Source organism: Bos indicus, chromosome 5 (genome assembly GCF_029378745.1).
Source record: "Bos indicus isolate NIAB-ARS_2022 breed Sahiwal x Tharparkar chromosome 5, NIAB-ARS_B.indTharparkar_mat_pri_1.0, whole genome shotgun sequence".
Taxonomy (NCBI): domain Eukaryota; kingdom Metazoa; phylum Chordata; class Mammalia; order Artiodactyla; family Bovidae; genus Bos; species Bos indicus.
Window position 1 is genome coordinate 98544399 of NC_091764.1, and position 56004 is coordinate 98600402.

Consider the following 56004-nt stretch of genomic DNA (forward strand, 5'->3'; position numbering starts at 1 on the left):
TTTTCTTATTTAAACTAAAACAGTTTTCTATCTATTCTCTGCCTACTATTTAATTGTGCATGTTACTAAAAGTAAACTTTCAGTTAGACTTTTATTTCAGAAAAGTGTGAGTTTTGGTGTCTTTTTGTAATTGTTCAACCAGTCCAAATTACTTGCCAGTTTTCTCATGAAATTCTAAATATCTTAAAAATCCAAGGCAAATATCACCTCCTTTTCTCTCCTGACAATAATGTTTGTAGTTACCTTTTCCATGTTCACATTACATTTTATTTTTACTTCTATATTGTTATTTCTTTCTGTGTTTTGACTATTTTATAGATTTCCTAATGCTTTCTTTGTTCTTTTTTGTATTAATCTATTCTGTATTTGGAAAAAACTCTGACACAAAGTAGGCACTCATAAAATATAATCATTGAATGATACCTAAATTACTTAGCTTATTTCTAAAGCAAGCTAAGATATTTTGATCCAAATGGTATAGGACTTCTGGTGAGGAGGAAAGTACAATCAGTGAAAAAGAACCTCTCCATATTTGCATGCATATTTGCCTTTAACATTTTCATCACCACCACAAGTGGAAAATTTCAGTCTCTGCCCATGATAAATGGACACACAAACTATTTGGCTTGAAAATTAGTAGCTCTCTCAAAGAAATAAAACCATTTCCATGAAAGTACTTAAGACTGTAAAACTTAGCAAATCTTTCTGGATTGATATTGGCATTACAATCAAAGCAGAAAGGTTTTCTAGGTATGAGACTGTATCCCACAGCAAGAATTCTTCTTCAGACTGGAACTGCAATAAAAGCACTGAAGATAAGGATCAGAAATGGATCCTATTCTGCTGTAGCCTCATTCTAATTTTTTCATTGACAGGTAGTATTAGAAATCTGGATTTCTTCCAGTGGAAATGTTCCCTGGGTTGAGTACCATCTTTCTGATACTATCAGGAGTGGAATTCTTAATCGGAATTCTAGGCAATGTGTTCATTGGACTGGTACTCTGCTCTGAATGCGTTAAGAACCAAAAGACATCTTTATTTGACTTCATTCTCACTGGCTTGGCTATCTCCAGAATCAGTCAACTGTTGGTGTTTTTTGTGGAGTCACTTATGATGGGACTAGATTCACAGGTATTTGCCATTTTTAAACTAGCAAAACCCATTACTTTACTTTGGAGAATATCTAATCATTTGACTACCTGGCTTGTCACCTGTCTAAGTATTTTCTATCTCCTTAAGATAGCTCATTTCTCCCACTCTCTTTTTTTCTGGCTGAAGTGGAGAATGAACAGAGTCATTCTTGCGATGCTTGCATTTTCTTTGGTCTTTCTGATTTTGGATATTCTTTTGCTAGAAACATTTAATGATCTCTTCTGGAATTTAATAAATGAAGGCAATTGGACTTTAGTTGAAAGTAAAACTCATTATATTAAAAGCGAGAGTCTTCTTAGTTTCTCCTATTTCATTCCTATTGTTCTGTCCCTGCTCTCATTGTTTTTTTAATTTTGGTCCTTGGTGAAACACACCAGAAATTTGCAGCTCAATTTTATGGGTTCCAGGGACTTCAGCACAAAGGCCCATAAAAGAGCCATGAAAATGGTGACGTCGTTCCTCCTCCTTATTATGGTTCATTTTCTTTTTACACAATTGGCAAATTGGATGTTTCATAGGTTTTTGGACAATAAGTTCACAAAGTTCATCATGTTAGCACTATATGTCTTTCCTTCAGGCCACTCGTTCATGTTGATTCTGGGAAATAGCCAGTTAAGACAGATAGCCTTGAAGGTACTGAAGCATCTTAAAAGCTCCTTGAAAAGACAAAATCCATTGGCTTTATAGAAACACTTTCAGAGTCTTTTCAAAGATGAAAACTTTATGAGGAGATTTTGAGGGTTAATTTTCATTTCTACTATTTTGTTTTTCCTCTTGGGTTCCTTTAGGTATTGTTGAGCATAACTGAAATTTTCCCTAGAACAGGTAGCTTTTGATGATAATTCACACATGTTCATTGGTTACCAATATTTAAAAGTTTCAAATATTCTTTTAAAGAGAGTCAAATTAGATTTCTGAAAAAGATGTGTGTAATTTCAACTCGTATATGGGAGAAGAGGCTTGTAACTCTTTAGAAATTAAGATAAATCCTAAACTTGACTAAGTAGAAGATCTATAAAATATTGATAGAAAAGTTAACTAAGCAGTTAAAGTCATAGGTGGGAAAAACATAACCTCATAGCTCAAAAGTCTTAAAAAGAAAAAAAGGCTTTGCATTGTTATTGGGAGTCTTACTGATAACAAAAGAATGAGATGTTTCAGAATAAGAGTGATATTCATAGTGCTGCTGCCAATATAGACGTTATCTGCAAAAAAATGAAAAAGACCTCTTCCTTTCCAATATTCGTTTGTTTTTATATTACAATGTGGTATCAATTACCATATTTCTTTATCCTTTATGCCTACATCAATCAGTGTTATAAGAACACTACTGAAAAACAGCAAGGTTACCAGACATCTCCATCTTGAGGTTTCAATAGTTTTTATCACTTAAAGAAGTGTTCTCCTAGACCAAGCCTATTAATGGTTATATCTGGATTGAGGGTGAAATTTTATCAGAAGTCTTTTTGACATCTATCCAAATAAATCGCTTTTATTTCCCTTGGAAAAAAGAATTATATTCATAGTACAAAATAAAATAAATTATATTTAAGTAGAAGTTCAAAACATGCTTATAATATTAATCTTAATTTGAAACCCCAAATCATAAATGATGTATCTGGGCACTTACTAATTTTGCTAAATTCCAGGATAAGGGGTATGTATTTTCAGAGTGGTAGAAGTCAATATTTCTATCATGTTATGTAATAGAAGTAAACATATATGGAAGAATTATCCTTAATTCAAAATCACACTACTGCTTGTACAAAAATATCATAATTACAGTTTGAGAATATATTTTTGTCTGTGCAGATACATTTTCTTGTAATCTGATCAGTAGAGTTCTTAGAGAAACAAATGGAAACAGGTCAATAGTAAAGACACAGAAATTTTTTATTAGAACATTACATGTTTAGTGTAAATTTTGGTCGTGCATGTGTATAGTGTTGTTTTGACTAAAATTATCTGAATTTATATAAGGTGACTACAAATTGTAAATAAAGTTAAGGATAAAAAAGTTTACTATAAAATTTCAAAATGATGGTATGAATTTTAATATTGCACAGATCCTATACTTGTATATATAATGGAAATTATTAGAAATAATCCTTGTTAAGGTTTACCTTTGATATAATCTTCAGATTGTATTAAAGAAACAAAAAGCTGCAATTAGATGGTGATAAATATGTGACCTATAAGTTAATCTTAATAAAGCCATAGGTAAGGGCACTGCTTTAGGGCTGTTCCCTGAAGCTAGGAATGATGTTAGAATTAGTAATATTTATGTCCACCCTCAAACATCATATGTAGGAAACTAAACAGAGACATTACTTTGCCAACAGAGACATTGCTAGCAGAGACATTATTTTGCCAAAAAAGGTCCATCTAGTCAAGGCTATGGTTTTTTCAGTGGTCATGTATGGATGTGAGAGTTGGACTATAAAGAAAGCTGAGCACCTAATAATTGATGCTTTTGAACTGTGGTGTTGGAGAAGACTCTTGAGAGTCCCTTGGACTGCAAGGAGATCCAACCAGTCCATCCTAAAGGATATCAGTCCTGAGTGTTCTTTGGAAGGACTGATGTTGAAGCTGAAACTCCAATATTTTGGCCACCTGATGTGAAGAGTTGACTCATTTGAAAAGACCCTGATGCTGGGAAAGATTCAGGGCAGGAGGAGAAGGGGATGACAGAGGATGAGATGGTTGGATGGCATCACCGACTCAATGGACATGAATATGAGTAAGTTCTGGGAGTTGGTGATGGACATGGAGGCCTGGCGTGCTGAGGTCCATGAGGTTGGGAGTCGGACATGACTGAGCAGCTGAACTGAATTGAAATGAACTGAAACGGCTAGCACATCTAGACTCTGTGGTGCTTTTATGTATCAGTTACAATAATGATTCTGATGATGGTTTTAATGATAAGAAATAGAGTGTCTTGCTCAATGCTATGTAGCAGACTGGATAGGAGGAAAGTTTGGGGGAAAATGGATACATGTATATGTATGACTGAGTTACTTTGCCATCTGCCTGAAACTATCACAACATTAATCGGCTATACTCTAACAAAATAAAGTTTAAAAAAAAATAGAGTGTCTGTTATAAAAAGTAACTTTCATTTTACAAAATAAAATGTACATACATTGTTTTGGACACTAACTTAGTATTTTACCAAAGATTATCATTGTAGTTATCTTGGATTGGTAAAAAGTAATGTACAAATCAAGCTGAATACATTTAGCTGAGTTTGTTTTGTCTTGGATAGCCTTTCATATAAATTACTTAAAGATAATCTTGCACTCTTTATAAGATAATAACCAAAAGTAACATCTAAGTTTTACCTTTGTTTTTTTAGTTACTAAATTTCTCTTTGGTAAAGTATATCAAATAATAAGCAAACTTTGCTTCTAATAAGTGAACCTTCAGTGTAAATGTCTAACTAGGAGTAAGCCCATACTTCTGCAGCAACCTTAGGAAGATGGAATTATAAGGAACAGAGCCCTATTTTTGTAAAAGAAGTATACCAAAGGACTAATAAAAGACCAGGCCATAGGCTAGAGTAATTACAATTGATGTATAGATATTATAAGCAGTATGCTTGAACAGCAGATGAGATCAAGCTTGGCAGCCCTGTGAAAAGAGCCTCTGTGGGTGACTCAGTGGCAGACAAGCCACAATACAAGAACAGCCACTCCCAATATGTATGTTGCTGGTCCCATGCAATCTGGAGAAGAAAGACTGAATGATAATAACCTGCTGCTGCTGCTGCTAAGTTGCTTCAATCATGTCCGACTCTGTGTGACCCTATGGACAGCAGCCCACCAGGCTCCTCTGTTCACAGGACTCTCTAGGCAAGGATACTGGACTGTGTTGCCATTTCCTTCTCCAGATAATAACCTACCCTGTGACAAAAAATGTTGGGGTAAGAGGGAGATTAACACTGATTTCTCACTAACCACCCTTTTTTCATCCATCAAATAAATGTTCATTTTAAGAATCTGGGTGTAATCATTTTCATTTCAGTTTGTTCACTCAGGCAACTTGTAGGAGGGGAAAAATAAACTTTTTATGGATGGAAGAGTGTTATCATTGATCCGTAAGACTAGTGCTGAAGTCAGTTCATTTTTAGTCGCTTTAGTCGTGTCTGACTCTTTGCAACCCCATGGACTGTAGCCCTCCAGGCTCCTCTGTCCATGCGGATTCTCCAGGCAAGAATACTGGAGTGGCTTGCCATTTTCTTCTCCAGGGGATCTTCCCCACCCAGTGATCCAACTAAATATCTGAAGTCTCCTGCATTGCAGGTGGATTCTTCACCACTAGCACCACCTGGGCAGCCCATCTGGTAAGACATAAATCAAGCACATCAGGGCATGTTTTCTTGAACCCTGCTGAATGTGCAGATCAGATAGAAACACATAACTTCACTGATGTCTGAGAAAGAGGTGTGCAGATTTCCTAATGTCTCATGTCATTTATCTGTTCTCTCTCAATAGGTGGCTTCTCCTAGCAAGATCCTGATTAGATTCCATGTCCTCTGAGCCAGGGACATCCTTTGAAGAGGTGCTTGCTTATCACACAGTCATTCTCAATTCTGTCATATAAGACACTGGATATGTTGTCTAGAGTAATCTATGTTCTATTAAGGACCTTAAGACCAATCATTACAAAAACAAATTGATTTGAAAGATTTTTTTGATTTATTTGAGGAACATATGTAGGGGAGCCTTTTTTATCTCCTTGGACACCAATATAAATGCAACCTCAGAAAACTAAAAAAAAAAAAAAAAAAAAAAGCACAACTATTCTTACTTTGCAGAGAAGGCAATGGCACCCCACTCCATTACTCTTGCTTGGAAAATCCCATGGATGGAGGAGCCTGTTAGGCTGCAATCCATGGGGTCACTAAGAGTCGAACACGACTGAGTGACTTCACTTTCACTTTTCACTTTCATGCATTGGAGAAGGAAATGGCAGCCCACTCCAGTGTTCTTGCCTGGAGAAACCCAGGGACAGGAGAGCCTGGTGGCTGCCGTCTATGTGGTCGCACAGAGTCGGACACGACTGAAGTGACTTAGCATAGCATAGCATTCTTACTTTGAGTTTGAGATACTAACGGTTACCAGTGTGGGAATTTATTAAGTTAGATTGTCTTAGTTTTGCCATGAGGAGGAATCAGGGGATATATTTGCCCTTTAAAGATTTTGGGGAGAAAAGAAACCTAATAGCAAAACCTAATTTTGTAACCTCAGTTACAAAAATGAAAAGAATTCTAAGTGAAACAAAAATGTACCAGGAAACAAGAGATGTTTGCAGACAGTAGGGATTGTGTGCTTGTGCCCTGTGCTCAGTTGTGTCTGACTTTTTGCGACACTATGGGCTGTAGCCCTCCAGGTTCCTCTGTCCATGGCATTTCTCAGACAAGAATACTGGAATGAGTTGCCATTTCCTTTTCTAGGGGATCTTCCCAACCCAGGGATTGAACCTGCATCTCCTGATTCTTCTGCATTGGCAGGTTGATTCTTTACCACTGTGCCACCTTGGGAGCGCCACAGTAGTGATTAAGCTGAGCAAATATCCTTCAGGTATGAATGATTAAATCTTTGTCCCTTCAAGCTGTGGCCCTGGTCCCAGTTGACTGCTTCTTGTCCTAGAAACACTGAAGGCAAAGAAACACTGAAGATCCCTTTTACCTGAAAAACACAAAGGCTAGTGCTTTCATTTAGTGACTAGAAAAGAAGTGATTGTTAAGGTCAATGTGTGGAAGCTCTAAGTTGTGATTCAAAAAGAATTAGGAGGCTATTTCTTTGCTTGCAAATAAATGGGACATCTTTCTATTAACAGGATCAGAGAGCATCACAACTAGGGGAGAATTTGCTGGCTTCTCTGAGACTATTCAGTTCAGTCACTCAGGCGTGTCCAACCCTTTGCAACTGTCGGACTCTTTGTTGGTTCTTCCTTGAGCTGGCCCACTGTTCTAATAGCGTCTCCCACTCTAATAAACTTTATTCTCCTCTAATTCTGCCTCATGTCTGAGACTATCAGGAAATCTAAATGTGTGGGCTCAGGGAAGGGAAAAGGCCCCCACAGGACCTTCCCTACAGGCCTTCCCTCATATCCTCTGCTTTAGCTTCTCTCAATGTGTTTTCTCACTATTTCTTGGATGAAATGTGATTCTTCCTATTGACAACTAGAAACTCAGTGTTCACAAATTTACTGACTTCAATTATAGTCATTATGGTAAGTTTAGACTGATTAGTTTGGATTGTTATTATAGCATATACATAAATTTAATGAATCATTATCTACCTAAAATTTTTGCAACAATATGCTTTTCATTTAAACATACCATAGCACTTTCTTTTGCATGTATAAATCAATCATTGTAAGAATAAAGGATATAAAGGCAGTTCCCCAGGAACTGAGATAGTTCTGCAGTTATGTAGATTTTTTTAAACTGTGATTGTTACCTTGGACTTTGAATTTAACTTATAGCGTATGGCACTTGTGATTTTAAATTTGTTATTATATCCTTTAGACTGAGTTTCTCCTTTAGTGTAAAGTGTATAACTATGAACTCAAGTGTTTTTTAATGACTGAGCACCTATTGGCTGATTTGCTGTCTGTTTTTTGTCACTGCTAAGCCACACCTATCAATGAAGTCTGCTTCTCAGGTAGCCTTCTATACCAGGTCAGAGCATTTCTGAAAACATCAGTGATCTCTAGGCCTTCTTGCTCCCCTGCCACAAAATCTAGAGTTTTCTACCCATTTTCAAATCTTTGGGCTTAAAGTAGTTCTCTTTCAAAAACTCCCACATCTTGGTTGCCAGATGTGTACAATGACCTTGATGATTCAGTATGACTTCTGATTTGAACCAGAAGACTAAAGAGTGGTGTTGGTTATTTCAGGTGAGTACAGAAATCTCTCATGAGTTCATATGTTACAAAACTGTCTCTAGCTTTAAAGGGTTTCCATCTTTTCTTGCTCTAATACTAGCTTCACCATCAAGTCTTAACTCATTTTCTCTTTTTCTGTGTTCTCAATAAGATTACCAATCGAGTTAGCATTCATTCACTTGACACATAGTTATTGAGGGCCTTCTATTTGCCAGGCCCTCCTTATTCTAGGAATTGGAAAGATATCAGTGGATGACAGAAAATAGTTCCTTTCCTCATGGAGTGTAGGTGACTGCCAAGGTGGCTAAGGTCATATAATATAAGTGCCTGACAATAAGCTTTTGATTGCTGAGGCATCCATCTCTAGGACCTCTGTCTTTTACTTTTATTGGCTGGGCTATGTGGTTTGTGGGATCTTAGCTCTCTAACCAGGGATTGAAACCACTCCCTCGGCAGTGAAACTGTTGGACCACCAAGGAGGTCCTAAAGGCTCCATCTTGACAGGACATACTGCCAGTTGTCTGTAAGTACTAATCAACACCTAGATAAGATGCCAGGTTGCCCCCAACCCATGAAGTTTCCCCTTTAGAAAATGCCAGGTAAACTAGATAACTGACCATTCACTCAAGTGACTCCATTCCTCCCCTAAAGAGCCCTAATTCCCTCTCTTACATTTTAATTTCACCATTAAAGAGTGAACTTGTGAAACTCTAGGCACCCTACCCTCAACCCTTGAAAGGCAGAGTCCCAGGTGCTTTCTTCCTCTCTCCTTATGACTTCACCGTATGGCCCTGGATGTGTCATGTACCCTCTGGATCTGTGAGTAATAAACTTTGCTTTTTACCTGATGGTTGCTACTGAGGTGGGTCTTGCAATCATAATAAGAACCAAAACAGCCAGTCCGGAGGCAACACTGGCTGGTGGGGAAATGTCTGTGAGGACTCCCACAGGTAGTTTCAGCCCAGGTGAGTGCCTTGCATCACACAGAGAGGCTGAGATGGACATGAAGTAGGTTGTTTGTCAACCACAGTCAGAGTTGGCTCAATGGGCTTGGGGTTCTGTGATGAAATAGAGGGATGAGATGGGGTGGGCGGTGGGAGGGAGGCTCCAGTTTACAGTCAAGGTTGTAAACCATTGTATTAGAGTTAGTTGTTAGTTGAAGTGAAAATACAGTTTACTTATAAATCGGTTTTTTATGAGATGAAGAATTTTATCAAAAGCAGAATTAATGAAAAGGAGAACCTATCTCCTATTCATCCATCACTAGCTTTTTTTGGCTTTTTTCTTAGTATTTTGTCCTCTCAGTTGATGATAGCTAATTCAGAATCAAATAGGCAGTAGCTCCTTGGAAACAAAGTTCAAAAATCCACAGTAGGAGCTCAGATAGAGGTGTGATTTTGGTACCTTTGCACATTATCTGGAAGATCACTTCCCTTTTAATCTATTTCTTCAAGAAATCTTAAGTAGCTTCAAACCCTAAGCCAGTTGTCTTTGTCCTTAGGAAACGAGAATTAACTATCAACTATAGATTTTGTAACACTATCCTCAGTGTTACAACTGCATTTTGGTCAAGTTTTTGTCATATACATCAGAAATAGTTTATTTAAAGTTATTTCTTCTATAACTCTGTGATATCCTATATATTACTTCTCTTTATTATGTTTCTTTCATCTGTAACAGTATCTGAAATGTTATGGATATTATTAAATGAAATCCATGAACAATGATTCTATTTCGGAGGTTATTTTCTGAAACTACTGTTAAAATTGAGAAACATGAGTTGAGAAAGGAAGTACAAATGAGTGTAAAGAAATCTGTCTCACATTTGCATGTTTGCATACCTGATTTTCCTTTTCCAGATGTCTCCACAAGTAGAAAATTGATGCCAGCACCAATGATGAGTGGGCACATTCACTGCTTAATCTGGAAATCAGTAGCTGATTGAAAGCAAAATTCAAGTTTTCCATTTAGAGCTATGGGAGTGGATCTCCTTGCATAAATTTCAGAACTTCGGCTGGAATAAAAGAGAAAGATCTTTATGAAGATATGTGAGATGGTATCTGAGGTTCATTAAGCATTTTTGAAAAAGATCAAACTGGGTATCGTTCTACAACACTTGGACAGCAACAGCAGCAAGAAAAAAACCAGTGAAAAATAGTGTTAGCTTTCTGGATTCTTTCTACAGAAATGCCATCTGGAATTGAAAACACTTTTCTAGCAGCAACAATAGGAGGATTCCTGATTGGAATTTTGGGGAATGGGTTCATTGTACTAGTTAACTGCATTGACCTGGTGAAGAGACAAAAGCTCTCATCAGCTGACTGCATCCTCACAGGCCTGGCTATCTCCAGAATCAGTCAACTTTGGGTAATACTATGTGACTCATTTTTATTGGTACTATGGCCACACCTATATGCCATTGATAAACTAACAAAAGTTGTTAGTAGTTTTTGGATATTGTCCAATCACCTAGCTACCTGGTTTGCCACCTGTCTAAGTGTTTTCTACTTCTTTAAAGTAGCCAACTTCTCCCACCCCTGCTTCACTTGGCTGCGGTGGCGAATTCGTAGTGTGGTACTGGTGCTTCTCTTGGGGTCTTTGTCCTTACTGTTTTTGAATTATGAATCAATATATACACTTAGTCATATCTTAACTAACAGCTACAAAATATATGTAAGAAACTCAACGTGGTCCTCAGATGTAAGTGAAACTCATTATCTTCACCAGTTGATTGTTTTTAACTTCATCAACTTAATCCCCTTTCTTCTGTCCCTGACCTCACTGCTCCTCTTAGTTCTCTCCTTGATGAGACACATCAGGAATTTGCAGTTCAACCCCAGCTCAAAGGATCTCAGCACAGAGGCCCATAAAAGAGCCATGAAAATCGTGATGTCTTTCTTCTTCCTCTTCATCATTCATGTCTCTTCCATCCTATTAATAGCTTGGGTTTTCCTTAAACTGCAGGGACGTCTGGCCCAATTGGTGGTTGTGTTAACTTCGACTGTTTTTCCTTCAAGCCACTCCTTTATCCTAATTTTGGGAAATAGCAAGCTGAGACAGAATGCCTTACGACTACTGTGGTATCTTAACTGCCACCCGAAAAGAGTGAAATCTTTAGCTTCATAGATTTATCCAGAATTTTCTATATTCCAAGAGCATTGAATTAATCAAGAGACAGTAAAGACTCATTTTTAACTTCTGTTTTTCTTACTGGATTCCTTTAAAAAAATTTTTTTTTAATTTTATTTTTTAACTTTACAATATTGTATTGGTAAATTCCACTGAGCATCAGAAACTTTCCCTAGAATGGCCTATAAACTAACAATCTACTCACAGAGGTGAATCGATTTTTTACAAAGCAAGCATCATGGTCATCTTAACAGTTCTACTAATCAAAAAATTGGTGTATGTTTACCACTGAATATATAAGGACAAATACACAATCATTTGGACATGCCCATCCTTTGCAAGGTAGAGCAGGTTAAATATTTGTATAATATTAAGCTATAAATAAATCAAGGGGGTTTCCCTGGTGGCTCAGTGGTGGAGAGTCTGCCTGCCAATGCAGGAGACATGGGTTGAGTCCCTGACACGGGAAGGTCCCACATGTCACGGAGCAACTGGGCCCTTGCACACAACTATTGAGCCTGTGTCCTGGAGCCTGGAAGCCGCAACTTCTGAACTCCTGTGCTGCGACTGCTGAAGCCTGTGCACCCTAGAGCCCGTGTTCTGCAACAAGGGAAGCCAGCACAATAAGAAGCCCACTCTCTGCATCTAGAGCAAAGCCTGCACAGCAGTGAACACCAAGAAAGCCCCAAATGAAAAATAAAGAAGCTAAATTATAAACAATAGATAAATGAAGGGCTAAAAATGTTGAAAGCACAGAACCTTAAAATGGCTGTAGACTTAAAAAAATGCACAGTGTGAATTTTGCAAGTTAGGTTTTTCTTAGGGCAAAATGAGGACAGTAGCCCTCGATTCAGCACCTCAGGTAGCTCTGAGAGACTGCTCCAAAGCGGCAGGGGAGAAGGTCAGTGTAGAGGTGATTTTGGTAGAGGGGGAATATATGCAATCAAGCAGGGTTTTTGCAGAATGTTTCTGCTAGTCACAAAGAGCAGTCGTCACCATGAAGGATTTTAGTGTTTTTTAGATATGAGGAGATACAAGAACTAGGCTCTCATAAAGTTGTCTCCTGAAAATATCTAACTATCTGAAGACCTGTTCTGCCAGTTTTTCCCTGAGCTCAGAGTACCTTATTTCTGTTCTCCACCCTGAACTCCTTTAGGGAATCTCGAAAATCAGCAGCTGCAACAGTAGATGATTTAATCCTTATGGAGATAGATGGCAAGTGGCATTTCGTAGCTGACTTGGCCAACATATCTTTTAGAAAAAGGAGCAGACTAATATTAGGAATCCAAGCTAGACTAGCCAGTACTTTGTAGAATAAGAAAAAAATTAACTGAACCTATAAAAAGAGACTGTATAATTATCCTAAGTGTATAATGATACTTTTCTGTCTACTTAATATTTTTCTGTCTACTTTACATGGATCAAAATCATACTTTGATATCAAATTTGTGTGTGTGGGTGTGTGTGTGTGGGTGTGTGTGTATAAGAATTGTATGAACAATAATGTCGCTTGTCAAAGAGAACAAAAACAATTCACTAGGGGTAAAAACAGAAAGGGAAATTTACAGGAGAATGTTACCTATTTGTAGAATTTTCGGACATGTTTATGGGTGGGTGTGTGTGTGTGTGTGTGTGTGTGTGTGTGTGTATGTTGTTTATGTGTAGTGCTGAGTTGATGTTTATAATAATTAAAATAAAATAAAAGCAGCTGAAAATGTATATGCATCTTAAGACCAGCATGTGGCAAATTTGTGCTTGCTGACATTGGCGGTGCTCAGTTGCTCAGTGGTGTCTGACTCTTTGAGGCTCTATGGACTATAACCCACCAGTTTCCTCTGTCCATGGAATTTTCCAGGCAAGAATATTGGAGTGGGCTGCCATTTCCTACTCCACAGAGTCTTCCTGACTCAAGGATTGAACCCAAGTCTCCTGCATCTGCTGCATTGGCTGGCAGATTCTTTACCACTGGGCCACCTGGGAAACCCCACCCCCGCCCCCCCCCCAAAAAAAAAACATAAAAAAAGAAGAAATCTTTGCTAGAATTGCCATAATTTTTCAATGGTAGAAGCAAAAAAACAAACACTCATCCAGCAAACCAGAAAATAAATGTTGAAAATATTTATGAAATATATGAAAGTATGTGGTTATAAGTTGATTTTGATGGAGCAGTAGGTCAGGTCTGACACTAGGAAGAGTGTAAGAAGCATAAGGGCTTTGTTAAGTGTACCCTTACTCCAGGGAACTGAGCGATGGTGTGCTCTGATGTTAAGGATGATGAGGAGATGATGATACATGTATATGCCGGTCTATAAAGATTTAGCGGAGAGGCAATGGCAACCCATTCCAGTACTCTTGCCTGGGAAATCCCAAGGACGGAGGGGCCTGGTAGGCTGCAGTCCGTGGGGTTGCTAGGAGTCTGACACGACTGAGCAACTTCACTTTATTTTTTCACTTTCATGCATTGGAGAAGGAAATGGCAACCCACTCCAGTGTTCTTGCCTGGAGAATTCTAGGGACGGTGGAGCCTGGTGGGCTGCCGTCTATGGGGTCGGACACGACTGAAGGGACTTAGCAGCAGCAGCAGCAGCATAAAGATTTAGATTTCTTAGCTGTATTCATTATGTTGGACACTATATAAGAAGTTTCTTGGGTGGGTGAAGTAGATTAAGATGGTCAAAACGTACAAACTTCCAGTTGTAAGATAAAATAAGTGGTAGCAAAGTAATGTATAAAATGATGACTATAATTAACACTGTTGCATGGTAAATTTGAAAGCTGCTTAGAGAGTAGATTACAAAAGTTCTCATCACAGGAGAAAATATATCTTTTTTTTTTGTATTCTTACTAGATGATGGATGTTAACTAAACTTATTGTGGTAATCATTTTGCAATATATGTAAGTTAGATTGTTATGTGTATACCTTAAACTTATCGAGTGCTGTGTCAAGTATATTTCAATAAAAGTGAAAGAAAACTTGAATTTCCTAATGATTGTCACTGGAATTACCTTGTTTTAGGAAAGGTGAAATTCTAATTATACTGATTATATTTAAATTCAATATGGAGGATAATTTGATTTAGAATTCCTTTCAGTAAAAAAAGCTAAAAATTCCTTTGTACTTATAAGAAGCACAATTTTAGTTTTTTAGATTTGCATTTCAGTGTTACTAAACTTTTCTTTAATGACTAAGATTAAAAAATAGATTCAAGCAACTATGCATAGCCCTTGATGCTTATGAGGCGATTTAGCAGCAAATGCCTCATTAGGATTAAATCCTTCCTTCTCATGTACTAATCTTGGAGAGATAAGCTGTAAGAAGTAGGAGCCTATTTCAAATAATAGGCACACAGAAAAATGACTATAAAAGATGGAGCCTGGCAAATAGGTCAGACAGTGGCTACCAATGTATTTTGTGTCTTCTCCCTATTAAACTGGCATTTAGAGGTTAAACTCTGTGCCTCTCAATGTAGAGAACACCAAATGGATATCAAGGGGTGGGTAGGGGGGAGCAGGGTGGGATGTACTGGAAGATTGGGATTGACATATACACACTGTTATGTTTATAAAATGGACTTCCCTGATGGTTCAGATGGTAAAAGAATCCACCTGCAATGCAGGAGATCTGGGTTCCATCCCTGGGTTGGAAAGATCCTCTGGAGAAGGGAATGGCAACCCACTCCAGTATTCTTGTTTGAAGAATTTCAAGGACAGAAGAGCCTGGAGGGCTACAGTCCATGCAGTCGCAAAGAGTCTGACACGACTGAGAGACTAGTACACACACACTTATAAAACAGATAACAAGAACCTATGGGATATCACAGGGAACTCTAGTAAATGCTCTGTGGCAACCTATACATCAATGAAGGAAAGGACATCTAAAAAGGGGAACGAAATTTTAAAAAGAGAGAATATACTTTGTTGTACAGCAGAAACTAACACAACGCTGTAAACCAATTATAGTCCAAAAAATTAAAAACAAAACACAACTCTGTGCCTCTCCTTACCATGGCACAGCCTGTGTTAGAGACCCCAGTCTTGACCCAAGAAAAGCTACTAGTATTACATTCATAGCTGGTCTCATGCAATCTGGAGAGTGCTGGATTCTATACTGGAACCAAATTATTGGGAAAATAAAATGATTGTCAATGTTTGCCTGCTGATCACTTCCCTCCAAAATAAACTTTTTATAATCTCGGTATAGAGAATTTTGTTTGTTTGTTTGTTTGTTTTTTCAGCTTGCCCACACCTAAGATCAGGAGTGTTGCAAATAAGCTGTTTCTGATGTCAAGTGAAAGTGAAAGTTGCTCAGTGGTGTCCCGACTCTTTGCAACCCCATGGACTATACAGTCCAGAATTTTCCAGGCCAGAATACTGAAGTGGGTAGCCATTCCCTTCTCCAGTGGCTCTTCCCAACCCAGGGATCGAACCCAGGTCTCCCACACTGCAGGTGGATTTTTTATCAGCTGAGCCACCAGGGAAGCCCAAGAATACTGGAGTGTGTAGCCAATGCCTTCTCCAGAGGATCTCCCCGACTCAGGAATTGAACAGGGGTCTCCTGCATTGCAGGCAGATTCTTTATCAGCTGAGTTACCAGGGAAGCCCCCAATGTCAAAAGAGGCTAGAACTTAAACTGTAAAGATATTTTAGTGTTCAAGCCATGCTGTCCTGAACTTTACTGAAAGGAGAGATCCCAGCAGAAATCTGCACAGACTAATACAGAATGCTGAATCTGTGATTGTTCAGGTATTTTGTCTGCTGCTGTTGGTTAAACCTCAGGTCCTCTGAGCCAGAGACTTTTATAACTTTCAAACTGAAATACAGAAGCCAAAGGGACACCAGAAAAACCCATTCTTCCACAGTCCACCCACTTTGACCTTGGTTAGTGCTGTGTATAGAGATCTATGCTTTGGGCTGGATTGTCTGTAACAAACCTTCATTTATAAAATGGATCAGGTGGTTGGTTTGGTCAATTTAGACAATATACATTTTTTGGAGGGAAAAAAAGCACAGGTGACAGATGGGTTATTTTCAATTTTGGAGGGATACCAACATAGATAACTAGATACATAGTTTTCTGTTTCAGAAGACTAAGACACTATCTTAACTTGTATATTAGTACCTCTATTTCTTAGTCCCATGTTTAAATGAGTTCTAAAATATCTTCTTTTCCTTCTATACAGATTTAGCTTAACCTCTAAATTTTAAGGCCTCTATTAATTGTATTCCTCTTTGACTGCAGTTTGAGATGTTTTATCAGTTAAAAAGCTAAAATAGACTTTTAAAAAACAGCTTTTTTTTTAAACATCTTTTTTGTTTCTTTATCTGCTGGACACAATCTATACTACCATGCCAATGATTTCAGAGTCAGATGTTCTAAGTATAGTACAGCATTTCCTTAGTGGTTTTTGCTTTTTGGTGGTGTGATGATTTATTTTTCCTCATTTTGATTTGCATGAAAAAGTATACCCACTCTCCCTCACTCAATATATGGAAGGCCTCTATTCCTCCTTATTGTTCATTGATGGCACTTCACCCAGCTTGCTGTGAGTAAACCCACTTGGTCCTTGAAAGCCATTAAGGATGACCAGGAATTTCTAATGCTCACTGTAGATCCCTAACTAGGACAGAAACTGGCAGGAGTGCCCTCTGATGTACTTTACTAAGAATTCTATTGTTTCGTCATTAGTTGTAGGCACTCAGGAATGTCCTTTGGCCTTTCAGCTCCTCTAAGAGCAATGCCGAGATCCCTATCAGTGAGAAGCAGAAGTGGGGAGGAGTTGGCTTCAGCTGTGAAAAGATTCATGACCTGATCTGGTAGAAACCCTGCTGGGAAACATCCAGGGCTCTTGTTGAAATTTCCAGGTAGTTCCCACACTCAGGGTAATTCAAAAAGTAGACTTGATGTGACTCAATCCAGCCCAAGTGTTGAAAATTCTGACAGTTCTTGCAGGGTTTTTTTTCTTGGTCCAGTTGTTTGGAACATTTCAAATCTACTCCCCAGACTACCTTCCAGGCATTAGGACTTCCCTCTCCTTCTTTTGTCCCTATACTCATAAGCTTTCTATTCTGCCACCCCTGTATGCCTCCATGTGTAAGTCCTATTTTTTTCTTGACTCTATCAAATACTGCTGATGCACCAGGAAAAGTCCCCATTAAAACAGGACTGCAGAAATTTTAACAGAAAATTTAGTTAGGTCTCCTTAGGACATTGATGATTCAGCTTCAAAATTTATGTTTGTAACTGATCTCTACCTACATCATGGGAAGGAAAGTGTTTTCTTTCCATCCTAGGGGAAATGTCCTTTCCTCTGTCTCTTCCATCATCTTCCCCGCTCTTCTCCACAAATAGGCCAAATGGCTGTAGGCATCAGAGTATAAAACACTTGAATTTACAAATCAAATAATGTTAAAAAGTCAGTGTTAGTCCTTCAGTCATGCCTTACTCTTTGTGACCCCATGGACTGTAGCCCATCAGACTCCTCTCTCCATGGGATTTCCCAGGCAAGAATACTGGAGTGGGTTGCCATTTCCTTCTCTAGGGGATTTTCCTGATCCAGAGACCAAACCCGGGTCTCCCACACTGCAGGCAGATTCTTTAACACCTGAGCCAGCACAGAAGCCCTAACAAATAATGTTAAATATATTCTAACACAAAAGACCCTCAACAATTATATTTTAAATATATCCTCAAATATTATTTGGGTTATACTTTTGTTTGAGAATCTGAGAAAAGTAATTGGATTATTCAGAATTGTTGTTACTGTTCAGTTGCTAAATTGTGTCCAACTATTTGTGACCCCGTTTTTCCACGCAAGAATACTGAAGTAGGTTGCCATTCCCTTCTCTAGGGGATCTTCCTGAGCAGGGATCGAACCTGGGTACCCCACATTGCAGGCATATTCTTTACCATCCGAGCCAATCAAATATTGTTAGTGAAAGTCGCTCAGTCGTGTCCAACTCTTTATGACCCCATGAACTACACAGTCCATGGAATTATCCAGGCCAGAATACTGGAGTGGGTAACCTTCCCCTTCTCCAGGGTGTCTTCCCAACCTGGGGATCGAACCCATGTCTCTCACATTGCAGGCAGATTCTTTACCAGCTGAGCCTCAAGGAAAGCTCTCAAATAATGTTAAATATATTCTAATACAAAAGGCCCTCAATAATTATATTTAAAAAAAGATGTCCTGAAGTATTACATAGGTAATACTTTTGTTTGAGAATCTGAGAAAAGCAATGGGATTATTCGGAATTGCTGTTGTTGTTTTTCAGTCAGTAAGTCATGTCCAACTCTTGGCTGCCCCATGGACTGCAGCACATCAGGCTCCCCTATCTTTCACAATCTCGGTTTGCTCAAACTCATGTCCACTGAGTCAGTAATGCTATCCAACCACCTCATTCTCTGCTGTCCCTACTCCTGCCCTCAGTCTTTCCCAGCATCAGGGTCTTTTCCAATGAAAATAATTACCTATAGTTAAAAAAAATTGAATTCCTTATCAAATGTATCTTTAGGAATAAACCTGAGATTCACTTGTGGTTTGGCCAGTTACTATGACCTTGGAAACATACTCAACCTCACAAAATCCTAGTTTCCTTATCTGAAAAATGATGGTGAAAGTATCTTCCTCGTAGGGTACACACAAGGATTATGACCATATAAGTAAATAAGTTTTCATAGTTCCTAATATTAAAAGCTCAATACAATTTTAAAAAATGTTAATCACTTTAAAAACTATTGATAGCGATGCTATGTTTTTTTGCCAAGTAATCACTTAGGTTATGTGTTTACTATGATCATTATGTCTCCCTTCACAGTTAAATTTTAATAGTCTCTACTTCTTAGAATTTTTTTCAGCTACACTGCATAAACAAGTTTTTTCCTTTCTTGATCAGAATTATGCCACCTTGTTGCTTCTTCCAGTTCGAGAGCTCTCTGGGCAAATTAATATTCACCATGGCCTGTAAAAACTTGATTTATGGGCAATAAAGTAGATGCCTTTATCAGGGACAAATATATTCTTATTTCTTTGACTGCTGACTAGGTATAGGAAAATCAACAAATAGGGCATTCATTCAACAATTTACCTAATATCACATTAGGCAAAGCTCTAGGCTGGAAACAGAGCAACAGACAAAATCTTTGGCTTCATGGATAACGGGAAGAATAAAATTACCTGTAAAGTGGAATAGTAAGTGGTTAACAAGCAGTGAGGGCAAAAATCTTGTTTTCTTCTTTGGGAAAATTCACTGAGCTATAATATGTAGGAAGAAAAATAGACATCTGATTTTAAAAGCAATTGTTAAGAATAAGTGGAGACCTATGACTGATTCATGTTGACGTTTGGTGGAAACCAACATAATACTGTAAAGCAATTATCCTTCAATTAAAAATAAATTTAAAAAAGAATAAGTGGTAAATCACAGAGCTTTCATTCAGTTCCTACTCTATGCCTGCTGACAGTATAGGCTGTAAAATTTGATAGGATATAGTATCTTCCCTCACAGAGCTTCTAATCTAGTTGGATGATATACTAATAAATCTGCTCAAGCACCTTACTGTCTTCAGTGTTGTTATTTAGTCACTAAGTCGTGTCCAACTTTTCCTACTGACAGGCTCCTCTGTCCATGGGATTTCCCAGGCAAGGATACTGGAGTGAGTTGCTATTTCCTCTTTCAGGGGACAGTCCCAGGGATTGAACCTGTGTCTCCATTGCCAGGCGTATTCTTTACCACTGAACCACCTGGGAAGCCCTTCTTCAGAGTAGCAGAAGACGAACAGAAGAGAAAAGGCTGAGGAAAGCATATGTTCATGAACCACCCAAATGGAGTATTCCTGTATGTCACCATTCCAGGGCTAATGGCAGCCACATTCTTTTGTGTTACAAACTGGGATATTAGTGCCTCTATGAAAGTGATGCCCACCATTTGCCAGCTCATTGGCATTACTGAATTATTTCATTGATCTAATTACATTTCTCATAGTTTAGACTAGGATATTCTAGTCCCTGTACTTTCATAGGAACATATAATTACCAAGGGAAGAGATTATAGTATAGGAAGCCTGTCTTCTTGAATATTAAAAAAAAAAACACCTAAATACACTAATTAATGCACAATTAAGAATGAATAAAGAAGCCTATGATACTGGTATAGGTTGATACTAACAGCCTTTTAGATGGACTAAAAGAAATGAACTCTAATCTGATTAGGAGAATCTGGGAAAACCTTAGTGGAAAAAGTGATGTCCAAGTTTGGCCTTGAAATACAGAGTAACCACAGACAAAACAAACAAACAAACAAAAACCCCACAGGTACAGAAGGCAGAAGAAACTGTAAGAAGAAAGAGGAAGTTGTGCTCCAGTTCAGCTGGAGACAAGGAATGAAGGGTAGGAAGAACAATTACTCAAAGCCAGACATGTTGCTGAAGGAGGCACTTATTTTACAACTCTAGAGTACACTTGTTTGTTGGACACAATTAGTGAAATGTGGAATACAGAACATTACAGTTTCAATCTTTACCTTGACGAATGACTGTCCCTTTCTGCTCAAACGTCTCACCAGTATCTTTCCGGAAGGGCTTCCCGCTACCCTTACTGTCAGTAATCTACAAATATCTTTCAGTACTAAAACCTTCCACTTGTAAAGCAAGCACTCCAGAGTTTTAAGGTTTATTCACAAGTTAATGAGATATTCTATAAAACAAATACTTGTATTGTGTATATATCAAGCACTAAGGCAGGCTTATTTTTAACTCTCAGACTGATCTATCCATTGGGTATGTTTATTCTCATTTAACAGGTTTGAGAAAACAGGGATTTAGGCAGACTGTTGGGCTCATCTGGACCACAAAATTAGTTTGTATTTTAACAGAGGTGTGTGTGATATACACATACACACAGGGCTAAGAAAAAAACACTGTTACTGTTAGACCAGTAGTAAAAAACAGCAATTCTCCACTTTTTCTCTGCCCATCCCTGATTTTCCTTCACCAGAGACTACCAATTTTAACTCTTCAGCTATTTGTTACTGTACTTCTTTCTAAGTGACAAGTTATACTGCTTTTTTTTTTAAACCGACATTTCTGTATCAGATCTTGATGTATTCTCCATTACATATATACTTCTTTCCAATTCTGCTAGGGTTACCTAATAATTTGTTATTATTTGTATTCAGTGTTTACATAAATATGACTGACTTTATATGATGACTAACATTATTCACAGTTGACTTAATGCAGTGTAACTTCTGAAAACTTTTCTTTTTCCTGAGGCTCATAATTGCCTCAATTTTGCTTCCTTAATTAGAAAAAAAATACGCAGACCACTAATTCGTCTCCAGACTCTCTAACACCTAAAAACCTCTTGACCCTATATTTATAAATACATGACAATGTATCCGTTTTCCTTTCTAAGACATTCCACCTGAACTATCATCTTTAGGCATTTCTTGTTGACCTCATGCTGTTCTCCCTTCTTCTCTGTTATATGGTTATATTTTAGAACTTTATCATCACTCTTTAAGTAAAATAAAATGACCTCTTCCCCCATCGACAACAGACTCTACCTGTCGACTTCCCACTTTAAAAGACACCATTACTTTTCCAGGCACCCGCCCTGCCATCCTACCTTGTAAATTGCACTTTTACGCCATCAAGGCTAATAATATTGACACTCAACTCTGTAACCGTAATTAAGCATTCTCTTAAAAAGATGAAAACCATAAACAGCATTTCCATTATGATTATTTAAATGTTATTCAATAAACCACCAAGCTTTGTGCTATGACTGGATTTCCTTTTTTTTGGCTCCAAGATTCTGAACCACAATGCGAATTAGAGTGACACTGAAATTGAGTCCACCTTCTTACACTCCAACCCTCGGTCAAAACCCTGCAGTATTTTACATTGTTTGGTTATCTGAAGGATGTGTTCCTCTTACAACGTTGTTTTTTTTTTTCACTTAAAGTTTCTGATCGTCATAGTTTTCTGTTGTGGAATGAAGAGATGTTTGCCTTCCACTGCATATCCTTAAGATCTTCAGCTTCTGACTGATCCTGTTTATAATCCAGTCTCATCTTCCCGAAATTTACTATTTATGAACACGGACCATGAGCTTGTACATTTCTGTCCTGAAAGTTTTGACAGCCTTCCCTTGTTATAATACATCCTGTTCGTCCCGTTTTTAAGGATGCACAGCTTCTTAAATATTGTAGTGGGTTTTAACTGAAGTTCTCGGTTCCCGGAATCGCGTATTTCCTCTTCCTACACTCAGGAGGTCTCGGTGCCAGTTCAGGGGATCGGAGGAGAGCAGACGGCGGAGAGGCGAGAGCGCAGCGGTGGAGGGAGACCAAGCACTCTCGCGAGACAGCGGGACTGCTCGCCCCAAGCTCCACGGTGCCGCGGCGCCTCCTGGGAGTCGGCCACAACGCAGGCCCGGAACGCCGGCGGCATCCCCAGGGCTCTAAAAATGTACCTGCAAGCGGATGTTGAGAACGACGGAGCCCGCGATGTAGAAATACGGGAAGTTCATGCGCAGCTGCCAGGCCAGCTCGAAGAAGGCGAGCAGGGTGCGGGAAAGCCCCTTGCAGAAGACCCCGTACGAGCTGGGGGTCGCGGCCGGGCTCGAGGCCCTGAGGGCCAAAGATGACGGAGCCGCCGTGGTGGCCATGGACGCGATGTTGCCGCTAGCCCGGTGCGGTGCCTGGAACCGAGGGTGACCGCAGACCCCGCGGACCCCCAACTGATGGCGATGACCTGGAGGGGCCGGGGACTTAGCGGCCTCCGGGCTAGCACTCCCGCCTCACGCAGACACCGCTTCTCTCCGAGCGGCGGTGAGGCTGGGGCTGCGGCTGGCGCTCCTCCCCTTCCTGTCTGCTGCTTAAAGTGACATTCAGCGTTTAGAGTTTAACTCTTGGTAGGTCCGGAACGGGTTACTTATTTACATATATGCCACACAGTTATTTTATATAGCCATTACAAACAGCCTTACAGATACTCGTTTCACTTTAAAATGAAGAAAGGAAACTAAGTAAAATTCTGTTATTTGCCCTAGAGCCCCGTCCAAAGCTCGCGTTAAAACTCGGGTTAGTCTGCTCTGAACTGTTCCCGTTCGATTTCATAACATTAATCTGTTTAAATAAGCCAGTTAGGGCAGAGTCTCTGTATTCACAACATACTATTAAAACTTAAAGAGTCACAATCTCAGGCAATGATTTTCCTATGTATTAGGACTGTTTCAGTTGGAAGTGCCGGAAATTAACACATGTAAAGCAAACACAGATTAATTATTATTTTTTGAGGTACATATTACATGCAAATATCAAATTTTCCCTCATGTAAACCCATGAAACGTTCAGATTATGTATGAAGGCTTCTATAATTTTCTTCATGGGCACCTGTGAAATATGTGGTTAGGCGGGGAAGGCTTAGAATATTACTGACATTACTTCCAAGCCCCGAATACCCTTAAGGTAACATCTTAATGGATCGTCCATATTCTTCTGGTGTTTAAGTGATGCCCATTTCATTAACTTATATAATCTATTTTAACTAGTAAGCACTGTATTTTCCCTCATAGACCACCTCTACATTCGTGACTTATTCAGACATGTAACTGATTATAACTCAGATTATGGTCTAGTTCCGAAAAGCGTTCTTTCAATATCTCAGAATTCACCCTGCACTGAATAATTGTAGCAACTGTTCAAAGCACAATTTATGTACCCTGAAGGACCTCTGTTTTTTTGTACAGCCTACTGATGATAAGACTGGTACAAATAACATGCCCTTGTGCAATTTGTAAAGCTGAATTGTGTATCCCCAACTAGTTTCTTTTGCTGCTTTGTTAGACCAGTACCAACCCATCAACTAGACAGCACCTAAAGGAACTGATGACTGCTCACTTAGGGCAATTTATGAAATACTGATTTGGAGACTAAAGGAAAGTGTAAGATAATGACAATTCAGAACCAAGAGAAGATTAAATTTTTGGTATAGAAGTACAATTTGTGGGTATTAGTGCCACACAAATCATTAAGTCCCTGAATCTTCCTCTTCCAACTACCTAAAACAATGTGGACTCATCCTCTTCTACCATTCTGCTCTTCACTCCCTTCACCCTTAGCTTTGATTAATTCCGTGAAAACCGGGTCTTCCATTGGAAACCCCCAGGAAAATAGCAGCCGTTTACTTATAATGGCTGTTATAAGTAACAGATTTCCTGTTCTAATTGGAAAGGAATAGGGATTCCCTGGTGGCTCCGATGGTAAAGAATCTGCCATGTGGGAGAACTGGTTTCAATCCCTGGGTTGGGAAGATCCCCTGGAGAAGGGCATGGCAATCCACTCCAGTATTCTTGCCTGGAGTATCCCCATGGACAGAGAAGCCTGGCTGGCTACAGTCCATGGAGTCGCAGTCATGACTGAGTGACTAAGCACACACAGGCAAAAAAAGAGTAGTTACTAAGCTCCAACTCCTATCCTTAATACTGTAGAGCTGTTGAAAGATTTCTGTCGTGTGAAAGTGACTGGAGAGTGGGATAGGATCAGTATTTTACGTGATTGTGGTTTTTATTCTGTCCCTTGATACTTAGACTTGAATGACAGATCCACACTTGTTGCCAAGTAGGCACATATAAGTAAGTTATCAACATGTATTAATCCATTCCTGAAGACAATATTTCATTGACCCTTTAACTTGCCCTTCCTTTCTAAATCTTATATTCCTATTGTTGACCCTAAAATTGCCAATTTGGTGGTGGTTCAGTTGATAAGTTGTGTCCGACTCTTGCGACCCATGGACTGTAGCCTGCCAGGCTCCTCTGTCCATGGGATTTTCCAGGCAAGAATGCTGGAGTGGATTGCCATTTCCTTCTCCAGGGGATCTTCCCAACCCAGGAATTGAACCTGGGTCTCCTGCATTTTAGGCAGATTCTTTACCAACTGAGCTATAAGGGAAGCCTGGAAATTTAGTACTTTTTAATGGCTTGTTAAGTTTAATGCAGCTTGAAAGTTTAAAGGTAAGCTGTAATTACGGGTCTGAAATTTACTATATTAGTAAATTTTGGGTCTGAAATTTAACCATATTGGCAATTGGTACCAAATTTACCATATTGGTAATTGGTAATTATGGGTCTGAAAATTACCATATTGGCAAATTCTCAACTCCTTTTTTAAGGAATTTGCTAATGTAAGTGTTCTACTGTATAAGAAATACATTCAGAATGCAAGGATTGAATCAAATGATCCAACCCTAAACACAAGAGAAAAATTACAACTCAATTAAAGTCTCACGTTTGCAGGCTGACAAATTGAATTTAGTCTTTCTGCAGGCATCACATCAGGAACTGAAGTTTAGTGGAAACTGTTATGTAGGTAGTAAACTTGTTAAAAGGAAAAAAATTGTAATAGCTGATACCAATGATTAGATCCCATAATAAAACTACAATTTCTGAAATAAGACTGCACATTCAAGTATCAAATATATGTCATACAGAAGGAAATCATTAGCTGCAACATCAAATTATGTTTGTTTCTGGGCTCTCTATTCTGTTCCATTGAACTGTGTCTGTTTTTATGCCAATACCATCTGTTCTGATTATTAAAGCTTGAACTATAGTTTGAGACCAGAATGTGTGATGCTCCCAGCTTTGTTCTTTCTCAAGATTACTTTAGCTGTCCACAGTCTTTTGAGGTTTTTCTATTTATGTGAAAAATACATAAAATTATAATTTTTAAATTATAAATTTATAATAATACTTCTAAATTAATTAATGTTTTAATTAAACTCATAATATGGAACTTGCATTCAATCTACAGCTCTCGGGGTGGTATGGATATTTTAACAATATTAATTCTTCCAATCCATGAGTATGGAATAGCTTTCTACTTATTATTTTCTTCACCTTTTTCAGTTTCTTTGAATGTCTTGCAGGTTTCAGTGTACAGATCTTCCACCTAACTAGTTAAATTTATTCTGAGGTGTTTTATTCTTTTTGATGCAGTTATAAATGAGATTGTTTTTCTAATCTGTCTTTCTGATATTTTGTTGTTAATGTATAGAAATGCAACTGAATTTTGGATATTGATTTTATATCTTGTAAGTTTCCTGAATTTATTAGTTCTAGCAGTTTTTGTTTTGTGTGTGGAGTTTTTAGGGTTTTTTTTTTTTTTAACATATGCGATTTGCAAATAAAGACAGTTTTGCTTCATCCTTTTCAGTATGGGCACTTTTTATTTTTTATCTTGCCTAATTGCTATTGCTAGGACTTTCTATACTCTGTTGAGTAAACCATGAATAGTGTGAAAAGGCAAAAAGATAGGACACTGAAAGATGAACTCCTCAGATCAGTAGGTGCCCAATATGCTACTGGAGATCAGTGGAGAAATAACTTCAGAAAGAATGAAGGGATGGAGCCAAAGCAAAAACAACACCAAGTTGTGGATGGGACTGGTGATAGAAGCAAGGTCCGATGCTGTAAAGAGCAATATTGCATAGGAACCTGGAATGTTAGGTCCATGAATCAAGGCAAATTAGAAGTAGTCAAACAGGAGATGGCAAGGGTCAACGTTGACATTCTAGGAATCAGCTAACTAAAATACTGGATTGGGTGAATTTAACTCAGATGACCATTATATCTACTACTGTGGGAAGGAATCCCTTAGAAGAAATGGATTAGCCATTGTAGTCAACAAAAGAGTCTGCAATGCAGTACTTGGATGCAATCTCAAAAATGACAGAATGATCTCTGTTCATTTCCAAGGCAAACCATTCAATATCACGGTAATCCAAGTCTATGCCCTGACAAGTAACGCTGAAGAAGCTGAAGTTGAATGGTTCTATGAAGACCTACAAGACCTTTTAGAGCTAACACCCAAAAAAGATGTCCTTTTCATTATGGGAGACTGGAATGCAAAAGTAGGAAGTCAAGAAACACCTGGAGTAACAGGCAAATTTTGCCCTGGAGTACAGAATGAGGCAGGGCAAAGGCTAACAGAGTTTTGCCAACTGGTCAAGCAGTTGACCAGAACTCACTGGTCAGCACAAACACCCTCTTCCAACAACACAAGAGAAGACTTTACACGTGGACATCATCAGATGGCCAACACCGAAATCAGATTGCTTATATTCTTTGCAGCCAAAGATGGAGAAGCTCTATACAGTCAGCAAAACAAAACCAGGAACTGACTGTGGCTCAGATCATGAACTCCTTTTTGCCAAATTCCAACTTAAATTGAGGAAAGTAGGGAAAACCACTAGACCATTCAGATATGACCTAAATCAAATCCCTTATGATTATACAATGGAAGTGAGCTATAGATAAGGGACTAGATCTGATAGACAGAGCGCCTGATGAACTATGGACAGAGATTTATGACACTGTACAGGAGACGAGAATCAAGACCATCCCCCCAAAAAAGTAAATACAAAAAAGCAAAATGGCTGTCTGAGGGGGCGTTAAAAATAGCTATGGAAAGAAGAGAAGTGAAAAGCAAAGGAGAAAAGGAAAGATATTCCTGTTTGAATGCAGAGTTCCAAAGAATAGCAAGGAGAGATCAGAAAGCCTTCCTCAATGATCAATGCAAAGAAATAGAGGAAAACAATAGAATGGGAAAGACTAGAGATCTCTTCAAGAAAGAGATACCAAGGGAATATTTCATGCAAAGATGGGCTCAATAAAGGATAGAAATGATACGGACCTAACAAAAGCAGAAGGTATTAAGAAGAGGTGGCAAGAATACACAGAAGAACTTTACAAAAAAGATCTTCACGACCCAGATAATCACGATGGTGTGATCACTGACCTCGAGCCAGACATCCTGGAATGTGAAGTCAAGGGGCCCTTAGGAAGCATCATTATGAACAAAGCTAGTAGACGTGATGAAATTCTAGTTGATCTATTTCAAATCCTGAAAGATGATGCTGTGAAAGTGCTGCACATAATGTGCCAGCAAATTTGGAAAACTCAGCAGTGGCCAAAGGACTGGAAAATGTCAGTTTTCATTTCAATCCCAAAAAGGCAATGCCAAAGAATGCTCAAACTACCACACAACTGTACTCATCTCACAGGCTAGTAAAGTAATGCTCAAAACTCTCCAAGCCAGGCTTCAGCAATACATGAACCGTGAACTTTCAGATGTTCAAGCTGGATTTAGAACAGGCAGAGGAACCAGAGATCAAATTGCCAACATCTGCTGTATCATCAAAAAAGCAAGAGAGTTCCAGAAAAACATCTTTTTCTGCTTTATTGACTATGCCAAAGCCTTTGACTGTGTGGATCACAATGAACTATGGAATATTCTTCAAGATATGGCAATACCAGACCACCTGACCTGCCTCTTGAGAAAGCTGTATGCCCCTCAGGAAGAAACAGTTAGAACTGGACATGGAACAACAGACTGGTTCCAAATAGGAAAAAGAGTATGTCAAGGCTGTATATTGTCACCCTGCTTATTTAACTTATATGCAGAGTACATCATGAAAAATGCTGGGCTGGATGAAGCACAAGCTGGAATCAAGATTGCCAGGAGAAATATCAATAACCTCAGATATGCAGATGACACCACTCTTATGGCAGAAAGTGAAGAAGAACTAAAGAGTCTTTTGATGAAAGTGAAAGAGGAGAGTGAAAAAGTTGGCTTAAAGCTCAACACTCAGAAAACTAAGATCATGGCATCTGTTCCCATCACTTCATGGCAAATAGATAGAGAAACAGTGGAAACAGTGTCAGACTTTATTTTTCTGGGCTCCAAAATCACTGCAGATAGTGACTGCAGTGATGGTGACACTTACTCCTTGGAAGAAAAGTTATGACAAACCTAGAGAGCATATTGAAAAGCAGAGACATACTTTGCCAACAAAGGTCTGTCTAGTCAAGGCTATGGTTTTTCCACTAGTCATCCATGGATGTGAGAGTTGGACTATAAAGAAAACTAAGTAACAAATAATTGATGCTTTTGAACTGTGGTATTGGAGAAGATTCTTGAGAGTCCCTTGGATTGCAAGGAGAACCAACCAGTCCATCCTAAAGAAAATCAGTCCTGATTATTCATTGGAAGGACTGATGTTGACGCTGAAATTCCAACAGTTTGGCCACCTGATGAGAAGAGCTGACTCATTGGAAAAGACCCTGATGCTGGGAAAGATTGAAGGCAGGAGGAGAAGGGGCTGACAGAGGATGAGATGGTTGGATGGCATCACCAACTCAACAGACATAAGTTTGAGTAAACTCTGGGGGTTGGTGATGGACAGGGAGGCCTGGCATGCTGCAGTACATGGGGTGGCAAAGAGTTGGATACGACTGAGTGACTGAATGGAACTTAACTGAAAAATCCCTTCATTCTTGCCAAATGCTGCAGCTTAGAAGGTCTTTGTCACACTGAAGGGGCAAGAATTATAAGTCGCAGGTCTGTTTCACACTGTGTGTGTGTATGTTAGTCACTAAGTCTCACTTTTTGTGGTCCCATGAACTCAATCCCGCCAGGCTCCTCTGTCATGGGATTCTTCAGGCAAGAATACTGGAATGAGTTGCCAGTTCCTTCTCCAAGGGATCCTCTCAACCCAGGGATTGAACCCGGGTCTCCTACACTGCAGGGAGGTTCTTTACCATCTGAGCCACCACACTGAGGTGGAGGGAATTATATAGGGTATGACAATCAGGGAGCAGTAATCATGTGGAGTATGTTTTCAATTTTGGTGCATTCTAATTGGTTAGCTTAGAATTTTCTGAGTCATATTCTTGGTGTTATATCTAAAAGGTCTAACTCAAGTTTGCAAAAGTTCTCTGCCATTTTTTTTTTTTTTTTTTGCTAAAGTTTGTAGTTTGAGCATTTGTACTTAGGTCTAAGATCAATTTAGACTTAATCTTTATGTGGTAAGAAATAATGGTATAAATTCATCTTTATGAATATGGGTATCTAATAAAGTCCTAGCTTCATTTGTTGGAAAAATAAAGGCTATTTCTCCCTTGATTGCCTTGATACCTTTTTTGAAATCAATTGCCCATGAATGTAAATGTTAAGATGGATTCTCAATTGTGCTTAACTATTATATATGTCTGTCTTCATGAAAGTACTACTCTATTTTCATTGATGCCGTTTAGTGGGGAGAATCCCAGGGACGGAGGAGCCTGATGGGCTGCCATCTATGGGGTCGCACAGAGTTGGACACGACTGAAGCAACTTAGCAGCAGCAATGATTAGCTTTGATATCAGGAACTGCAGTCGTCTAATTATGTTCCTTTTTAAAAAAAACTTCCTTGTCTCTTCTGGGAGCTTTGTATTTCCATGTACATTTTAAGAATAGTTTTTCAGCTTTCTGCAAGGATTTGTGGGATTTGATAGAGATTGTCCTGAATATATAGATAATCTCTTGACCTGGAAAGAGTCTCCTCACTCCAGATTTTAGTTCAGTTGTCCTCTTTCCTTGAACAGCTCTCTTATCAATTTAAAATGTAATTTGGAAATTTATTCCCCTTATCCTGGTCATTGTAGGAGAAAATCTTGCCTTTTTGCACTTGCTATCTTCAACTCATAAGTGGAAGTTCTAACAGGTTAACTGTGAAGTATCAAATGACACAGGGTCAAATGAATAAGTAACAATCTCTGGAAGAGGATATCATTATTATCTGCATTTTGCTGAGGAGTATACTGAAGCAGACAGTAGTTTTAAAACAGAGTAAAAGATCAGAGATTGGTAGCAGGAAATCTGGATTTTCCATCCTGTCAGTCCGGTTCCAAGATCCTCTCCTTAAAAACTTCTACTATAAAAAATGAAACAAGAGAATCCAAAAGTATACCTGATTTCAACATCTGTTCTTAAAAAAAATTACAGTCAAAAATGAATTAAACGAGAAAAATAAGACTGAATATTCATATATGGAGAAGTTTTCAATGTGCAGTGGAAAACACATATTCTTTTGAAGTGCCCAAGAAATATTGACAAAATTAATATTTTATTTAAAAATTAATATTTAAATATTAACTAAATTAAATAGTTAGCTTTATTAAAGACCTAAGCATGAGAGTTATTTTTGACAGCTTTAAATGGTGGAAGGAAAAGCCTACTGGAAAAGAGATTACAACCAGGTGACCTCCCCAAGACTCACTTCAGTTTTGGAAATTATAGGAAAATAATTTCATCAGTGAGATGAATGTGCATTTGGTTGAGTTAATGTGTTCATAGGCTTATAAGCAATAAAGTTATATATAACCAGCTTATAGGGTGTTTTGGTCTTCTTGGGGTCCCCAAGAAAATCTTGGATAGTTTTGATAAGAAAAGCTTGAATTATTTCTACATAAATCCAGTATTAGGAAAAAAAAAAAAATCCATTGGAATGATGATCCAGGTTATGATTGAGCTCCGTCTAATAGTTTAGGCTTTCTCTGTACATTCTATGTGTTGATTTTTAAAATTTTGCTCACTAACAACTAAATTTGTTAAGTACAAATTATGAAGAGGTTAAACAGGGAAAAGTTGCAACACGATATGTCCTTATTTCCATGCTGGCAAATGACATTTCATCTCTCCATTAAATTTATGAAGTAATCCATCCCATGGCAAGGACACAGAGTGCATAAAGAGGAGTCAATTTGAGCTGTTAGGGAATAGCAATTATTTCATCAAGATAGCAGTGAGCTCTTCTATTAGCATATGCTAGTACTTTCCTGCTTGACATTGGTCACAGAAGTTAAAAGAAAGGAGGACTTCACTGCCCATCCAGAAATCAGCTGCACAAAGAATTTAGGGTCAGACTTGAAGGAATCAGAACCATGATATTAGACGAGGCTTTTTTTCTAGACATGATAACTTTACTATGGACCATTTTTTCCATCCTAGTATTAACAGAATTTGTTCTAGGAAATTTTGCCCATGGCCTCACAGCACTGGTGAACTGCATTGATTGGGTCAAGAGACAAAAGATCTCCTCAGCTGATGGGATTCTCACTGCTCTGGCAGTCTGCAGAATTGTTTTGCTCTGGGTAACGTTAATGAATTGGTACTTAGTTGTGTTGAATCCAGTTCTATATAGTTTAAAAGTAAGAATTATTGTTCATATTGCCTGGATAGTAAGCAACCATTATAGCACCTGGCTTGCTACTAGTCTCAGCATATTTTATTTGTTGAAGATAGCCATTTCTCCAGCCTAATTTTTCTTCACCTGAAATAGAGTTAAAAGTGTCATGCACATAATACTTCTGGGAACTTCATTCTCCTTGGTTTTTCATGTTGCAGTGATATACAACGATAAGGCTATCCAGACAAATGAATACAAAGGAAACATTCCTCAGAAGACCATATTGAGGGGCAGTTTATGGCTTCCACATGTGACTCTGCTTATGCCAGGAAATCTCATATGCTTTACTATGTCCCTGACATGTTTTCTGCTATTAACTGTTTGCCTGTGGAAACATCTCAAGAAGATGCAGCTCAGTGGTAAAGGATCTCCAGATTCTAGCACCAAAGTCCATATAAAAGCCATGCAAACTGTGATATCCTTTCTCTTGCTGTTTGCCATTCATTTCCTGGCTCTAAATGGGATCCATTTGGAGTTTTAAAAGGCAGCAGAAGGAAACTGTCTTTTTGTTCTTTGAGGCTCTTGGATTCCTCTATCCTTCAAACCACTCATGTATCCTGATTTGGGGAAACAGGAAGTTAACAAAGGCATTTCTGTCATTTCTGTGGCAGCTAAGGTGCTGACTGAGAGAAAAGAAATAGGTGGACATCATGTGTCTTCCAGCAAAAAAATAAGCTGATGGTGTTTGTAAAATTTTATACTTTCTGCTGCTTTTTCTAATGTGAATATAACTGAGTAATTTCCAAAGGTTAACATGCAAAGTCTTTTCCTCAAGCTTATGATGAAAGTATATATGTGAATGTTTATGAATGCTATAAAACTGATGATAAGATTATGATACCACTAACCAATATTTTTCAGATAAACAATCTAATTTTACAAAATGATGTATAATTTCAGGGTTATGAAGCAATGTGTATTTCACATGTATATTCTATGCTATTATCTTCAAATGAAGTATTTATAATCTGTATTTATGTCTTTTTAAGAATTGAGCTTATCTCAGGACATTATTGCTATTTTCCATTGAAATTAGTATCACAATGTGCTTAGCAAAGATGTCTGCAATAAAATTCAAATGTAACAAATATTTTTAGATTAAAGTTTATGTATGTGTATAATTAACTGTACTAAAGAATATGTGATTTTTACTAGTAGTCAAAAAACTTAGAAAAAAATCAATACTACAGTAAGGATGAAGAAGAAAAAATAATCATGATGTCTTCATAGCTGCTATATTTCACATGCAGTTAGGAAAATTATTTCTTAGAGGTTTCCAATTAAGAAGACCTCTTTTCAAGTTGAGATCTGGTGTCAAATTCAAGTTCAGTTTTCAGGACTTCCCTAGTGGTCCAGTGGCTAGGACTCTGTGATCCCAAAACAGAGGGCCTGGGGTCCATCTCTGGTCAGTGAACTACATCTAGCCTGCCACAACTAACAGCACTCAAGCCACAACCGAAGGTTTCACATGATCAAGGAAGATCTGAAGATCCCACATGCTGCAACTAACACCCAGCACCGCCTAATAAATATTTTTTTTTAATTGCTCAGTTTTCCCCTAAACCAAAATTGGGCCTCTGAATTGTCAATCTTCTCCTCTATTTTGCTACCTAAAAATTCATTTTAAACTTCAGACAAAAGACTTAGGTCTTCCCAATGTTAAAAATGCATTCAGTGTAAGAATAGTAAAAAAAATTATGATGCTTAATTCAATGATCTTTCTGCATGTATTAGAATGGTGTCTATGATGTCTATGTCATAATTATAGGAAATGTCTTGAAGATCTGTTTTATTACCATCTTGTGGAAAATGATGAAATAGAAAGTGTGTTGACATATAGCAGGATTGATAGCAAGTTTCACTATAGGAAATATATAACCTTGTTCAACAACTGAATTTCTCTGACTCTATTAATTCTTGGTATTATGATAGTGTAACAACATTATCTAAATGTTAAGGTAAATCATTTCCACATCTGAATTACTCACTATTTTTAATCATCTGTCTGCTTAGTGGAACATAAGCCTTAGCATGTGAGGATCATGCTTGTCCTGTTTTATGCTAACTTTCCAGGACATAAAAATCACCCTACAGGAGAGTTTATATGAAAGATATTCTAATGATTATTTGGATAAAGAACAACTACATGAAAGCTGGAAACCAGTGAAAATGAAACTCTTCACAAAATCTGCAGGTCACATGGATTTTCTAGTTTTGTTTCCTCAACATTTAATTGCTTCTACACAAATCTACACAATCTCAATTCCAGTTTCTGCATTAGACAGAGTAGACAAATAGGTTCCAAAGCATGCTGCTGCTACTGCTAAGCCACTTCAGTCGTGTCCGACTCTGTGCGACCCCAGAGACAGCAGCCCACCAGGCTCCCCCGTCCCTGGGATTCTCCAGGCAAGAACACTGGAGTGGGTTGCCATTTCCTTCTCCAATGAATGAAAATGAAAAGTGAAAGTGAAGTTGCTCAGTCGTGTTCGACCCTCAGCGACCCCATGGACTGCAGCCCACCAGGCTTCTCCGTCCATGGGATTTTCCAGGCAAGAGTACTGGAGTGGGTTGCCATTGCCTTCTCCGTTCCAAAGCATTAAGTGACTCAAATTCAGTGTACATTTAATATTGTTCTTTAAGGGTACTGATATGTCTGAGCACACTTCTCTAGGTAGTTATCCAAGAAATCAGGCTGATCAGAAGTTGGTCATATTTAACGTGGATCTGGACGATTGGGTGGAGTTTTCTCCATTCAAGAAAGCTGGGAGAAAAAAACATAGGGAGGACAGTCCCTGAGGAGAGTACTGGGGATGGGCCTAAAATATTGCACAAAATTTTCACTTAAATAACATTGTTCAGGTTTTGATCACCTTGCCACAACCAAAGGTAAGGGAGGCTGGGAAATGTGCTCCCTCTCTAGGCCAGAAATAAGAGAAGAACATGGAATTGAGGACATGGAAATGGGAGAGCCTTTAGTCACGTTTCACTTGAAATAGCAGCAAGTTACTGTAAAAGGAAAGAAGTTCCTCCCTTTAGAAGCATGATGTATATTCTTCATGTCATTTTGATAATATGCACACACACTTACATCAGTTTGAGTTTTTTTCTATTTCTTCACAAATTCCAAAGAATTCATTTTCACACTTCATATTTATATCTTCATAGAGTCATAACTGACTCTGTACTATAGTACTTGTAGCCTCCTAATGTATATTTCCAGCCTAACCTGCTTACAGTTTTTGACTTAACTACTATGATATTCTGTACTAATATTTCTAGCTATATTTCCTGGCACTTGGGTGTGCAATTTGAACTGTAAATAACTTCCTTACATTATTTCTGTGTGTGTGTGTGTGTGTGTGTGTTAGTCACTCAGTTGTGTATGACTCTTTGTGACCCCATGGACTGTAACCCACCAGCCTCCTCTGTCAGTGGGACTTCCCAGGCAAGAATATTGGAGTGGGTTGCCATTTTCTTCTCCAGGGCATCTTCCCAACCCAGGAATTGAATCCAAGTCTCCTGCATTGCAGGTGGATTCTTTACTGTTTTAACCACCGCATTATTTCTATAAATGAAATTAAATCAACAAAATACTTTTTTAGGTAGAAGGATCTTATTGATGAGTGACAAAGGCTTAGTTATATAATTTTTTGTAGCAATTCCTATTCAAAATCTAAAATATTTGCATTCAAATATGTGGCTCACAGGGCTTCCCAGGTGGTGCTAGTGGTAAAGAACCCATCTGCCAATAGAGGAGACATAAAGACGTGGGTTCAATCTCTGGGTCAGGAAGATCCCCTGGAGGAGGGCATGGCATCCAACTCCAGTATTCTTGCCTGGACAATCCCATTAACAGAGGAACCTGGTGGGCTACAGTCCATTAGTTTGCAAAGAGTTGGACATGACTGAAGTGACTTAGCATGCACTCAGCACATGTGGCTCAGAGGAGACGAAAGTACAAGTTAGTGGAAACCAGTTTGTCTCATTTTTGCGTGTTTACATACTGACTTCATCGTTTTAGTCATTTTCAGAAATGGGAAACTGCACTGGTGTCAAGGATAAGTGGACGTTATTAATGTTTACTATAGAAATTATATTGTAACTGAGTGTAAGTCATAAGAAAGATATTCATGAAGCTTTGTATCTGTTACAGAATTATTTGGTTTAACACTGAAATTTAGAATAAGCTACTCTTTTAGTGAAGATCTGAAACTATATCAAAGCAGAATTTTGGCTGTACTTTCTGGAATTATGATGAACACTTTAAAGAAGGCATCAAATGGATTTCAGTCTGCAGCTGTTTGATCATAAAGTTTTCAGTGAAGCACAATATCACAATTTCATCAAAATGTCAATTGGAATTAAGGTCTCTTTCTGACAGTGGCAACTTGTGTTAGGAGTGCTGAGAAGTGGGCTCACTGGATGGGTAAACTGTAAACTGCAAGTGGATCCAGAATGGGAACGTTTCATCAGCGGATTTCATCCTTTTCTGCTTGGCTGTGGCCAAATTCATTCAACTGTGGGTAATTTACAGTGGGGCTTTTTCCACATCTGTATGCTACCAGAGTGGAGAAATAGCTCCAGAAAGAATGAAGAGGATGAGCCAAAGTGAAAACAATGCCCAGTTGTGGATGTGTCTGGTGATGAAACGAAAGTCCAGTGCTGTAAAGAACAAGATTATATAGGAACCTGGAATGTTAGGTCCATGAATCAAGGTAAATTGCAAGTAGTCAAACAGGAGATGGCAAGAGTGAACATCGACATTTTAGAAATCAGTGAACGAAAATGGACCAGAATGGGCGAATTTAATGTGGATGACCATTATATCTATTAATGTGGGTAAGAATTCCTTAGGGAAAATGAAGTAGCCTTCATAGTCAACAGAAGAGTCTGAAATGCCATACCTGGGTGCAATCTCAAAAGAAACAAAATGATCTCTTTGTTTCCAAGGCAAACCATTCAATAGCAGAGCATTCCAAGTCTATGCCCCAACCATTAATGCTGAATAAGCTGAAGTTGAATGGTTCTATGAAGACCTACAAGACCTTCTAGAACTAACACACCAAAAAGATATTCTTTTCATCATAGGGGACTAGAATGCAAAAGTAGGAAGTCAAAAGATACCTGGAGTAATGGGCAAGTTTGACCTTGGAGTACAAAACGAAGAAGGGCAAAGGCTAACAGAGTTTTACAGAGAGAACCCATTGGTCATAGCAACACCCTCTTCCAACAACACAAGAGACGACTCTACACATGGACATTACCAGATGATCAATACCAAAATCATATTGATTATATTCTTTGCAGCCAAAGATGGAGAAGCTCTATATGGTCAGCAAAAACAAGACTGGGAGCTGACTGTGAGTCAGATCATGAACTCCTTATTGCCATATTCAGACTTAAATTGAAGAAAGTAGGGAAAACCACTAGACCATTTAAGTATGACTTAAATCAAATCTCTTATGATTATAAAGGTGAAGTGACAAATAGATTCAAGGGATTAGATCTGAGAGAGTGCCTGAAGAACTACGGACAGAGGTTCATAACATTGTACAGGAGTTCAGCTCAGTTCATTTAGTCACTCAGTCAAGTCCGACTCTTTGTAACCCCATGGACTGCAGCATGCCAGGCTTCCCTGTCCATCACCAAATTCCAGAGCTTGCTCAAAGCATTCTTTATAGTCCAACTCTCACATCCATATATGACTACTGGAAAAACCATAGCTTTAACTAGATGGACCTTTGTCAGCAGAGTAATGTCTCTGTTTTTAATAGGTTGGTCACAGCTTTTCTTTCAAGGAGCAAGTGTCTGTTAGTTTCATGGCTGCAGTCACCATCTGCAGTGATTTTGGAGCACCCCAAAATAAAGTCTGTCACTGTTTCCATTGTTTCCCCATCTATTAGAGATGAACTGATGGGGCTAGATGCCATGATCTTAGTTTTCTGAATGTTGAGCTTTAAGCCAACTTTTTCACTCTCCTCTTTCCCTTTCATCAAGAGGCTCTTAATTCTTCTTTGCTTTCTGCCATAAGGGTGGTGTCATCTGCATATCTGAGGTTATTGATATTTCTCCTGGCAATCTTGATTCCAGCTTGTGCTTCATCCAGCCCAGAATTTCTCCTGATGTACTCTGCATATAAGTTAAATAAGCAGGGTGACCATATACAGCCTTGACGTACTCCTTTACCTATTTGGAACCAGTCTGTTGTTCCATGTCCAGTTCGAACTGTTGCTTCTTGACCTGTATACAAATTTCTCAGGAGGCAGGTCAGGTGGTCTGGTATTCCCATCTCTTGAAGAATTTTCCACAGTTTATTGTGATCCACACAGTCAAAGGCTTTGGCATAGTCAATAAAGCAGAAGTAGATGTTTTCTGGAACTCTCCTGCTTTTTTGATGATCCAGTGGATGTTGACAATTTGATCTCTGGTTCCTCTGCCTTTTCTAAATCCAGCTGGAACATCTGGAAGTTCACGGTTCATGTACTGTTGAAGCCTGGCTTGGGGAATCTTGACATTACTTTACTAGCATATGAGATGAGTGCAATTATAGTAGTTTGAGCATTCTTTGGCATTGCCTTTCTTTGGGAACAAAAGGAAAACCAACCTTTACCAGTCCTGTGGCCACTGCTGAGTTTTCCAAATTTGCTGGCATATTGAATGCAGCACTTTCACAGCATCATCTTTTAGAATTTTAAATAGCTGCACTGGAATTCCATCACCTCCACTAGTTTTGTTCATAGTGGTTCTTCCTAAGGCCCCTTGGACTTGACATGCCAGGATGTCTGGCTCCAGGTCACACCATCATGGTTATCTGGGTCATGAAGATCTTTTTTTGTATAGTTCTTCTGTGTATTGTTGCCACCTCTTTTTAATATCTTCTGCTTCTGCTAGGTCCATACCATTTCTGTCCTTTATTGTGCCCATCTTTGCATGAAATGTTCTCTTGGTATCTCTAGTTTTCTTGAAGTGATCTTTAGTCTTTCCCATTCCATTGTCTTCCTCTATTTCTTTGCATTGATCACTGAGGAAAGCTTTCTTATCTCTCCTGCTATTCTTTGGAACTCTGCATTCAAATGGATATATTTTTCCTTTTCTATTTTGCCATTTGCATCCTTTCTTTTCTCAGTTATTTGTAAGGCCTCCTCAGACAACCATTTTGCCTTTTTGCATTTCTTTTCTTGATCACTACCTCCTGTACAATGGCATGAACCTCCATCCATAGTTCTTCAGGCATTCTGTCTACCTGATCTAATCCCTTGAATCTATTCTCACTTCCACTGTATAATTGTAAGGGATTTGATTTAGGTCATACCTGAATGGTCTAGTGGTTTTCCTTACTTTCTTCAAATTAAGTCTGAATTCGGCAATAAGGAATTCATTATCTGAGTCACAGTCAGCTCCCAGTCTTGTTTTTGTATTGGTTATCAGCAACCAATTTTTATTGTGTGTTGGTTTTCCTGGGGTCCCCAAGGAAATCTTAGATGTTTTTGATAAGAAAATAATGAATTCTTTCTTTGTAAATCTGGCATGTGTATTGGGTTTAAAAATTTTACTCACCAGCAACTAAATTTGTTGAACACAAATTATGGGGAGGTTAAATAGGGAAAAGTTGCAACACAATATGTTTTTATTTGCATGCTGGCAAATGAGAATTTTTATTTTGTTTCAACATCAGGTGAGCAATAACCCATCCCACAAATGTGAGTGCAAGGACACAGAGTGCATGAAGAGAAGTCAATATGAGCTTTTAGGTAATAGCAATTATTACGTCAAGACAGTACTGAGCTCTTTCATTTACATATGCTGGTACTTTCCTGCTTGACATTGGTCACAGAAGTTAAAAGAAGCAAGAACTTCACTGCACATCCCCAAATCAGCTGCCCAAAGAATTTAAGGTCAGAATATTGAAGGAATCACTACAGTGATATTAGACTTGGCTTTTTTTTTTTCTAGACATGATAACTCTACTATCAACCATTTTTTCCATCCTAGGAATAATACAATTTGTTCTGGGAAATTTTGCCAATGGCTTCATAGCCCTGGTGAACTGCATTGACTGGGTCAAGAGACAAAAGATCTCCTCAACTGATGTGGTTGTCACTGCTATGGCAGTCTCCAGAATTGTTTTGTTCTGTGTAATGTTAATACATTGGTATTATATTTTGCTTCATCCAGCTTTATATAGTTTAAAAGTAAGAACTATTTTTCATGTTGCCTGGACAATAAGCAATCATTATAGCACCTGGCTTGCTACTAGCCTCAGTATATTTTATTTGTTGAAGATAGTCAATTTCTCCAGCCTAACTTTTCTTCACCTGAAGTGGAGAGTTAAAAGTGTAGTTCTCATGATGCTTCTGGGAACTTCATTCATTTTGGTTTTACAAGTTGTAGTTATAAGCGTAAGTGGGACTATGCAGAGAAGTGAATTTGAAGGAAACTTCACACAGAAGACCAAACTGAGGGATATTTTATGGCTTTCACATGTGACCCTGCTCATTCTAGGAAACCTCACACCCTTTACTATGTTCTTAATATCTTTTCTGCTACCAATCTTTTCCCTGTGTAAACATCTCAGGAAGATGCAGCTCAATGGCAAAGGATTCCAAGATCCCTGTACGAAGGTCCACATAAAAGCCATGCAAACTGTCATCTCCTTTCTCTTGCTATTTGCCTTTTACTTTCTGGTTCTAATCATATCAATCTGGAGGCCTAAAAAACTGCATGAGGAACCATTTCTCTTGCTTTTCCCAACAGTCAAAGTCATCTATCCTTCAGTCCACTCATTTATCCTGATTTGGGGAAACAGAAAGTTAACACAGGCCTTTCTGTTGTTTCTGTGGCAGCTGGGGTGCTGGCTGAAAGAGAGGAAATAGGTGGGTATCATGTGTCTTCTAGCAAAAAATGAATTGATGGAGTCTGTAACATTTTATACTTTCTACTCCTTTCTTAATTCTGTATGTCATTGAGTAATACCCACAGGTTTACCTAGAAAAGTTTTTCACCAAAGCTTATTACAAAAAGTGTATTTTTGTGTGTGTTTAAGAAAATGGTGTTTACTTTACCATTAACTAAGATTTTTCAGGTAAGCAATACAATTTTACAAAATATTGTGCAATTGATCAGGGTGATGAAGCATTGTGTTTTTCACATATATCCATTGTTTGGATGGTAACGACTCTGAATTTTAAATTACACACTGAGGATGTATGGATGTCAGATTTGGACTATAAAGAAAGCTGAGCACTGAAGAATTGATACTTATGAACTGTGGTGTTGGAGAAGACTCCTGAGATTCCCTTGGACTTCAAGGATATCCAACCAGTCCATCCCAAAGAAAATCAGCCCTGAATATTCATTGGAAGGACTGATGCTGAAGCTGAAACTCTAATACTTTGGCCACCTGATGAGAAGAGCTGACTCATTTGAAAAGACCCTGATGCCGGGAAAAATTGAAGGCAGAAGGAGAAGGGGATAACAGAAGATGAGATGGTTGGATGGCATCACCAACTCAATGGACATGAGTTTGAGTAAGCTCTGGGAGTTGATGATGGACAGGGAAGTCTGGCGTGCTACAGTCCTTGGGGTCGCAAAGAGTCAGACATGACTGAGTGACTGAAGTGAACTGAACTGATGTATGTTTGGGATAGATATTATTTCATCATGGATTCTTACTTCATAGTCAATAGAGAGTAATTAGAAATGTTGTTAGGAAAGGAGAACCACCTTAAATTCAAAAGTAATAAACATTTTTTGTATATTATATATGTGTGTAATAAATTTCACTGAAGAATATTAGATTTTTATAAGTAGGCTAAAATCTTAGAAAAAAAATGAAATCCTAAGATAGGGGTGAGCTTCCCTGGTAGGTCAGACAGTAATGAATCTGTCTGCAATGCAGAGAGACCCACGTTTGATCCCTGGGTCTGGAAAATCACCTGGAGAAGGAAACAGCAACCCACTCCAGTATTCTTGGTTGGAGAATTCCGTGGACAGAGGAGCCTGGCGGGCCCCAGTCCATGGGGTCACAAAGAGTAAGACACAACTGAGGGACTAACACTTCCATGATAAGGGTGAAGAAGAAAAAAATAATCATGACTTGTTTTTAATGCTGTAGCGTTATCACACTCAATTAGGAAAATAATTTCTTACAATTTTTGTATTATGATTAAAACTATATAATGAAATATTAATACATTTAATATATAATAGAAATTTTGTACCTTAGAGAATTTTTGTACTGTGTATCAGGATACATATATATGAATGTCCCTGTCATTATTGTTCTGAGTAACTAGAATTAAGACATCACCTGGACTTCCATTATTGGTAAGATGGATATAATATAATGCTGGTATAAAATAATGTTATACAGCAATGAAGTAAAAAGTAGAGCTACATGATGTCAATAGAATTTATATAACAAAAAATCAACAAATTAGAGCTATATAGATAATAATGCACATTGGAAATTGAGGAGAAATATCAAGATTAAAAAATTCACTGGAATTCCAGACATACAAAGTTAAAAAATAGGTTGATGATAGTTTCTGAAGCATTACATTAGTGACAAAACTCTGAAGTAAAACAAATTAGTGATTACTATAACAATTGGGAGTGTATGGAGGGTGGAGAGAGAAGAGAAATAGTATCAATAGAAAGGAATATATGGGGGAGGGTCTAGATACCTGGCGAAATTCTGTATTATAAGTCAAATGTGAAAGGGGTATTAACACTATAATTTTTTGATTCCTATGCATTTGTGTTTCCTTTTAACCTCTATAGGTATTATGTTTTACAATAATGAATATGTATAGAAAGCAGAAAAAGAAATTATTGAAAATAATATTAACCTGAAACCACATATGCTCATAGATACCACTGTAATTAGAGTTCTTGTTGAATAAAGAGAAATACAGGGTTATGGTAGTATGAACCCTGAGTTAAAATGTAAACATAATTCTAACTAATAGAAAAAAAGGAAGACATGATATAAGAATTATAAATCCACATTATTCGTGCTTTTTAAAAAACTATTAATTTTAATTGAAGGATAATTGCTCCACAATATTGTGTTGGTTTCTGCCATGCATCAGCATGAATCAGCCATAGGTATACATGTGTTTTCTCCTTCTTGAACTTTGCTTCCAGCTCCCATTAAAATCTCAAATTCAAAATATCTTAGTTTTCCTAGACACATTTGTTTTCAAATATCCACTCACTCCCTGGTGGTGGTAGTAGTAAAAGAATCTGCCTGCCAATGCAGGAGATTCAAGAGACATGGGTTCAGTCCCTGGGTTGGGATGATCCCCTGGAGTAAGGAATGGCAACCCACTCCCGTATTCTTGCCTGGAAAATCCCATGGACAGAGGAACCTGATGGGCTACAGTCCATGGTGTTGCAGAAAGTTGGACACAACTGAGCACACACAGACACACACACATTTTGAGAGCAAAATTCAGTGAATTTCCTATGAACTAAACCTAGATATAAAAAATATGATAGTTTATCTTAAAATTAAATGACAATTTTGTGCTTCCATCTATAATCAATCACACACTAAGAATGTGTGTGCGTGTGTATGTGTATGTACACGTGTGTTGATGCATATGTTTTTGTTATTATAAATTTTTTAGTTCCTTGTTAGAGAAAAAAGACATAGAAAGGTAAATTTGTTACAACTCAATACACGTTCAGTGGAATGTTTGAATATGTTTGTGCATATGTTGTACTTTGACTGCTTAATAAATTACCTAGATTTAATCACAGTAGCTAGAAATATGAAATAAGCAGGTGAGAGAACTTAGCTTGCTAATGGTGGTATTAAAATATGAAAGAAGATTGTATAGTGTATTATTGTATATATATATTTTCATTTCCATATGAAAATTCAATAAAAACAAAGTACTGTTTGAGGTAACTTTAGCCATAATTGTCAGAATGTAAGTAAAGGAAAAAAACAGCAAGTAAATCATTAGAGTATGTCAGTTTGATGTTGTTCTTGATGACGTAGTAGGTAAAGATAGTCTTTCATGCTAGCTCTGATGCTGAGAATGATTGAAGTACCTAATAGGAAAGATTGGCTAGTGTTCACCTGTCACAGTGAATTTTGCCACTTTGAAAACTGGATGATATCACATCTATCAGAGTTCTCCCTTTTCACTGCTGACAGCGTCATCACGAACTATGTCATTTAGTGATGCTTATAAATGTAACTTGGACAGTATCTAAGTAATTTCCTAAAGATTAACATTGTCTTAGCCTAGTGAAGAGAAAAATTTAAGTCAAATGAGTATATTTATAAATTAAATTTTTTAGTTTAAAATGTATTACTTGCACAAATTATTTCGTTTACTAAATTAAATTCCTTTAATAAAAAAGATAAAGTAAATGACCTTTACGAGCAAGCTCTTAACAGAGGGCTTTAGAGTGTATTCCAGTATTCTTGCCTGAAGAATTCCACGGACAGAGCACTACGGTCCATAGGGTCGCAAAGAGCTGGACATGACCGAAATGATTGAGCACACGTAGCATGCATATAGCATGGTGTCACTATCATTGATGTACTATAGTTTGCTCATGTGAACGGTGTTTTGAGATCAAGTTTTGTTCCTTGACTTTCCCCATAATGACAGAAGAGCTGTTTTCCGAGGAAAGTTACTCACATTATCTCTAGTAAATGAGGTTTTTGAGAAGCAAATATGATGTCAAAGACAAGAATATTAGTAATATATAGGGATATATCTAGCAAATGCTGATTACTATTATTATAATAATCAAAATGAAGATTATTCTGGTAAAAATAGTATGTTTCCTTTAAACTTCAATTACTGAGATTCACTTGTACGAGGTTTTTTTTTAATTTAAATTTATTTATTTTAATTATTATGAATTATTTTCAGTTGCCTACCTTCCTTCACCTAGACCAAGGTGAATTATTCTTACTTTTTACGTGTTTTCTTCTTTGGCTCTATAGTCAATTGAGGCTGCTGATTACACAGATGATGATAAAATTTCATTCCTAAAATCACAATTTTAATTCTGAAAAATGGCTCTTAGAAACTCCTACTTGGGGGTTTTCATGCTTTTTAAAATTATTTTAGGGAACTCAGAGGTGAAACTTTGGTAGAGTATCTTTCTTGATCACCATTTAAGTAAACCAAATTCTATTCTTTCACACATATTATAACAAAATATTACATCAGACATTACAATAAAAGAGGAAATAGTCACTCTTGTTGGCAGGAAAATCACATACTAAGTCATTTTAAAGGAATTGAAATGTTTTTCACAATGCTAGCTGAGGGCCAGTGTGATAATAGAAGCTGGCATTTATTGGAATGGAAAGGAAACCACAATAAAAACAGAAAAATACTTCAAAACTATTAGTTTTCAACCCATTAATCATCAGTAGTGGTATCTGGGATGGGAGTTTTTTTTCACTCAGAAGAAATGTGAAACATACAAGATAAGGACTCTATTTTTTTTAATCTATGAAATTCATAGTTGGCATTTGGGGAAATGCATTGATTGGAATAATGAACTGAAGCAACTGGGAAGACACTGGAAAATCAACTTCATTAACCTCATTCTCACTAGCTTACCCATAACTAGGATATGTTTCTTAATCTTAGTACTGATTGATTAATATCTACTTTGATGCTCTACACAGAGCTACATAACACTGATCAAACTGGGAAAATAATATTCAATTTTGTGTAATGATCCACCACTTGAGTGTCTTGTTTGACATATGCCTCAGCATCTTCTCTTTCCTGAAGATAGCTACTTTTCCCCATCCTTTTATTCTGTGGTTAAAGTGGCAGCTTTTGTAATTTCAAGGCAGACTCAGAAAGTATTTCAATTTAGTTTCCTAAAATGAGAGCTAGATCTCATAGTGCATGGTTTCAGGAATAGAACTCAGTTCCTGGGTGACTAAAAATAGTAGCAATTGTCCAATGTTGCCCACTTACTCAGCTCTCCAATTCCACCCTTTATTCCACATGTAAAATTTACAAATAGATCCTGATTCTGTCTAAAAAAAGAAAGTTTCCAACACTATAGTAGATGTCTGTTTTGCATTACAAATCACCTCAAGATCCTAATGATTATCCTGATAATGTAGAGCATAATTATGATCAAGCTTGATCAAATTATTTAAGCTTTCACTGTGCATCCTCTGCACTGGGTTTCAAAATTTTCCTCACTAACAACAAAAGTTGATGAACACAAATTATGAAGAGGTAGACAGGGGAAATTTTGTAAAACGATGAGTCCTTATTTGCATCTGGTAAATGAGAATTCATATTTTACTTCAAAGTCACTTATGAAGTAATCTATCCCATAGTAGGGCACAAAGTATATGAAGAGAGCTAATTTGAGCTGCTAGGGAATAGCAGTGTTTTTCATCGAGATGTCATTGAGCTCTTCCAATATTATTGCCTGGTGCTTTTCTGCTTGACATTCATCACAGAGTTTGAAAGAAATAAGAACTTCACTGCACAACCAGAAATCAACTTCATAAAGAATTTAAGGTCAGAATATTGAAGGAATCGCGACAGTGACATTAGACTTGGATTTTTTAGACATGATAACTTTAGTATCGAGCATTATTTCCATTCTAATGGTGGCAGAATTTGTTCTGGGAAATTTTGTGAATGGTTTCATAGCACTGGTGAACTGCAATGACTGGCTCAGGAAACAAAAGGTCTCCTTAGCTGATGGGATTCTCACTGCTCTGGCAGTCTGCAGAATTGTTTTGCTCTGGACAATATTAATAAATTGGTATGCAACTATGTATAATCCAGCTCTATATAGTTTAAGAATTGTTATCCGTGTTGCCTGGACAGTAAGCAACCATTTTAGTAACTGGCTTGCTACTAGCCTCAGTATATTTTATTTGTTCAAGATAGCTAATTTCTCCAGCCTAATTTTTCTTCACCTGAAGTGGAGAGTTAAAAGTGTAGTTCTCATGATGATTTTGGGGACTTCAGTGATTTTGTTTTTTCAAGTTGCAGTGTTAAGTATAGATGAGACTATTCAGACAAGTGAATATGAAAGAAACATCACTGAGAAGACCAAATTAAGGGACATTTTACACCTTTCAAATATGACCCTGCTCACACTAACAAACTTCATACCCTTCACTATGTCTCTGGTATCTTTTCTGCTGCTAATCTTTTTCCTGTGGAAACATCTCAGGAAGATGCAGCTCAACGGCAAAAGATCCCAAGATCCCAGCACCAAGGTCCACATAAAAGCCATGCAAACTGTCATCTCCTTTCTTTTCCTGTTTGCCACTTACATGCTGACTGTAATTTTAACAATTTGGAATTCTAATGAGCTGCAGAAGGAACTGGTCCAAATGCTTTTCCAGGCTCTTGCAATCACATATCCTTCAATACACTCATTTATCCTGATTTGGACAAACAGGAAATTAACACAGACCTTTCTGTCATTTCTGTGGCAGCCAAGATGCTGGCTAAAAGTAAAAGGAACTAGGTAGAGACATATATCTTCTTGCAGAAAATTAAAGGATAAAGTCTGTTACATTTTACATTTTCTTCTGCTTCTTGAAAAAATGTGTTATAATTGAGTAAATATCCAAAGGTTTACCTAGAAAAGTCTTTTACCCAAGCTAATAACAAAAAGTGTCTTTGTGTGTGTTTATGAAAGATATAAGAAAGATGATAAAATTGCATTCTTGCATTCTAAGTGACTTCATTCATGTCTGACTCATTGAGACCCTGTGGACTGTAGCCTGCCAGGCTCCTCTGTCTCTGGATTTTCCAGGCAAGAATACTGGAATGGATTGCCATTTCCTTCTCCCGGGGATCTTTCCAACCCACAGATTGAATCCTAGTCTCCTGCATCTCCTGAAATGGCAAGTGGGTTCTTTACCATTAGCCCCATCTAGGAAGTCCTGATAACAATATTACCATACTGTTAACCAATATATTTCAGATAAGCATTCTAACTGTACAAAATATTATGTGAAATTCTTCAGAATTATGAAGCAATGTGTGTTTCACCTACATATTCTATGTTATCACCTTCTAATTGAAAAATTTATGATCTACAGTTATGAATTTTAAAGAACTGACAACTTAGGAATTCATCGTTATTTTCACTCTAGTACCATGGTGTGTTTAGATTCTATTGTTTGAGCTTCCAATCATTTGGATGGTAATGACCTTCAATTCTAGATCACACATTGAGGATATATAGTTGAGACAGATGTTACTCCATCATCACTTACTTCCATCCATCACTTACTTTATGGTTATTCGAGAGTAATTAGCAACATTGTTAGGAAAAGATGCCCACAATAAAATTCAAGAATAACAATCATATTTAGATAAATTTTACATATTTGTACAATCAACTCTATAAGGGACTATTATATTTAATACGCAGACAAAAAAGCTTAGAAAAAAATCAGTTCTGTTATATGGATGAATAAGAAAATATTAATTATGGCTTGTTTTCAGGGCTGGTATATTTCCACATGCACTAAGGAAAGTCACTTTTTACAATTTTGAACTAAGAACACATGTTGAAATGGAGATCTGATGTCAGATTATTCATTTTCCCCCTAAACCACCTGGGGCTTCCTCTGAAATGCTCATCATCTCTTCCATTTTGCTACCTAAAAATTCCTTTTAACCTTGAGACAAGAAGACACAGATCTTCCCTATCTTAAAAATACATTCCGTTTAAGAAAAGTAAAAAATTTTGCCATATGATTGGCTTTTCTGCATGTATTAAAGTAGTATCTATGCTGTCTATGTAATAATTATAGGAAATGTCTTCAAGATCTGTTTTATAACAATCTCATGGAAAATGATGAAATAGAAAAAGTGTGTTGACATGGTATTGATAACAATTTTCACTAGAGGAAAGAAGTGTATAATGTTGCTCAACAACTGAATTTACATGTCTACATTAATTCTTAGTTGTAAAATTATAACATGATCTAAACTTAAGGTAAATCATTTTCACAGTGCTTGTTCATTGTGACTTACTAATCCACACTGACTTATTCATTCTTTTTAATTATCTCTCTGTCCTAGGACAATGTAAACCCTACAATGTGGGAATCATGTCTATCCTGTTTCCTACCCTATCCTTGGACATAAAAAACAGGCTATAGAAGAGTTCATCCAAATGATATTCTAGTCACTAAATGGATGAATAAACTATGAGGGCTGAAAACCAATGAAAATGAAACCAATCACAAACTCTGCAGGTCGCATGGATTTCCTAGTTCTCTTTCCTCACCATTCAGTTGCCTCTACAAAATCTACGCAGTCTCAATTCCAGTTTCTGAATTAAACTGAGTAGACAAACTGCTGCCACAAATAGGCTCTCATGCATAAAGTGGCTCAAACACAGTGCACATTTCATTTTGCCCTTTGAAGAGGACTGGTATGTCTGAGCGGCCTTCTTTAGGCAGTTGAATAACAGGAATCAGGCCAACCAAGTTTACCATCTTTATCATGCGGTTTCTAAGATTGCTTGGGATTATTTCCATACGAGAAAGCTGGGAGAAAAAGGCGTGGGGCATACTGTCAATGGGGAAGATTTTGGAATGGGCCTAAAAAGGGTGGATGTAATTTTCACTTACATGACATTGTTCAGATTTTGATCAGCTTGCCACAATCATCTGTTAGGGGACCGGGAAATGTGGTCACTCTCTAGCCCAGAACGAAGAACATGGACTTGAGATGGTGGAAGTGGGAGGGCACTTAGTTATATTTCAATTAAAATAGCAACAAGTCACTGTAAAAGAAAAGAAATTTCTCCATTAAGAAGCATGGTATAGCTTGTTCATGTCATTTTGATAATATCTACATGCCTTTATATTTGTCTTGAGTTCTTTTTTTCTATTTCTTCATCAACTGCAAAGAATTCAAGTTCACCTTACATGTTTGTATCTTCATAAAGTCATGCCTCTTGAGAAATCTGTATGCAGGTCAGGAAGCAACATTTAAAACTGGACATAGAACAACAGACTGGTTCCAAATAGGAAAAGGAGTATGTCAAGGCTGTATATTGTCACCCTGCTTATTTAACTTATATGCAGAGTACATCATGAGAAATGCTGGGCTGGAAGAAGCACAAGCTGGAATCAAGATTGCCAGGAGAAATATCAGTAACCTGGAGTATGCAGATGACACCACCCTTATGGCAGAAAATGAAGAGGAACTAAAAAGCCTCTTGATGAATGTGAAAGAGGAGAGTGAAAAAGTTGGCTTAAAACACAACATTCAGAAAATGAAGATCATGGCATCTGGTCCCATCACTTCATGGAATATAGATGGGGAAACAGTGGAAACAGTGTCAGACCTTATTTTTTGGGGCTCCAAAATCACTGCAGATGGTGACTGCAGCCATGAAATTAAAAGATGCTTACTCCTTGGAAGGAAAGTTATGACCAACCTAGATAGCACGTTGAAAAGCAGAGACATTACTTTGCCAACAAAGGTCCGTCTAGTCAAGGCTATGGTTTTTCCTGTGGTCATGTATGGATGTGAGAGTTGGACTGTGAAGAAGGCTGAGTGCCAAAGAATTGATGCTTTTGAACTGTGGTATTGGAGAAGACTCTTGAGAGTCCCTTGGACCGCAAGGAGATCCAACCAGTCCATTCTGAAGGAGAACAGCCCTGGGTGTTCTTTGGAAGGAATGATGCTAAAGCTGAAACTCCAGTACTTTGGCCACCTCATGCGAAGAGTTGACTCATTGGAAAAGACTCTGATGCTGGGAGGGATTGGGGGCAGGAGGAGAAGGGGATGACAGAGGATGAGATGGCTGGATGGCATCACCGACTCGATGGACGTGAGTGTGAGTGAACTCCGGGAGTTGGTGATGGACAGGGAGGCCTGGTGTGCTGCGATTCATGGGGTCGCAAAGAGTTGGACACGACTGAGTGACTGAACTGAACTGAAAGTCATAGCTGATTGTGCACTGTAGCACTTGTAGCTTCTTCATGTATTTTGCCTGTCTATTCTGTTTGTAATTTCTGACTTAGCTAGTATAATGTTCTGTTCTAATGTTTCTAGTTATTTTTCCTAGGACTTGGGTGTGAAATGTGAACTATTCATAATTTCTTTATTCCTATAAATTATATAGAATCAACAAAATTCTTGACAGAAGGATCCTATTGATGAATGGTGAATAAAGTCTGAGCTATATAATTTTTTTCCTAGCAATTCCTACTCAAAATCTAAAATATTTGCATTCAAATATATGACTCAGGGGAGATAAAAGCACAAATTAGTGGAAACCAGTTCTCTCATATTTGTGTGTTTACATAGCTGAATCATCCTTTTAGTCTTAGCATAAATGGGAAATTGCAGCTGGCATCAAGGATAAATGGACATTATTAATGTTTACTCTGGAAATTATATAGCTACTGACTGTAAGCCATAAAAAAGGTATTCATGAAGCTTTGCATCTGTTAACAGGACCATTTGATGTAGCACTGGAAATACAGTATAAGTAGAATAGACTACTCTCTCTATGAATATCTTCACAACTAAATCACATTGCAGAGTTTTGACTGTTCTTTTTGAAATTATGATGAAAACAGTAAAGAAAGCATCATTAACGTTTGTAAGTCTACAACTGTTTTACCATAAAGCTGTCAGTGAAGCACAATAAGGGAAATATTTTAATACAAATGTCAGTTGGAATGAAGGGCTCTTTCTACTAGTGGCAACAGGAGAACTCATCTTAGGAGTGCTGAGAAATGGGTCAAGAACAGGAAAGTCTCATCAGCTGGTTTCATCCTTACCTGCTTAGCTGTGGACAGAATCATTCAAATGTGGGTAACACTATTGGGTTCATTTACAGCGGGGCTATTTTCACATCTGTATGCTACCAGCAAACTAGCAAAGGTGATTACTCTTTTTTGGGCACTAACGAATCACTTAACTACCTGGTTTGCTAACCCCTAAGTGTGTTCCATTTCTTTAAGATAGCCAATTTCTCTCATTTCTTCTTCACATGGCTGGAGTGGAGAAGGAACAGAGTGATTCTTATACTTTTCCTGGGCTCTTTGCTCTAACTGTCTATTAACCTCTTAATGCTCTTGGTGAGTTGTGGATGAGTAGCTATAGAGAGCCTGAAAGAAACACAGCTTTGCATTTAGATGCAAATAAAATTTTCTATCTTAGATGCCTTATTCTTCTTAGCTTGACCTATGTTATCCATTTTCATCTCTCCCTGGCCTCTTTGTGCTTTTATTTTTCTCCTTGGTGAGACACACCAAGAATTTCCAATTCAACCTGAATGGCTCAGAAGACACCAGCTCAGAGGCCCATAAAAGGACCGTGAAAAGGGTGACAACCTTCCTCTTCCTGTTCATCATTTACTTTTTCCACTCCATTAGGGAGCTGGATCTTTCTTAAGGTACAGCAGTATCAGGCCATGATGTTTGTCATGAAGATTTCAACTGTCTTCACTTTGGGTCCTCTTATGTTTTAATTTCGGGGATTAGCAAGCTAAGAAAGATCACCTTGAGTTTAATTTTGAATCTTATATTCTCTTTGAGAAAACCAAGATCATTAGTTTCATAGACAGAATTTAAATGTACTTTATGTATTCTGGAGAAAATGCCTTAATGGAAGAACTTGTAGATTCATTTTCAATTTTAACGTATCTTTCATCAGGTCCATTTAGGACCTTTCATCAGGTCCTTGTAAGGTTTCCCTTACAACCAGTCATTAATTAATTATATTTTCTTAAAGTGTTTTGAAACAATGTTTGATTAAGGAAATATGCCCGCTATAATAACATTTGCTGGTAACAAAAAAAGTATTCGAGGGTTTAAGAAAGAGATTAAAAATATGTAATGGAATAGTAATATATATAATACCAGTTCAGTTCAGTCACTCAGTTGTGTCTGACTCTGCCACCCCATGGACTGCAGCACACCAAGCCTCCCTGTCCATCACCAACTCCCAGAGTTTACTCAAACTCATGTCCATTGAGTCAGTGACACCATCCAACCATCTCATCCTCTGTCGTCCCCTTCTCCTCCTGACTTTAATCTTTCCCAGCATCAGGGTCTTTTTCAATGAGTCAGCTCTTCACATCAGGTAGCCAAAGGATTGGAGTTTCAGCTTAGCATCAGTCCTTCCAATGAGTATTCAGGACTGATTTCCAATGTGATATAAATAAATGTGTATGAAATCACATCATAGAAAGCAAAAAGAGTAAAATAATTTTTAAAATTAAACATCAATTCAAAATTGGAATAGGAAAAGGATTTTAAAATGTAATGTGGAATAATTTTCATATAAATATAATTGTAAAATTACTCTCACATTACAAATTTTGTAAAGAATATGAAGCAGTGAGAATTTTCATACTCTATTCCTAGGATTATACAGTAGTCCAATTACTTTGGCCAGTAATATGACACTGTTTAAGTAAGATGAAGATAAATATGCTGACTCAGTAATTTTGTACCTTAGAGAATCTTTGTACCTCTACATCAAGATACACATATAGAAATGTGCATATCGCTATTGTCTTGAGTGGCTAGAATTGAGATGTCACCAAAGTTTCCATCATTGATAAATTGGGTACTATAGAATACTGGTATAATAGAATACTATACAGCAATGAAATGAAAAAATAGAACTGTATGTTTTTAATTGAATTTATATAACAAAAAATCAACAAATCAGAGCTATATAGATAATAATGCACATAGGAAGTTGAGGGGAAATATCAAGATATAAAAAATGCACTGAAATTCCAGACTCATATAGTTAAAAATAGGTAAACTGTATAGTTTTTGAAACTTATAAGATTAGTGGCAAAACTCTCAAGTTAAACAAATGAGTAATTATTGTAATAATTGGGATAGTAGGGAGGTCTGGAGGGAAGAGAAATGTTATCAGAAGGAATATATGGAGAGGTCTAAATAGCTGGCAAAATACTATTTTATGAGTCAAATGTAGCATGGTGTCAGCAGTATAATTTTTTGATTCCTGTGCATTTTTGTTTTCTTACAATCTATATTGGTCTTCCATTTTACAGTAATTAAAATGCTTAGATGGCATAAAAAAAGAAAGAAAATTATTGAAAATAATATTAGGCAGGAACCATATATTCTCATAGATAACATTGTAATTTGAGTTCTTGCTGAATAAAGAGGAATACAGGATTATGGTAGTATTAAATCTTAGTTAAATTTTACAAATGATTTAAATTAATTGAAAAAGTGAGCATGTGATAAAGGAATTATAAATCCACATTATTAACACTTCAGTTCAGTTCAGTTCAGTTCAGTCACTCAGTCGTGTCCGACTCTTTGCGACCCCATGAATCACAGCACGTCAGGCCTCCCTGTCCATCACCAACTCCCAGAGTTCACTGAGACTCACGTCCATTGAGTCAGTGATGCCATCCAGCCATCTCATCCTCTGTCGTCCCCTTCTCCTCCTGCCCCCAATCCTTCTCAGCATCAGAGTCTTTTCCAATGAGTCAACTCTTCGCATGAGGTGGCCAAAGTACTGGAATTTCAGCTTTAGCATCATTCCTTCCAAAGAACACCCAGGGCTGTTCTCCTTCAGAATGGACTGGTTGGATCTCCTTGCAGTCCAAGGGACTCTCAAGAGGCTTCTCCAACACCACAGTTCAAAAGCATCAATTCTTTGGCGCTCAATTTTCTTCACAGTCCAACTCTCACATCCACTGGAAAACCACTGGAAAAACCATAGCCTTGACTAGACGGACCTTTGTTGGCAAAGTAATGTCTCTGCTTTTCAACATGCTATCTAGGTTGGTCATAACTTTCCTTCCAAGGAGCAAGCGTCTTTTAATTTCATGGCTACAGTCACCACCTGCAGTGATTTTGGAGCCCCCCAAAATAAGGTCTGACACTGTTTCCACTGTTTCCCCATCTATTTCCCATGAAGTGATGGGACCAGATGCCATGATCTTCGTTTTCTGAATGTTGAGTTTTAAGCCAACTTTTTCACTTTCCACTTTCACATTCATCAAGAGGCTTTTTAGTTCCTCTTCACTTTCTGCCATAAGGGTGGTGTCATCTGCATATCTGAGGTTACTGGTATTTCTCCCAGCAATCTTGATTCCAGCTTGTGCTTCTTCCAGCCCAGCGTTTCTCATGATGTACTCTGCATAGAAGTTACATAAGCAGGGTGACAATATACAGCCTTGACGTACTCCTTTTCCTATTTGGAACCAGTCTGTTGTTTCATGTCCAGTTCTAACTGTTGCTTCCTGACCTGTGTATAGGTTTCTCAAGAGGCAGGTCAGGTGGTCTGATATTCCCATCTCTTTCAGAATTTTCCACAGTTTATTGTGATCCACACAGTCAAAGGCTTTGGCATAGTCAATAAAGCAGAAATAGATGTTTTTCTGTAACACTCTTGCTTTTTTGATGATCCAGCAGATGTTGGCAATTTGATCTCTGGTTCCTCTGCCTTTTCTAAAACCAGCTTGAACATGTGGAAGTTCACAGTTCACTTATTGCTGAAGCCTGGCTTGGAGAATTTTGAGCATTACTTTACTAGTATGTGAGATGAGTGCAATTGTGTGGTATTTTGAGCATTCTTTGACATTGCCTTTCTTTGGGATTGAAATGAAAACTGATCTTTTCCAGTCCTGTGGCCACTGCTGAGTTTTCCAAATTTGCTGGCATATTGAGAGCAGCACTTCCACAGCATCATCTTCCAGGATCTGAAATAGCTCAACTGGAATTCCATCACCTCCACTAGCTTTGTT

At 37.8% G+C, this 56004-nt stretch overlaps 6 protein-coding genes and 1 non-coding gene across 7 annotated transcripts; 5 read left to right on the plus strand and 2 right to left on the minus strand.

Annotated features, from left to right (window-relative positions):
• The first annotated feature begins 909 nt into the window (after positions 1-909).
• TAS2R42 (taste 2 receptor member 42) lies at positions 910-1839 on the plus strand. The gene is given in 1 exon segment (XM_019961546.2): positions 910-1839. A coding segment is annotated over 1 exon segment (930 nt).
• Positions 1840-10173: 8334 nt separating this feature from the next.
• On the plus strand, positions 10174-11172 carry LOC109559653 (taste receptor type 2 member 42-like). Its single transcript, XM_019961545.2, has one exon. It carries the CDS (start codon positions 10234-10236, stop codon positions 11170-11172), a length of 939 nt encoding a protein of 312 aa, XP_019817104.2. The 5' UTR covers positions 10174-10233.
• A 9420-nt stretch (positions 11173-20592) lies between these two features.
• On the minus strand, positions 20593-23011 carry SMIM10L1 (small integral membrane protein 10 like 1). Its single transcript, XM_019961548.2, has one exon. The coding sequence runs from the start codon at positions 22840-22842 to the stop codon at positions 22636-22638; it is 207 nt and encodes a 68-aa protein (XP_019817107.1). The 5' UTR covers positions 22843-23011; the 3' UTR covers positions 20593-22635.
• A 147-nt stretch (positions 23012-23158) lies between these two features.
• LOC139183196 (taste receptor type 2 member 50-like) lies at positions 23159-33193 on the plus strand. Its single transcript, XM_070790080.1, is given in 1 exon segment — positions 23159-33193. A coding segment is annotated over 1 exon segment (786 nt). The 5' UTR covers positions 23159-31942; the 3' UTR covers positions 32729-33193.
• On the minus strand, positions 25058-25129 carry TRNAF-AAA (transfer RNA phenylalanine (anticodon AAA)). Its single transcript has one exon. It is a non-coding gene; the product is annotated as a tRNA-Phe (tRNA).
• A 6793-nt stretch (positions 33194-39986) lies between the features above and the next one.
• LOC109558812 (taste receptor type 2 member 31-like) lies at positions 39987-42289 on the plus strand. The gene has a single exon (XM_019960131.2). It carries the CDS (start codon positions 40203-40205, stop codon positions 41118-41120), a length of 918 nt encoding a protein of 305 aa, XP_019815690.2. The 5' UTR covers positions 39987-40202; the 3' UTR covers positions 41121-42289.
• A 4466-nt stretch (positions 42290-46755) lies between these two features.
• On the plus strand, positions 46756-47749 carry LOC109558813 (taste receptor type 2 member 31-like). Its single transcript, XM_019960132.2, has one exon. The coding sequence runs from the start codon at positions 46832-46834 to the stop codon at positions 47747-47749; it is 918 nt and encodes a 305-aa protein (XP_019815691.2). The 5' UTR covers positions 46756-46831.
• The last annotated feature ends 8255 nt before the right edge of the window (positions 47750-56004 follow it).

Bases quoted from the DNA above. Each gene is read 5' to 3' on its own strand.
- LOC109559653 (XM_019961545.2), top strand. From the start codon at position 10,234: ATGCCATCTGGAATTGAAAACACTTTTCTAGCAGCAACAATAGGAGGA.
- SMIM10L1 (XM_019961548.2), bottom strand. From the start codon at position 22,842: ATGGCCACCACGGCGGCTCCGTCATCTTTGGCCCTCAGGGCCTCGAGC.
- LOC109558812 (XM_019960131.2), top strand. From the start codon at position 40,203: ATGATAACTCTACTATCAACCATTTTTTCCATCCTAGGAATAATACAA.
- LOC109558813 (XM_019960132.2), top strand. From the start codon at position 46,832: ATGATAACTTTAGTATCGAGCATTATTTCCATTCTAATGGTGGCAGAA.